The sequence below is a fragment of the Cupressus sempervirens genome, chromosome 8, assembly GCF_028749045.1.
Source record: "Cupressus sempervirens isolate cs-2001-9-10 chromosome 8, ASM2874904v1, whole genome shotgun sequence".
Classification (NCBI taxonomy): domain Eukaryota; kingdom Viridiplantae; phylum Streptophyta; class Pinopsida; order Cupressales; family Cupressaceae; genus Cupressus; species Cupressus sempervirens.
This window is the reverse complement of record NC_143125.1, coordinates 259,469,666-259,541,754: the sequence shown is the minus strand read 5'-3', so window position 1 is coordinate 259,541,754 and position 72,089 is coordinate 259,469,666. Positions and strand designations below refer to the sequence as shown.

At 33.8% G+C, this 72,089-nt stretch overlaps 1 protein-coding gene across 1 annotated transcript; it reads left to right on the top strand.

The window, feature by feature from the left end:
• Positions 1-17,113: 17,113 nt before the first annotated feature.
• On the top strand, positions 17,114-55,700 carry LOC149542452 (pentatricopeptide repeat-containing protein At5g27460-like). Its single transcript, XM_089797396.1, has 3 exons — positions 17,114-17,183; positions 17,288-17,606; positions 54,069-55,700. The coding sequence occupies exons 1-3, from the start codon at positions 17,149-17,151 to the stop codon at positions 55,317-55,319; spliced, it is 1,605 nt and encodes a 534-aa protein (XP_089653522.1). The 5' UTR covers positions 17,114-17,148; the 3' UTR covers positions 55,320-55,700.
• The last annotated feature ends 16,389 nt before the right edge of the window (positions 55,701-72,089 follow it).

Here is a 72,089-nt window from a genome sequence, read left to right as displayed (position 1 = left end):
GACCAATGAGCCTTGAGCATTCAGTAGATTATTGTAGTGATCAATGCTTGATCTTGTTGACTTTGAAATAATACTACTAGACCTCTTCATCTCAGCCTAAATTTTATTTATTTGTGCCTAAATATTATTAGCTAATCTTGGTACATCTGACAAAATTGTGTTCAAATGTTGTACTTTTTGAATTAGCTCAATCATAACTTGCACTCTCTCTTGTAGTTGCACTTTCTACTTGACAATGATTATGGATACTTTTTCCACAACCTTAGTTTCAAATCTTCTCACTGACCAATTCATTAGTTTCTCATTTGACTCCATACTTCTAACATTCACTTGATCAACTATATTTACAAGATGGTTGATGATTCGTACATCTTCTTCAAAATTCTATATGTCAAAAACATTGACAAAAATATGGTTTACATCATGTAGTACTTGTTTCTACTTGTGCTCTCTTCTTAGCTCTTCTTGTCTATTCTTCTTTACTAAAAATTCTTGCACAAAATTGTTTGCTCTAAGGCGATATTTTCTAGGTCCAATTGTGGCATCTCAATTATTTCATCCAAGCTAACCTCAATATCTAGTGAAACATCTTTTATTGCTCTTTTCCTGCTCGGTGAAGGAGTGTTATTGCTCAGCATTGCCTTAGGATTTGATGAAGGAGTGTCATCACTCACTCTTTCTTGTGCATCTATGCTTGAGACAACAATAGTCACACTTTATTCAACTTTATTTGATTCTTTGTTTTCCTCAATTTGAGGTGTTGAAACAATCTTATTATTTTCACTTGTTTCTTTCTCTTCACCATCTACCTCTGAACTTATGAGCCTTGACTATTTGGCCTCTGGAGTGTCAAGGGTGTTGGCATGTACTAGTGACATGTTGCCTTGTGGACTCAATACACCTAAACTTTCCCCATTGTTGTAATCATCATTAATGTTTGCAGTGTTTGCCTTTGCTCTCTTTTTTGTTAACCCAAAAAAGCTTTTCTAAAGAAATTTGCTTTGTTGTTTCACAACCTCCTCTTTATTTAATAAGATAAAAAAATGTTCTATATTTTGGAAAAAATCTACTCCTATACTACTCCAAAAATGTGTCCTATTGCTACTGGGATAAATCAGGCATTACTTTGACTAATGTGTTGGTCCTTATTTTTTTCCAGTCCTTCTCTATTTGTTCCCATCTTCTCTTCAATCTATCATATAGATCTTGAGGTATTTGTTTCTCTATTTCACTAGAAGCTAGTTTGAAATTTGAGATCATTTCTACCATAGCCTCCTCAATTTTATTTATATTATCAATATCTAGTGTATCATATTTTCCAAATCTGAAACTAGATAAACCTAGGGAACTCCTAATGTCTGCACATACCTCATCAATAGACTTAGATTTCCTCTTAGGTGGTCCCCTAACCAATCTCCTTCTTTTAGTTTTTGGGGCATTGGGCTCGGTAGACTCTACTACTCTCTGCTTTGTAGACTGCTTAGCACTAGTAACTGCCCTAGTCTTTTGCTTGTTTGGTGGTGGAGGTGTCACTATTAGCTTCTTCTTTGTTCCTTGAACCTTTTTGCTTAGTGGTATGACAATAACTAGGGCCTTTCCCTTGTACCCTTCCTCTTCTTCCTCTTCCTCATCACCATTATCTTTTTCTTCATCTTCACCAAGACCTTGTGTTATCTGCAATGGTCCTTTTCCCTTACCTAAGGTGCCCAGTTTAGCTTCTAAATCTTCTATCATTCTATTCCTTTTCTTCTCCTCGGATGCAATCTTGATATTCATGGTTATTCTTTCTTTGGCTTCTTCATATCTACCAAAAGGTTCAACCTCAACATCTATCTCTTCTTTCAATAGTGCATCAATATTTGCACTCACTACATTACTATTTATCTCATATTCAAAACTTTGTAACAAAGCCTTCCTTGGCTTTACTGCCTATACAAATGTGTTGTCCATATCCATAAGAAAATATGTCACTGTAATATTTGTGACCAACTCTTCAGGTATCCTCAATCTCCTTTTCATCCTTTGCTTGAATTCATCAGAATAAATATTCATTTCATTTTCAAAATTTTCTCCTAATTGAGTAATCCACTCATTTATTTGCCTTTTCATTGGTTTCTCTTACTCCCATAAAACATCACCAATACCAAAAAAATATTTATGGATATAAAAGAATATACAAACAATGAGGGATCCAAACTTACACATTGAATTCTTCGCTTTTCCTATGGATGACAGATTTTTTGCAAGTTGTAGTCTTTGTAGCTTGGCAAGATCATACTCATGATCTTTCATTACTATCTTCCACACTTGATCCACAACCATACAAGGCACATTATTCAATCTGCTTGATTGATAGAATTTGTGAGTAATGACTCTCACTGAAAATTTAATTAGTGGATCAAAATTGTCTATAACGGATAGACCACGTCTATTCCACTCAGCTCCTGTATTTGTCTCAATTTCTTCATGACTCAAACATCACATTATTTTCTTCTTGTCTAGTGTTGGATAGCCTGTAACCCTATGAATCATTTTCCTTGTGATATCCACTAGTCCATTCTATAGCCAATACTCCATGTCATGAATTCTACTCAAAATAACTTAAATCCACTCAATTTTGAAATTTCTCAGGAATTCTAGGGCACAATTTAACCCTTTCCTCTCAACAATTTGAAATTTTTCCTTCAAGATTCATCGATTACAAAACTTCTCATAAGATTCTTTGATATTAAAATATTTTATTTCTCCAATTTTACACATATAATAGCTTCTGACATCATGGATCATAATGACTTTAGGTGGTATCGAGGATAACGCACCCATTGAGTCTCCTTTCATAGCAATCTTTGGAATAGCATGAAATTTTCATGGAGGTCAAGCATTACTCTTCACCAGTTGGATTCTACTAGCCTCTTGACTCATTCTAGAAGTTGATTAAGCTTCCATGTTCATAGTCAGGGTTTGAAGTTCTTCCTTCTTTGGATATTTGACACAGTTTAGATCTTCACTCATTCAAGCTTCTCGATCAAATCGCTTTTAAAATCCTTGCTAATTGCTAAAATCATCAAATTGCTATGTGCTCTCAAAAATATGGATGCAAGGTATGTGATAATATCTTAAAAATGTGTTATATACCTTCTTTTGATTGATTTAGGGTCTCCATTAATGTTGTGTACTTAAGTGAGTCGAAGCTAGTTGTCTCTGTCAATATTGATGCCTTTCAACTAGGTCTTTGTATTATAGCTCGGTCTCTTCCATGTCATTCAGTCTCTATCATTTCATTTGATCTCTTCCATATCATTTCTGAAATGCTCAGTCTATGTTGCAATGCTCAGTCAACATAGATAATTTTACTGACACTCAAAAATCTTTCACAAATTTGTTCTTATGCATCTTCACATATGCAGATATGAACTTTTGGCACATTTTCATGTAAGAACTGATGTATGATATATCAATTAAGTATATAGATCCATACATAACTCTCTTTCTCAGTTTGAGATGACATGATCTCCACTACTTCCATCTTTTGTTTTCATTTTCTATTTATGGTTCATTTCATTCCTAATTTTTCAATGTTTACTTTGCTTTTACCTTTGTCTTTTGTCTGATTTTCTAAATGTACTTGAGTCTGTAATTCTTGCTTTGATGTCCAAACTTGTGACATTTGGAACATGCATTGTTAGGTCCATAATCCTTCCTCTAATTTTTCCAGTAAGGTTTTTTCTGTGATCTGCATTCATATGCTCTATGCCCATACTTTTGACAGTTATAGCAATATCCTTCAAATTTAGGTGTAGCAATTGTATTCCTTAATCTTGACTAACACTCATGTATTTGATGTCCTTGTTTCTTGTAGTAAAAATAGTAACTAGTCAAGTTAGGTTTAGGATTTTGCATACCATGTTTTCTTTGATAGATATTTGTAGTATGACCAAGTTTTCCATAGTGATAACATGTTGGTTTATCCTTTGACTTTGCATTCCTCAGTTCTTCATTCCTAGATGATTCTCCATTCTCAATGCATGAATGACCTAAACCATTAGAATAACTAGATAACTTCATAAGTTCTTCAAAGTACTCCATTGCCTCTTTTGGTTTGTTGAATCTCTCCATGGATTCTTTCTCAATTTTCAATTCATTCTTCAATATGTCCTTCTGTGATTTGAGATTTTCAATTTCCACATCCTTGTGATTCAATTCCTTCTTTGCAAGCATTAGTTGATTCATCATGTCTAGTTGAGTGTCTGTAAGCTTCTACACATTTGATATCCTTTCTTCAAGTCTAGTAGCCATTACTCTTTTGTCTTCTTTAGCCATATTTTTGTCTTCTTCAACTTTCTTCTTTTGTTGGGTTACTTCACATAGTCTTGATGATTGGATTTCATGTTCTCTTTTTAGTCCTCTTATTTTTTAATTCAGGAGTTTTTTCTTGTCAAGTATATCTATAGATGCTTTGTCATTTGGATTGATTGATTCAAACAGTCCTTCAGTCTCAACTTCTTCATAGGAAAATTGTTTTATCTCGATGGCTATTTCCTTTCTCCTTTTTAGGGAATCCTTCAAATATTGTCTTGTCTTCTCAAGTTTCTACAGTATGAGTTGGATGTCAATATCCTTATATAGTTCGAATGCCTCCATCATAAAGCTATTAAGCTTCTCTTAGAGAACACAACTCTGATACCAATTTTTCATTGATGAAGTAATATTGGCCCGGGGGGGGGGGTGAATCAAAATCTTAAACACTTTAAACTTTTCACCAATTCATTCACATCTGACTCTCATTTTCTCTATAATATGATTTTGAGTCTTCTCCTTACTTACTGATCCTCTCCTTTGATCTGATATTACTTTTATTTCCCTTTCACTTCACTACTTATGAATAGGTCACTTGCTCTATAAAATTATTACATAACCCTTCATTGACTTCTGATTTGTTCTCAATCATTCACTATATAATGCTCCATGTTTGCACATATATTATTCTCATCTCCCTTTATTTCCTTATCATATTGATCTAGATTAATATCATTGCTATTTAAAGAGTTTTGTAATGAGTTTTCTAGATGATTCCATGTTTTGCCTTTTCATCTTGATCATTGAACACATAGCATAGGGATATGTGATTCACATTGTATAAATGTTCTGACAACCTTTGTAAGTATTAAATGTTCTATAAAAACCTCTACAAAATTTAAATGTTCCTTCCAAATTAACCTGATTATCATTTTTCCTCAAAGCTTATTCCATTTTTTGACTTTTATGTAAATTCTACATTGCTCAGTCTTTACAGTTTCCTGATGCTTGACATTGTTGTTGCCTGATTTGTATAATTCTTATGATGCTCAACATGTATTATGCTCAACACACACTATGTAACTCGACACATGTATCCTTGATACTTGCTCAAACACTAATGAGCTTAGCTAGTATAGAAATTACTCAATGATCATACACTTACTCAACTCCTATAAAGCTTGGTACATACTTGCTTATGTACATGACTCAACCTATATAGAGTAGCTTGGTCGTAGTGATGACTGACTGAGTCTACCTTGTAAATGACTAAGTGGCTGACACTAATAGACAACAATGGTGAGAGATACCAACATCCTATTACCTCATTAAATTAGGTTAGATGACATATCTACTAAAATGTCTCCTAACCAAAATTTCCCAACATGAATTTGGCTAAATACTATCTTTACCCAATCTTCATTCTCAAACTCATGTGAAAATAGAAACTTCTCATTTCATTATGTTTTAGGTATTCATAACAAATATTAAAGCTCGTGTCTTGATTGTAGATATGTTCAAACTCATTTGTTATTCTTGTTTCTCCTACTATATCAAACTTTCTCATAAGACAATTTCCAATGTCTTCTAATATAGGACTCTATTTGGAATAATGGAAAATGTTGTCATAGGGTTTTCTTCCAAAGGTGGAATGGGATTTATCTTCATTTTTGGTTTTGCCTCATCCTCAACATTATGAATCAAACTTCTATCCATGTTTATCACAAATTTTGATTTCAAATTCACATCTAAACTTATAAAATTAGATAAATACCTTAATTACACGAAATGTAGGGTTTTCAAATGAATTATCTTCAATGCTACTTAGATTTGCCTTGGATTTGCACTCAATTACTCCTTAACTCGCATATGTTTGATTGATACTAAAAACATCAATTATAACCCTTTAATCCTTTTCATTCACCAACTTCATTAATTGCATAAGTACACAATTCACAAAAGTTATTTATTCTTTACTAGTAACTTATCTTGATTCAGATAACCTCATATGATCTCCAAATCATCTACACACTTAATCATAGCTTCAACATATCTTATTCTACCTCATACTAACATCGCAACCATTAACTCACTCTCTATCATTACTTACATCTTTTTGATACTCGATCTCTAATAGAAAAGTACTTAATTCAAATAGGATGAATCAAAGATAATTGTTGGCTTCAATCCTTCATTAGGTGCATCAAATAGTTGTTCTTATAATACTACATGTGAACTAGATGGATCTTTGGCTTTGACAAATACCTCTTTGAATTCTTTTGTATGCTCCTTCAATTCATCTTTCTGGTTGTTATTTCTACTAGCATTCCTTCTGAAATTTCTATTTGAGTTCCTTCTGAAATTTAGATTCCTCATATTTTTCCTCATGTTCATTGTGCAAAATCTTGCTATATGACTAAAGTTGTTGCATAACTGACATATTGGTGAATTGTTTCCAAATTTGGCTTTAGGTTGGTTTACAATTGCTTTGTAATTTCTGGCTATGTGTTCAAAGTTGTTTCACTTGTAACATATAATGTTTTTTCTTGCTCCATTAGTTCCTTTGTTAGATATCCTTCTTTCAGTTACAGGGTTAGTACCTCTAAACATTCTAATATTGCTACTACTATTATTATCAAATTTACGTTTCCTACAATTAATTGCTCCATTACCAAAGCCATGATAATTGTAATAATAAAAAATAGTAACATGTTTAAATGGCTTACCTGTGCATTCCCTTTTCATATGACCAATTTCATTATATGCATAACACTTACCTTTGAATTCACTCCTCGCTTCCTTGGGTGATTTAGTTTGCTCGAATTGTTTAGGTTCATCAATTTGTTTAGGTTGATCAACTTGTTGAATCCCTTTAGGTGAATTATCAGATTGATTTGGTTCATCTTTGTCAAATTCTTCTTTTTCTTGCATAGGATGATTGTTAAGTAACATGGATCATTTTTTGCAAATGTACTAACATTGCCAGTGTAATTGATGTCTTCCAAATGCAGATTTGAAGACTCATAAATATGAGAGGAGGAGACATGTCCCATGAAGAGATGTGTCTTTGTAGTTAATCATCATTAGTTAATATATATTAATAATATAAATAACCATATGTATAACTCATCTTTAAGCATTTATGTAATATATTATTATGTTATTATATAATAATATATTATTATGTTATTATATAATAATATATAATGTATAATATATATTATATTACATATATAAGATATATAAGATATTTATCTTAAAGATGATTTACCATCAACAAGATATCTCATGTTAAAATCAATCCGACAAAAGCTACAACCTTAACACTCCCTCTTAGCTAGGGAGGATTTATAGAACACATTATGCTCTCAGGTTTAAGAAGAGATATCATCTAAGTATGATATTCAATTCACCATGAGGCTAATTTCTCACCTTTTCATAACACACAATTGAAGCAATTTCCATAACTTTAAAAACACCACCTTAAGTGTGGTCTATATGGTGTCTGACAAGATCCGACCCAAAAAACCATAACAAGTTGGTTATCATGGTGTCTAAAAAAATTTAGCCCAAAGAATCATGATAATAGGTCTACCATTTATATGATCACCACCTTACAATGATTACCTTTTGTCTGTTCGTTATCATGATTTCCAGTACTCTAGGACAACACTTTAATGAAGTATGTCATAATAATAGGTCTACCATTTATAATCTATCATCATCTTATAATGGTTACCTTATGATTATATATGTCAATGAAATATCACATCTTTCATTACACATCATAACAACATCATGTAATAACTTACATGATATTCACAATGAACCACCATGAACCACCATAGCTGCTACTAGAGGGTGGAACAACGATTTTTACCTTAGACTTCTCTCTTATAGGGGAGAGCACATTACAAGAATTTCTCTAAGAATTTCTCCTCATAACGAAGATATCATCCACAAGGGATTACATCTCAAATTTTCTCCTTCTGAACATCGATCCTAGGAAGTCAAGTCCTCTAGTTACTTCCTTAGAAACTCTCTTCACCCAAAGATCCCTATCGAACTCACTCTCTCTCTATCTGATATCAATCTTTTCATTTTCTACTGATAAATCAATACTTCCTAATGATGCACTCAAGAGTAGGCCCATCAAAATCATGCAGTCACACACGTATTTCTAGACTCCCTCTAAGTATCAATCTTCTAAGCTCCTGCGTTGCCTTTGAAGAACTATCATACTCCCTCTTAATGTAGAAGGATATTCATAATCTCAATCATTAAAGATATTTACTTCAATATCCTCACTTTATCTTAATCATCAAATGACTAATGAATTCTCGTCTACACAATATTTGATAGCATGTGTAAGGTACCAACCTTCTTTTCCCTCAAGAAAATCCTTAGACGAGTACTTATTTGCCCATGAGGGTCATGGAACATATCCTTACTGAGATGGTTCAAGTGGGAGTGAAACATTGGTTATTATTCCCCCATAATGTAAAATTCCCACTCTTATATCTTTAAACACTTTTGCATCACATCAAATTTAATGACTTCTTTCTAAGTTCCAACTTGCTTTTTTCATCCACAGAAGTTGCAAACATTCATTAAGATTAATAGTAGAAGCAAACATGTCCTTACATTTTCTTAAACTGATCCATGATTCTTATTCTCCCTCTTTTTCCTACCAGAACATTCTCGAAAGAAAGATCAAGGCAAAATAGCTCTTATAGGACATAAAAACTACATATAATAATTATTCTGAATATTACTATTACAAGAACATTAGAAATTTGATTCTACTCAATGTTCTTAAATAATATTAATATATAATACAAATAAATTTTAATCTTATTTAATATGTCTTTTCATCTCTTATAGTATATATAAAAATATTTATTAAATGAACACTGATTTATTAAATTGAAAAGAAAAAAATTCTAAACATTGGATAATATATATCATGGTTGTAGTTCGGGTCCTCTTTACCTTTTTGGCGACCTTACTCATTGGTAATCTTTACTTTATTTATAACACATGTTTCTTCACTTTATAACATTAGAATATAGAAGAACATTAAACATGAATTTAATTTCTTAATCATACCTTAATTCAACGGGTGCCTTCACTCCTAATTCGCTCACTTGTCCCTTCTTTGTCTATAGAAACATCTAATTTATGTGTGTTATTTATGAAAGGATTGAGTGGGCTAAATGTCTTATAGTATGGAAGACTGGCTAACTGTGCATGTAAGCCCAGTTACACTATTGTAATTCATCCTCACTTGTGAGCCTTTCAACATCAATTATGTACATATATAATCTTTAACTCCACTCTACCTTGATTTTGACACTTTAACCATTACACTTAAACATAATTTGAGAGTCAATTGAATTCAAAGAGTTGACTATATAGGATTAGTTAAAGCGTGAGAAAATGGTAGGATTAGTAGAACACATACTTTTAACAAAGAACTTAACCTTTCCCATCCCATTGATGATGGTCGAAATATAATTTACAATCTATGTTGCCTTCACATAATCATATATTTCCTCCGTACAATGTTGGCATTTAATGCCTTTGCATGTCATTAGGTTTCCTTGAATTTTGATTTGTTTATATGCATTTTTTCATGTTGGTTTTCTCAAATTGGTTGCAAATGTATGAACATTGTCCTAATGTCTAATATGTTATTCAGATCATGAGAAATCCTTTGCATCTCCTATTAGATCTATGTTGCTCCCCCCGTGTGTATTCCTGTAGCAATGTTTGAATGAAATTTCATTTAGCAATGCTTTAATCATATGCTAAAGAATGTTATAGGTGGATGTAGGGTCACATAGGCGCCTAACTATGTTGCTGGAAAAGCAAAAAATACTATACTCTAATATCATTTATTCCATGTCAACTGTTGAGGATCTCTAATCTGCTCACGGCATAAGTTTTTATGTCTGTAATCTCCTTCTAGATTTGGTTCCATGCTCTTCTAATTTTTGACTCCTCTGTTTACTCCCTTCAACCAACATATTACATCTGAAGACATTTCACTAAAGCAATCTTTCAAAATAATTTTTATATTTCTTAGATCTCTCAACCTCCTTTACATCCGCAGTTTGGCTCTGATACCATGTTAAGTAACATGGATCATTTTCTGCAAATGTACTAACATTGCCAATGTGATTGATGTATTACAAATGCAGATTTGAAGACTCATAAATATGAGAGGAGGAGATATGTCTCTATAGTTAATCATCACTAGTTAATATATATTAATAATATAAATGACCATATGTATAACTCATCTTTAAGCATATATGTAATATATTATTATATTATTATATAATAATATATAATGTATAATATATATTATATATATTATATTACATATAATATAATGATATATAAAGTATAATGTATATATACATATACATGTATAAATATGTATGTGTATATATATATATATGTATACATATGTATGTGTATATATATATGTATCTATATGTATGTGTATATATATAGGTATGTGTATAAATATGTATGTGTATATATATGTATCTATATGTATGTATACATATGTATGTGTATATATATATGTATGTATATATATATGTATATATGTATCTATATATGTATATACATATGTGTATATATATATATACATATGTATATACATATGTGTATATATATATATACATATGTATGTATGTATATATATATATATATGTAGATATATGTAAATATATATACATATATACATATACATATATGTATATATACATACATATGTATATATAGATATACATATGTATACATATATATACATATATATACATATGTATACATATATATACATATGTATACATATATATACATATGTATATATATATGTATATATACATATGTATATATATATATATGTATATATATGTATATATACATATGTATAGATATGTATATATACATATGTATAGATATGTATGTATATATACATATAGATACATATGTATATATACATATACATACATATACATATACATATATGTATATATACATACATACATATATACATACATACACATACATATACATACATACATGTATATGTATGTATATGTATATATACATATGTATCTATATGTATATATACATATGTATAGATATGTATGTATATATACATATGTATCTATATGTATATATACATACATATCTATACATATGTATATATACATATAGATACATATGTATATATACATATACATACATATATATGTATGTATATGTGTGTGTATATATATATATATCTTAGAGATGATTTACCATCAACAAGATATCTCGTGATAAAATCAATCCGCCAGGAGCTAGAACCTTGACACTAATGAATTCCAAGACTAGGTTCCTTTATAGCTTTAGATTTCTTGGTTGATTTTTCTCTAATAAAATATCGAAGACAAGTCTTATCATAAGGTCTCTGAAAATACAATTGCTCATTAATTTTCTCACTATTGGAATATAACTTTTATAATTGTTGCTCGGTCTAGGTTAGCTCTCATTTCACAATAGTGTTGTACTTCTCATGTTCTACATATTCCAATTTGATGGATTCAAGTTTAGATGTAACCTTTCTAAGGTTGGATCTAAGATCTACATTCTCACATTTCATATTTGACTCAACTTTGTTATCATCTTTTTTTAGGCTCAATTTCAAATCAGTAATCTTTAGTTCATGCTTTAGAATCTTATTCTCTTTCTCTAGTTTTAAAACTTCATCATTATCCTTGATTATATTTGTAGAATCTTTATTGGATTTGAGATAATTAATCTCATCTTTCAACTTTCCAATGTATTCCATTACATATTCATATCTTTCCTTCAAGGCTATTCTTTCTTCAGGTAAGAATGTCAATTTTCTCAAGAGCTTCTTCTAGGTTCTTTTGTAACTGTTCCTTATCCATAGGAATCTTACTCAAGCTATTAAGAGTCCTTAGAGTGACTGTGTTATAATACCAATTGTTAGAAATAGGAAATACTACGGGGGGGGGGGGGGGGGGGGGGTTGCAACAAGGGTGGTGAATATACATTTTACAAACTTTAGCCCAAAACTAGATATTATAAATAATCTTGTAAGTTACATATGAAACCAAGCTAACTATGTTGAACTATAAACATAACCATACAATAGAGAGACCCATAGCACCATATTTTGTTAACTGGGGAAACCTTGGCCAAGGGAAAACCCTGGTGGGCATGGTACCCATAAAAAAATCCACTAATCAAATGTATTTGGTTAAAGATATTGACCCTGTTAGGAGTCGAGTACATGCGTATAATGCCCTGGTCCTTGTTGGAGGACTAGGCCTTGTTAGAAGCCTCAACCTCGTTAGGAGTTGATATATACAAATACAAAATGCATGCAAGAAGCGTCCACTACCCAAACATGCAATATACAATGTAGTTCCTTGATACAAAGAGATAGATACAAAAACCTCTTTAGTTGTTGTTGATATCTTTAATATCTGATATAGCTTTAGTTGCTCATCAAAAAACTCACATACCTTTGATCATTCATCAGAATCTGCACCTCAGAACATTACTTTACATCATAGTCTTACATGATCTCTCTCAACTTCACATATTGTAATATTCATGTATACTTTTACAATAAGTTATTCCTATCTAGTCGACTCAAAACCTCTTACAAACTTCACAAAATAAATACTTAACTCTTGCCCTCTTAGGGTTAACATCTACGATGTCATCCCTAGTTAGTTACGTAATTATTTTGGTAAACAAAATAATTCCTTAACCCCAAAATATCGAATTCCCTGTTATGCTCTGTTATGCATATACACTATCGTAAATGGTAATTTACCCTTAACTTGTTTTGTACTGACTTGTAAACTTGTATACATCATTACCATGATGTCAGGTAGTCACATTTAACTCCACACATGTCCAATGTACCTCAACAAACTGCACTAACCAAAAATCTATCTATTATGCCGGATAAATTGCATGATACTTATACAATTTTCTAAGTACAACTATCATAACTGAATATTCATGATTTGTTGTCTTCACATAACTGATATGTTATCATCAAAGACAACATCAAATGTATACCTTATCCAAATTGTCAACAGTCTCATGAAGCAAGGACTTGCAAATCAAGGCTACAACAACTGTTCAATCAAGCTTTCCAGCCATTTTTCAAGTTATTTTCAACATCATGGAGCCACAAAATGATTATGATGATAACTAGGAGATCATCGATTAAAGATTAACTACTGTTCTTCCTTTTAGGATAGGGTATGGTTTCTTATTATCTTCAAATCTATACATTTGTGCTTTAAATCATGTTTATTTGCATGCTCTTAATCACACATTGATTGCATTTTTCATATCAAGGTTTACTCTATCACACCTAGGGTTGATCTTTAAATTTCATTTATGCATTATATCTCATAGTAATTTGAAAATACTCTAGATTTACGAGCACTACAAACTTTATCATATTTGGTTATCTCGTGAAGGTGGGGATCACCCAAACAAAGGTTGAACAAGGCAAACCCTTATATATCCACCTACATACACTAACATCAGATTTCTAGGTACAAAACACCCCAAACTTAGCTTTCAGAGAAACAATGCCTTCACGAGGCTTAAATAGGATGCCTGCCACTATTATGACAAAAATCCCAAGGTATATGATGACAATTATGACATGTCCCTCCTAGTATTGTGTGATTTTTCAAGCATAAAAACATACAGGTCTCGGTAATCTTAGTTCTGTACTTACAAGTCATTTTGAGATTTTGATAATAATAAATTCAAATATGAAGTATTAATCATCCTATTTTATTTCTTGGTGCATTCAAATCTTTCTTCATATCCTTTTACATTAGTTTTTAGTTGGATTAGATCAAATCTATTTAAATAAGTCCTTTAAATATTGATATCATGCTTCTTCCTCTTAAATTTAAGCAACAAAGCAATATTAGCCTCATAAGTAAAAATCTGGCATTAACATCTCTCACATCAAGTTGTGCTTAATTGATTTGTTTTGAGGTGGTTTTGCATTTTAATGTGTGTTATGACTTTGAGCAATTACCCCCTTTCATTGCGTACCATTTCATATCACATACTTACATATATAATCTGTATACGTGAAATAAAAAAGAAGAGAAAATAAATGCAATACAATACAATGTAAAATAATGAAATACATTGTGATATGAAACAATACAATACAATCCATACCACTGAACGTGAAATGATGTGAACAAAAACCCATGTATGAACTACAAATATGATGATCTTGCTAAAGAAGAAAAGAGCACCTGCGCGTTAGGTGTGGAAGCTGCAGTCATTGACCAACCATGTTCTGATTACAAAACAAAGGAAGACTCCATATTGAGTGGGATAGAAAAGAATGAAACATAGTTCAATTTGCGAAGTAGTTAGGTGAATTGTATGAAGTTTTGTTTTAATAACACACCCAAGGTGATTGTAAGGAGAAGTGACATGTAGTTTAAGGCGTCAGTGGGAAGTGATGACAATGAGAGTGGATTGGATGACCATATAGTGGAAGGCCGTATAACCATCTTGTCTAGTTCAAACAATATAGGGGCAGGTTAGGTGTGTGGACCTTCCACACATCCTCCTTGACACACCAAAATATTAGTAAATAGACACATTGGATATACACTACTAAAACACATCATAAATCATGAAGCCACATAATTTCTTTATTAGTTCCTGCCAAGGCAAGAATACTTATGCATTCATGTCAATCCAAATATGACATTAACACTAACCAATCAAATCCAAGAATTTAAAAGATTATATGAGATTTCAAATGTTTATATCTTTTTCTGATTTTTCATTATTTTATAAATCACATTTTTCATCCATTCTATTGGTCCATACTATTTTTGGTGGGGGAGAAAATTAATTTTCTTCAACAAAAAACACAACTATTTTCTAACAACCTCATCTTGCATTAATGAATGTATTAATTATAACTTTATCTTTTCCACATTTGTGACAAGTTGATAAGATTTTATTTTTTCAATCATTTTATCTTCCACCTCACACCACATGTCTAATCAATATTAATTATAAATATATTTATTTCTTATTTTAAATATATTTATTATTAGTTTTACATTGATGTTTATTTTTGACTATTTGATATAACTTGTTCCTAAAACTTCATGTAATGCATAAGTTCAAATTATACTTATATGTATATAACTAATAAATATGTCTTTTTAATATAATTTCAATATGTTATATCTTTGTATTTGAATTTCTAATTTTTTTAAAACTTTGATTTTTTAATAAAAGTAGTTAAATTATTACTATTATTTTACTTTAATAAAAATAAATTAAACAATATTATTTTTTAATTATATTTTATAATAGTGTTTGTAATATGTATAATTGATAACTGTTACAATTTTTAAATTATATATTATTTTTTATTATTAATCTTTTTTATTTAAACAATTTATCATTTTGTTTAAATACATTTAAAACTTAAATATATATTTTAATATTAAATTAATAATTATATTTTATATCAAAAAACATACTAAAGAAATAACTACAAAATAGAAATAATTCAATTTTAAAAGATATAAATTATTATTAGATTTTTATAGACTATGTATTAAAATCAAATATTTATATTTTATTTCTTATTTATTACATCATATTTATTTATCAACATCAAATTTATATGTATTACATCTATTTATTATTTACAAATGTACATATTAAATTATATAGATATTATTTCATAATTAAAAATTACTTAATTTTATGAAAAATTTGAAAATACAAAAAAATAAATAGTAAACCTTCTCTAATTATGTAAAATTAAACAATTAGTTTTACTTATAAAATATTTTTATATTTCAATACATTTCATTTTTTCTTTTAAAAATGTGAGTTTTAATATAATAATTAAATTTTTAGTTTCATTAATTAAAATATAATATATTTTAATTTTTTATTATAATCATGATTTTATTTTGACTATTTGTTTTATTAAGAAAAATAATTATATTTATCTCTCTCTCTCTCACACACATACATAACTTATGTTGGTATCACTCTATCTTACTATTTTATCTCTCTTCCACTTCCTCCTCTATATTATCTATTCTTTTTTCCTCTGCATATATGTTTAGGTTGTTATTGTTGTATACTACTATTTATCTCTATCTTAGTTTTTGTTCAATGCTAATGATTAAAAATAGTGAGTTCCATTTGATAATCAAGATGAGAATAATACATAGTTGGGGGAGTTATTCCAAGCATGCATGGTATGCTTAAACATTTAGATTGCTCACTTAACAATCTAGATGACATTAAAAAATTGACACATTGAATGAACACAACAAAAACACATGACAAATCATGAAGCCACATAATTTCTTTATTTTGATTGCCAACTCAACAATCTAAATATCATTAAAAATTTGATTCGCTAAGTCCACGTGTCAACCCACCCCTAAATTAAATAAAATTACTAAGATTAACCCAACAAAGCCTACCTGGCGAGACACCTGAAAAAGACGAGTATTTCCATTGTGGTCTCTCGCACGATTATGCTGACCCTCACACTCGATTCAACGACAAGTCCAACGTAAACACCTAAATATTGAATAAAAAGAAAACAAAAATTGAATAAATGGAAAAAGCAGTATCCCTCGCTCAACGGTTTAAGGTAACAAGGGCCAACGATGCAAAACCCTAGTATGAAGCTTAAACCCCGCCGATATACTTCTTACCCAAATCAGAAATCTCCACTTCTGATCATTTTAAAGGTCCTCCATAGACAAGATGAGGTTTTCTCCTCTAGCAAATGCCTTCAAGCGGTAGGATTCGATAAAACCAAAACTGAGAAAACAAAGAACTTTGTAAAACGATCAGCTTATTTCCAATTGCAATTGGTCGTAATTTTTATTTAAAATCTTTGCAGGCTTGGAGTGCAGGGGTTGGGCAGGTCAGATTGCCAGCAAAGAAGCCGCTATGATGAGATCAGGGTAGTTTGTCCTTTGTTTTCCAAATACTTTTCGTCGGCAGGATACGCTTCCGTTGATACCGAGGAGCCATTGAAGGAATCGGGTGGTAAAAGTTTGTCGAAAGGTTTATACTGGACGATCTGTAGACAGTTGACAAGGCCGGCCACATTGGTACTTGAGAAGTGGGTAAATGGTGGGAAGAAGTTGGAGAAAAATGACTGGCATGGCCTTGTGCGCGGTCTTCACCATGCTCGCAAATACAAAAAGGCTTTGGAGGTGCGCGAAGTTTAAACGAAACAAATTATTACTGTTATCGATTTTATGCTTCTGGTGTATTTTTTTTAAGACTCCATAAAACGAAATAAATTATGATGCTATCAATTTTTATGCTTCTTGGGGTATTTTTCCTATGTGTTTCTATATCCCATGCTAGAGATCAAAGCAGGTTACAATACAAAGCTAAACGGCCTTAACAAGCTGCTAAATCCCGTACTGACTACGTAGATTAAGAGCACATACCCCACCAGTATCAAACAGAATCTATCGCAGTATCAAACTCTAGGTTAAGAAAGGCACAGACAGAGAGCATTTCTTGGATGTCTGGGAGATCATATAAGGCGCCTCAAGCCTATCCATAAAGCCCAGTAGCCCGGAATGACACCTGCCATTTGGCCCCTGCCTCACTTGGGGCTACTCTACTCAAATGGGCTTTTATGATACTTTCGTTCCTTATATTTACTTTTGCCCCTCCATAATCGGACAGCAAATTGGCTGTAAGCTTTAAAGGAATATTCACCATCATTAATTGTGCACGGGCTTGCACACCCACATATTAGAAGCTAGATTATCTGTACAACAGTCCTACTACCTATTTAATGGAAGATGAGATTATAAATCAGCCAGATCAGAATGCACCATGCATTATATCAATGACTTTGACAGTTACAAGTCTGCATTCCAGTTTTATTAATTCTAAAACTCAAAGTTTCTTCCTTGATTGAATGCTCTTTAAGTCTTCATTTCACTTGTCTTTATTTATAACATCCCCTTCATTTATTGGACTGAATTCTCCTTTATGTCGTACTGGTGGAAAGGTCACCACCTTTCATTAGAGTCGAGTCACCACTTTTCATTGTTCCCTCTAAGAATAATATATTATTCCCCAAATTGATCTTCCCTTTTTATTTCCTCCTCAAATGAAACCTTTTCCCTTTATATCCTTTGATGTGGGTGATAGTTGTGCCCCTTTGTAACAGTCACAGCCCATAACATTTGACAATGACCCCACTTTAAAAGAGTCACAACCCTTCATCATTGTTGCCTTTTCGAAAGAGTCACTTCCTTTCCTTCCCATTCCTTTTTTCTTCCATTAACACTTGCTTAATTCCTTGGCTCCCTTCTTTCATCCTTTCCCCACATTCCCTTCCAAATGAACTCTTCTACCCTTTATATCTCGTGTTTGAGGGAGTTAGGACTCTTCATTTCATTCCTTTTGTCCATTCTTTAAATTTTGTTAAATTTTTAATTATATCATATTCTAATTTTTCTCTATTACTTTTTTATTTTATTATTATCATTTATTAATAAGTCCTATTCTAATAAGGGGACATTACATAAGTATCGTGGGAATGTTGTAAGAATCACTTTAAAATATGGGCAGACTACTTTTAAGGTGCAAGATGGCCTATTATATTTGCAATGGCTTAGTTGAATTGATATAGTGAGTGACACAATTTTTTTGGTTTAGGCTTTTATTTGAAATAACATTAGAAAGTTTAGTGTTATGAAGTTCAGTTATTTTTCTCCATTTTTTATTTTCATATTGACAAGTGTCATTGTAAAAATATATACATTTTTTAAGTTTTCAGTGGATGTGAAATGAATATTGTGTTTAGTATTATTGTTTTGAATATTGAATGCTTGAAGAATCCTAACATCTTCAAGGACATTAGCAGTCAAGCTTTTGGCAAATTGGGGGTCCTTAGAAGTATCTCCTTTAGTAGATTCCAAATATTTGTGTCACATATCCAAGCCAAAATGATGAGATACCACAATATATAAAACCTTTGGTTTTGGTCCCTTAAATGTATGGTTCCCTTTTTTTTGGTCAATATCTAAAATCCTTATCCCTTTTCCCTGTGATAGATTTCCTTGGCTTGCCAATATTCCTTGTATTTCAAAATTGGGCATCCTCGTTTTAAGGGCAAGGATATGGAAAAAACCCTTAACAATTACCTTTTATAAAGTATTCTGAGGACATCCTTCGTCATCCTCATCTTATGCTTGAGTGCATATCAAGACATCGTGAAAATTATCTTGGATGGTGAGAGTATATTAGATATAGTATGTTGTGACATTATTTGAAATTAGCAAGGACAAAAGAAATTATCAAGGAGGGCTTTCCTTGGATTTTATTCTTGAAATTGTAAGATAAACAATGGTGAGTTGAGCTATACTCTAGTGATATTTTGTTTATGTGCGAAATTTTCTATGATTTTTTTTCTAGAACTTGGGTTTCATACATCTTAGGTCCAACAATTGCATGTTTGATTGATGTTGGTATGTTGTAGACTTTAGAGTATTCAACAAAGTCTTCTAAATATGAATAATAGATGTGAACACTTGTTGTTGTTGACATTTTCACATCATCACCTCATTGCAAATGGGGATCATCTTTTTTTGCTTTAGCAATTTGTAGTTGTTAGTAGGTGTTAATGTTAAGAATCGCTAGGTAACATTTTGACAATCCAAGTCTCGAGTAGGCCTAGGTCTTGACGTAATAGGGAGTGTTCAAGTCCAATGATCAAGTCAAAGCCTTAGATAATTTGTGGTGGGTAAGTCTTGACAAAGAACGAATGAAGTTGAGATTGAGAAACATAGGCATAGGGGACTAAGTGGGCTTATAAATTATAATTCAAACTCAATGTTGATCCACACATTATTAAGAGCAATGAATGTTTGATCAAGTTGACCAAGAAATAATGACGTTGCAATTGGAATGATTATGGAATGTTGATCCACACATTATTAAGAGCAATGAATGTTTGATCAAGTTGACCAAGAAATAATGAGGTTGCAATTGGAATGATTATGGAATGAGCATGAAGATTGTAAAGCTAAGTTAAGGCTAGAATTGAAACTTGACTTAGCCATTTTAGGAATGTTCAAGATAGGGCCACGGGCTTGACAAACTCAGCCAAGTCAATGCGTTAAGCCTCAAATTTAGTCAAGTTCTATGTCAAGTGTTAGAATTTAATCAATGACAAGCTTAATTCCAAGGAAAACATCAAATTTGAGCCTAAGGAACAAGCCAAGTACTATGAAACACAAACTGTTTGCACCATAAAGGGTTATTGCCAAAAATTCTAAAGGGCTTTGTCCTATTTGAGTTGCATCTAAGTGGCACTTGCTACATGACCTTGTCATCGGAAATTTCCAAGTGGCACTTGTACTTGAGCATGTCAAATCGGATGGCCTTAGAGGCAGCATGCCACATCCCCTTGCCAAATTCAATGACCTTAAGGGCAACTTTCCACATGACGTTGTCAAATCCAAGTTATATCATGGCACCTTGTCACATAGGTCTTGGAATTTCAAAATTCACTTGACAAACGAGCACCTAATTTCCAAAATTCATTTGTTTTTGCCCAATACACTGAAGATTTCTGATTTGGGATTATGCACTTACTCAATCCACATCAAAATTGTGAAAGTCCTTGTGCATTTTGCCCAATGAACATGAAAATCCGGGCAACCATCTATGTCTTTTGCCCAATCGTAGGCGGATTTTTGATTTTGACATGATGCTATATTATCTGAAAGCAAATTTTCACCCCTACTAGCCAACGTTCTGGAAACAAAAATAGTTTTGGGGATGGGGGCGACTGGGGATGTTTCCAAGCTGTCTTCATTTCACTCAAAAATTGATAGTCATTATATAAACATTGGAAACCATTTCAGAAATTTCAAAAATGGTCAACTGGTTTCCAAATGATGTTGATTGTCCCCAAGACGGTTGGAGACGACCAAATCGAACTTCCCCAACTGTCTCGGAGGCAGAATGCTGTTTTCAACGACAAATTGCAATAAAAAAGTTATTGCATTAACATTTGCAAATTGTTTTGGAGTCATGCAGGCCTTACATGCAATGTAAATTAAAGCATTAAAATATTCATATGTTATAATCTTATAACATAGTAACCAATGTTAGTCATTATAGAAACATTAGAAACCATTTCGGAAATGTCAGAAATGGTCAACTCGTTTCCAAATGATGTTGATTGTCCCCAAGACAGTTGGAGACGACCAAGCTGTTCCCCAACTGTCTCGAAGGCAGAATGCTGTTTTCAATGACAAATTGCAATAAAAAAGTTATTGCATTAACATTTGCAAATTGTTTTGGAGTCATGTAGGCCTTACATGCAATGTAAATTAAAACATTAAGATATTCATATGTTATAATCTCATAACATAGTTTAACCAATGTTATAAAATATATGAAGAAATCACATTTTTTTGTTTTGACTATTTCCCTAATGTTATGAAATCACAAATATAAATGCCACATTTCCTTCCACCTTTGAACCTGTGAGTAGAAATAGGAGTTTGCAGGAAGAAATACAGGTATGCAGCAGAAGAGAATCAAAATAGTGGCTGCATTTGCAGAGAAGATAACTTAGAAAAGTTTAAATGAGGGTTAGTAGAGAAGAAACTTGAACTTCAGCTTAGGTATTTGCTTGCCTAGTTATTCTGGTTCATTTATTAAATTATTTACAATTTTATTGAAGAGAATGTAGAACGAGAATCTTATTGCTCAAGCAATCAATAAATGAATTAGAGTAAAATTTATTCTGATTTATTTATTGATTGCTTGAGCAATGAGGTTCTAGTTTATTAATTAGTTTCATTGTTTTAAGTAAAAAAATTTAAAACTAAAAACCCTAGGTCTGATTTTAATTTTTCTCCCTTATACTTCAAAATTGAGAACACTAGGTCTGATTTTAATTTTTCTCCCTTATACTTCAGAATTCTCAATTTTGAGTGTGAATTATACAATATACCGTATACTCATTAAACATAAGCAGCAACAATAGTGATGATAGTGATCAAGAATGGCAAGGTGAAGAAGTTGCATTTGAGTGTGGTAGGGGAAATGTTGTGGCCAGATCAAAATAAGAACCAAAGAAATTTAAAATCTCGCCAACTATCTTGAAAACTTTTGCACGAGGCCCTTTTAAACCTAAAAACCCTCTACTTCGCCTTGCTCATCCAACTAATGCCAAAAAGAAAAAATTGGGTGGAAGTAGGCTGATCAATGTCATGTTTGTGAAGGTGAAATTAGAGGAAGCTACACAAGGGATTGGTATCGTTTCTTGGGTGTTACTGGCAACACAATTAAACATTATGAAAAGCTAAAGGAGGATGCAAAACTAGAGTATTATAGATTACGCACGGAGGCTGAATACAAGTCTAAAGGTTTGCCCTTTGTAGGTTTGCCCTTTGTAATGCCTCAACTCTCACAACCATCTGCTTATAGTCTTCACCCTATGAGATCTAGTGGTAGCACCGTTCGTTGTGTGGGAGCCAAAAAAAAAAAGAAAAAGAAAAAGAAAACAAAAGGCCAATGATACAAAAGGCCAATGATAGTGGGCAACGAGGGTTAGTTACAAGTTTGTTCAATGTAGATGCATGAGAGTTGACAACGTGTTTCATTGCTGGTTTTGTTTTTGTCCATACTGTCCCATTTCATGATGCCCGTTCTCCATTCTTCGAGAAAATGATCAAAGGCATAGGTAATACTAGTCCCTCTTTTGTACTCTTGGAGATCATAAGCTACACACTAGCCTCAATAAATCATATTCCAAGGTGACATTGGTGAGGATATGACACGTACTTGGATGAAAACTGGTTCCATTGTGATTGATGGGTGGACCAATATTAGACATTGACCATTCATCAAGCATCATTGTCACATGCACAACTGGCTCTTTAATTTTTTTTAGAGTTGTTGATTTCTTAAGGAAACACAAGGATGTAGATTTTCAGTTTAGCATTCTAGGAGGGACCATTGTGGAGGTTGGGCCCTCGAAGATGGTTCAACTGATTACTGATTCAACATGTGTTTGCAAATTGGATGCTATAGTGGTGGAGGGTGCTTACAAACACATCTTTTGGACGCAATGATGTGTTGATGCATTGAATAATGCATTTTGTTTTGGGTAAAAGAAGTTGTGACACAAGTTAGAGATATTCAGATGTTCATTTGCATCCACCATACCTCACTTGTTCTCTTCAGGATGTTTTCGAAGATGGAATTTCTCAATTCGTTAGAGACAAGATATGCCAACTACTGCATTTTGTGAGCTACTGTGTTTTTAAATTTCTGATTTTAATTGAAAAAGTTCTGATTTTCGGTCATTTAGTTAAAGAAACTTCAGATTTTGACATTTTGTTCTTATTCTTTGTTGGTAAACAGATTGTTCTTTTCAATTTAACTCTTAAATGCTCGAATCCGTGAGAAACAATTTAATACCAACAGTTGGATAATCTATCATTAGGTGGATAGATTTCCTCTGAATTAAAAGGTACATCTCCCTTATCAATGATATTCAATGAATCTTGTTTTATTCCTAAACTAACTGGGTACGTTCTTAACCTGAGAACGAAAGAGGAAAACCAAGCCAGCCCTAGACAGAACTAACTCAGGCAGTGAATTCAGTTCTAAACCTAGCCAACCCCAGGAATTCACACTTCCTATCACTCCCCGACATTGGTAATGCAATGTCAATGATAATTATGCAAATGCAATGACATGAAATGAAAATGAAGATTAAACATCCTAATCTTTACAACATGAATGAATGACAATACTCTGATCCATCACCCATTCACCATTTGACTAAGAATGCAAGAAAGTGCTCAAAACTGATCGTAACAATACTCTGATTGAAAGTAATCAGAAAAAGTGATGCTCAAATACTCTGATTCATAACAAAATCTTTCTTGTTTTAAATGCAACAAACACAACGCTCTGATTACATTTGCTTGCAATCTACAGCCAAATCTTTCACAAAAACTGAATATCAATCTCCAATGCATAAACGAAAATACAGAAAATAAATGCCCTCCCCTCTACTCTAGCAATACCTACTTTTGCAAAAAAGAAGAACCCCCAGCATACCAACAAAGATTTACAATAAATTGACTTCTTCATAGCCATTCGGTTCTCCAATGGTGACCTTTCGGTTCTATAACTGTTTCTTTCTGGAGATTCTCTTCACATTCCGATTGGTTTCTTCTAGTAACTTTTTAGTTCCGTAACTGACTCTTGTCTCTTTGATTTCTCATCTTTTTCCTTTTGAAAACTGATATTCTTATTAACTTTAAAGTTAATAATGATATATCTTAACATATTTAAATTATATTTTACCAATTGACATTTAAATATGTTAAATCAAAATCTTTCCTTTGCTGGGTGGACAGAAAAATAAATACTGCTGCCAGTAGAGATGGGTCATATTTCAGGGGGCATATCTTTTTCTCCCACTGTTGGGTCAAGCTCATTTTTGGATTTGTTTTTCCAAACCTAATTTTCTGCATTCTGACCGAAGCGATCAGAAAAATAATCACCGAGTCAAAAGATACGAGCTACTAAATGCTGGTCTATATGACTTACAAAATCAGAATTGAAAAAATGAAGTTTCCATCCACTCTTCTTTCACATGCTTTGTAACCCAGATGTCGTCAATTTGCCAGTATGTTATATTCCATGCTTACCATGTTGATTCTTTGCTGAATTTTGGGAGTGAGTCTCTAGAATGCTTGTGGTGGAAAATCCCGAATGGAGGTCGGAAAGCGTACCAAGTTCTCAGTTTTCCGCTTCTTTGTTGTAGGTGAAATTTGCACATTCTAGTAACAGCTACACTTTGAAAATAATTAACAAGTAATACTTTTTTGTTATCGTGTCACTGGTTACATAACACTCAAATTCATTCTTGGCTGAAATTTGATTTTTGTCTTCTCCCTTTTGTGGAAAACTCCAACCTGACTGCGAAAGGTGTAGCATAAAATGAATTTTCCACTTCATATTTAATGTCATGTTAATGTCCAAATCTTCAAGAGATAAATCATTATTAGATTATCATTCTTTGTTTAATCAATTAAGAGCTCTTTTCCATCTCTCTATTGTTGATTTGATACTTGGTGGAAATTCCATTTTTGAGTGCGGAAAGTGCACCCAATCTTCAATTTTCCGCATAGTAACACGGGGACGCGTCCCCCCCCTTTTTGCCCGACGTCTCGGAGACTTCAACGCATTGGAGACTTGGGGACTCCGTCTCCCCGTCCCCAGCGGTGCCACTAGATTCCACCACCTCCACCGAGGATGGGGGACATCCTACTATTCACTATTTGCAAATTCAACTATTTATGTTTAATGTTCGATGTTCCAATTCAATGCAATGTTTCAAGTATTCACTCTTTTACATCTTTACATCCTATATTGCAATACATATTTTCATAACTAACATTTTTAAATACCATATGCATAGATATATACACCCCTCTTGTCCCCTGCCGCCGTCCCCCCACCGTCCCCCCGCCGTCCCCAAATTAAGGCCCCTCTGTCCCCCCGTCCCGGAAACTTGTCCCCCCGTTTCGCCGTCCCCCCGTCCCTCAGGGTGGTGTAACTATGATTTTCCGCCTCCATGTAGTGGGCACAATTTTGATGTAGATTGATTCATGAATTACCTTTCTGAAGTGATCTTGATACTACACCCCATATATTTTCATTTTGGATTGAGATTTGCCTTTTCTCTCCTCGTGGAAAACTGAACTTTTCCATTTTAGTAAATATTTCTCTCTTTTCTTGGCATAGATTTGTTCTTCTATTCATCTCTTCACATGCTTTCCTTCCAATTTTAGATCTGCGTTTTGGAATTTCATCTGTTATGTTTCTCAGCCTTTATTCAATCTTCATAGACAATAGACCTTCACAAAAAATTTGTTCTCAGCAAAACTGAATTTTCTAAGAGTCAAAACTTGAATCTATGGAACCTCTGCATCAAATACCTTAGAACATTGAAACTTCATAGAAATATGGTTAGGGAAAAACCATAAACATTTGGGGAAACTCTTTATGAGGTCGACTTTAAAAGTTTGAAAATGGTGTATTGAAAGTATGCCTACAGCTAGCTTGGAATGGGGATTATGTGCTGCAAAGGGCATAAAGGATCCAGTATCTCTAGCGAAAGACAAGTGCCTATCCATTGGGCTATAGAGTCTAAGCACAAATAGGACTATCAAAGAATTGCTTGTTGGGAGGGCGGAGGGGAGCAAGGCAAAACCAAAATTGAGAAAGTGGGAAATGCTAGGCTAAGCACACCAAAACTGCGCAAACAAAATCTTATTTACAAACACAGGTGAGGAGGTCTTACCAAAATGAAAGAGAGCAGGGAGAAACTCATACATGACCATTGACCGGCAAGGAGAAGTATGATCCTTTCCGGAAAAGAAACTTGCGCTCCAACAAGCTGCAACAAAACCATTGCCTTTCCATGACTTCATCATTGCTGAAAGTGAATCCGGAAGCATGCTGAAAATATGTGACCCAAAAATATTTTCCAAGTAACAATGCTTCGTCATAAATTTCCGATTCATCCTTATCCTTTTGAATGTAAGATTTAGAATCATTCCCAATCTCAAACTGAAACTTAGACATCTCCAAGGAAAATATCATATCATCTTTATTATCCAAACACTTGAGTCTACCATAATCAAAAGAATTTCCAGCATCCATGGTGCTCTCAACATACAAATTTGCTTCTTCAGGGTGACGACAAATCTTGACTAAGATAACTTCATCACCCTTTTCTTTCATCATATCTGAAAATCTTTCATTTAAAACAAAGATATAGATTTGATCAATACCTGAAATCTTGATAGGAGCATTACCATTAATTGACAAAGAGAAGTATGAGCCTCTCCGGTAAAGTGGGTTATGTTTTTCAAGGCTGAACCAAAACCAAGACCTCTTGGAAAACTCTTTATGTCTGAATGCCACACTAATAAAGTGCTGGAAATTAGTGAGCCAAAAACATTTCCCAAACAACCATGCCTCATAATAGACCTCTGATTTTTTGGAATTCATCTACACATTACTTCTCATATGTTCATCCATTCTTTGTTGAAGAGAAAAATAATCAGAAACTTTTGGAAAAGATGCTGCAACATATTTGCACTCATAACTTTCAACTTGATCATTTAATATAGAAATTTCAGAATCTACATCAAGACTGAAATAACATGAGTCTTCTTCACACATAGGGTCAATCCAAAATGAAACAACTTTATCATCCTTTGTAGCTATCAAGTCTTAAAAATCTTTATCCAAATTTAAAACTTCAATACTTGAATCGGTTGTAGAAGAAGACTTACATTCAGCCGGTACCAAAGATTGATTAACTTCCATTTCATGACAAAGAAAAATGTAATCCGGCTCTTCATCATCTTCATGATGCCAACACTTCGTAAGCCACTGGAGATCTTGTACAAAATCTGCTCTTGCACCGTTTTCTTCAACTAAAATTTCAGACTTAATTTGATAATCACCAAAACACGATCCAGCTTTTCCGTCGATGCATAGTTCTTCAAGAACGCTTAACTTTGCACTTTCATCAAAAGAAAATGATTCTAATACAGGATCATTATAAACTTGTGAAGATTGAAAATCAATTTTAATATCATCTTCGTCAAACTTAAAAGTTTCATATTCCACTTTTGTACAAACCAAGGGATGACTTTTACAAGAAATATTATGCAAAAGGTGATCTTCATTATTCTCTTCAAATCTGAAACTTTCAACAACAGGAGAAAAGGAAAACATGGGTAAATCCTTATTTTCTTTTTCGCTTACCATTTCCTTGCTGCTGTCAAGAGTGCCTTTGTTCATTGAAATTTGTGGCTCCGAAAGCTGGGGTATTTCTTGTTCTCCAAGAACCAAGCAATTTGCAAATAGATATTCTTTTGTTACTGGTTTTTCTCCGGACAAATTTGCTGAAACACATTTTCCTTTTGTTTGATCTTGGACATTAAAATACCTTTGGATCACACAATTCAACAATAGGGCAGATTGGTGATCTTTGGAGAAACTCAATCCCTTCTTCTCACCTTCTGCAATACTTTCTTTAAAAGCAACTCAAAGGAATTTCAGATTCAGATCACTTTCGGCATCTATTTCTTTTCCGGTAGGTAATTTTCTGGTTTGTTTCTTTGACTGAAACTCATGTTCACTCCAAACTGAAAAATTATGAGAAACATAATCAGGTCGAACTTAAGAAACTTCATCATCACCCACCTTTAGTTCTTCACTAAGCTAGGACACCCTTTCTTCATAGTGCTGTAATAACTTCGTCTTCACCTCTAGCTCTTTCAATTTGTGATACCTGGCACAAACACCTTTCCATAACACAACTGGTGCATGATCTTCTTTGATACTCAGGTTCATTTTTCTTCCATGGGTAATGCTTTCTCTAAAAGCGTCAAAAAGATTATGCAAAACTAGATCGTGAGTATGATAAAGTTCAATAAAGGAAGGGCTTGGCGTCCTCCCTTTCACAACTTTAAAAGGCATGGTCCTTTAATAACAAATTCGCCAATCTCCTGTAGGTAGAGATAATAATAATCCTGAAAATGAAAACACCGGACTCCTCAACCAAAAATTGTGAGAATCAATAACAGAGTTGCCAATCTCTAGATAGCAAAGATAATAATAAAACTGAGGAAACAATCTTCAACACTAATCTTCTTTTCTACTCCCCAACAGAGTCGCCAAAAATCTGTTGATAAGCAAATTGTTCTTTTCAATTTAACTCTTAAATGCCCGAATCCGTGAGAAACAATTTAATACCAACAATTGGATAATCTTTCATTAGGTGGTTAGATTTCCTCTGAATTAAAAGGTACAACTCCCTTATAATGATATTCAATGAATCTTATTTTATTCCTAAACTAACTGGGTATGTTCTTAACCTGAGAACGAAAGAGGAAAACCAAGCCAGCCCTAGACAGAACTAACTCATGCAGTGAATTCAGTTCTAAACCTAGCCAACCCCAGGAATTCACACTTCCTATGGCTCTCCGACATTGGTAATGCAATGTGAATGATAATTATGCAAATGCAATGACATGAAATGAAAATGAAGATTAAACATCCTAATCTTTACAATAGGAATGAATGATAGTATTCCAATCCATCACCCATTCACCATTTGACGAAGAATGCAAGAAAGTGCTCAAAACTGACCGTAACAATACTCCGATTGAAAGTAATCAGAAAAAGTGATGTTCAAATACTCTGATTCATAACAAAATCTTTCTTGTTTTAAATGCAACAAACACAACACTCTGATTACATTTGCTTGCAATCTACAACCAAATCTATTACAAAAACTGAATATCAATCTGCAATGCATAAACGAAAATACATAAATTAAATGCCCTCCCCTCAACTCCAACAATACCTACTTTTGCAGAAAAGAAGAACCCCCAGCATACCAACAAAGATTTACAATAAATAAACTTCTTCATAACCATTTGGTTCTCCAATGGTGACCTTTCGGTTTTATAACTGTTTATTCCTAGATATTCTCTTCACATTCCGATTGGTTTCTTCTGGTGACTTTTTAGTTTTGTAACTGACTCTTGTCTCTTTGATTTCTCATCTTTTTCCTTTTGAAAACTGATATTCTTATTAACTTTAAAGTTAATAATGATATATCTTAACATATTTAAATTATATTTTACCAATTGAAGATACTTGCAATTTGTATCGTTTCACTAGTTGCTAGTTGCTCTATTCTAGAGAGGATTTGGTGTACATATAGCTTTATCCACTCTATAGAGAGGAATAGGCTTACCTCTAAATGTGCGAAAAAGTTAGTCGTTGTGCATAGTGCCCTAAGACTTCCAAATCTTAGGACTCCAAAATATCAACAAACTTCAGCTTTGCTGTGGGATATGATTTCAAAGACGCTACCCAACAAAGATAATTGAATCTTGATATATGATATGATATTTTGTCTTTTACTTTTTATTTTGTTGAAACTTGCAGCCTTTGCACTCTTTGATTTATGATATTATACTTTTCATTGTCTCAATGAATTATACGAATATCTATTAATGTATGAAATTGAAAATTGAACTCTCATTTGATTCATTTGATGCTATCCTATGTTCCTATTATATGATTATTCAATTTGATTAATTTGATGCTATGTTCTATGATGATTTCAGATTCAATGAATGAAATTGATCATTGATTCAATGATTTTATATTAATAAATGTTATCAATAAATGATTTAGATTTTTAAATTGATCATTGATTTAATGATTTTAGATTAATAAATGTTATTATGTTACTATGATGAATTTTACGATGTTATATACTTTTTATGAATATATTGGAAATTGTACACACACACACTCACAACCATCCCTTGCCGTCTCCTACTCGGAGGGAAAAAGTACCGCAAACTCGTTTCCCCGTCCCCCTATTCCAAAAAGTTGGGGTAGCATAGATACACTAATGCAATGATAATTGAATCTTGATATATGATATGATACTTTGCCTTTAACTTTTTATTTTGTTGAAACTTGCAGCCTTTGCACATTTTGATTTATGATATTGTACTTTTCATTGTCTCAATGAATTCTACAAATATCTATGAATGTATGAAATTGAAACTTGAACTCTCATTGCATGCTATCCTATGTTCCTATTATATGATTATTCGATTTAAATAATTTGATGCTATGTTCTATGATGATATCAGATTCAATGAATAAAATTGATCATTGATTCAATGATTTAGATTAATAAATGTTATTATGTTACTATGGCGAATTTTACTATGTTATATACTTTTATGAATATATTGGAAATTTTACACACACACACAACCATCCCTTGCCATCCCCTACTCTTGGAGGAAAAAGGTACCCTGTCTCCTTGTTCCAAAAACTTGGGGTTACATAGATACACTAGTGCAATGATAATTGAATCTTGATAAATGATATGATACTTTGTCTTTAACTTTTTATTTTGTTTAAACTTTCAGCCTTTGCACATTTTGATTCATGATATTATACTTCTTATTGTCTCAGTGAATTTTATGAATATCTATGAATGTATGAACTTGAAACTTGAATTCTCATATGGTTCATTTGATGCTATCCTATGTTCCTATTATATGATTATTCGATTTAATTTTAGATTAACAGATATTAATAAATGATTTTAGATTAATAAATTGATCATCGTTTCATTGATTTTAGATTAATAAATGTTATTATGTCACTATGATGAATTTTACGATGTTATATACGTTTATCAATATATTGGAAATTTCACACACACACACACACACACACACACAACTGTCCCTTGCCATCCCCTACTCTTGGAGGGAAAAAGTACTGCAAACCCGTATCCCCGTCCCTCGTTCAAAAAACTTGGGGTAACATGGATATGAAGTTTTTACCCAATTGATTAAGGATTTCTGATAACCATATCATGCATTTGGCCAAGCTGCCTGTTGATTTCCAAAAAAGTGCATGATACCTTGACCAGTGAGCATGAAATTTCTGCCATTGCTCAGAAGCTCCCAATTGTGATTAAAAACAAGTCCATCTTAAAGTCGCACTTTGACAAAATCAGAGCAACTCCACAAGGCAGTCAATTGGATTGAAGCAAAGCAAGTTTGTGAAGGGCATTGAATAGCAGATTAACTTCAGACTTTCCGAACATTGAGAGTTAAGGTTAGTTATTAGCACAAATTCAGATTTCATCACAATAGATCAAGCCTATGCATTCAAATAGCAGAGGTATATTGAAGTTTCTTAAATATGGAAACAGATCAGACCTTCCAGAATTTGAAACACTTCCAGATTTAGGCATTGAAACTCAGAATTTCTCATACATAGCAAGGTGAATCTGGTCTCTTATGGCAATCCATGGATGGTAGAAGGTCTGTGTTTGAATTTTTGACAATCATTGTTATGACTGAACTTTGTAGGTTTGAAATCTTTGTTTGTCTAGGTGAAATCAGATTTCAAGGGACTAGAATTTTGCATTTTGAATTCATGGAATGATCAAAAGAACTATCTTGGGGGAATATTTTGTCAAGATCATTTGATTTTCTAACATTAATTTGGACTTGACATGAATATATGAAATTTAAGTATTTAATAAGATAATGTTGTTTTACAAAGTTAGAAAGATCAATGAAGGTGGAAAGGCAAGGCTCAAGTTGAAATTCAAGATGGATGTCAAGGAACAAGTGGTGCAAGAGAAAGAGCCAAGACAATTAGTGTATAAAGAAGATTATCAAACTTGGATTTTTGAAGATAATCCAAGTTCAATTGATTGATCCAACTATATGAAGCATTTGCATCACTTCTACAAATACAAGATCAAGGTCAGCACTTCGGACATCGAGATGACATCAAGATTTCAAGGACAAGTGGGAGTTCGAAGTCATGACAATGGGAAAGGTTTCAAGGTGAAGAGTTTAAAAAGAAAAAGGACTGCATGAAGATGGTGCAATTTGGGAATACAAGCCATTAGGGAAATGTTGAGTATGAAGAGATATTGTAAGAAATGTAAGCTTCTTTATGGAGATGGAGAAGTTGAATAAATGAAGCTAAAAGATTAGCATGTTGGGGTGACCCCCTTTCATCTTCAACCAATTAGGTCGTGCCTATTGATCCGTGTAAGAGTTCAACAATATTATGTCCAAATTCATTGATTTTGCAAAACAACAAGTCAAAGGAAAAATATCTTTTAAAGGATGATTTGTTGTAAGCCCATGTGGCATTGAATTTTTTCGATGGTTTATAAATTGGCACATCATTTTGATTAGCATTTCAGTGGATAAATTAAAGCATTGATCTTGGTTTAATCTCATTTGTAAAGGAGATTGTTGGAAATATACTACTGAAATTGCTCTATATTCATTGTGTTTGCATGGTGAATACTTGTGGACTTTTTGGAGTATTGCGTGGTTCCTTACATTCATCACTTAGGTTGGATTTTTCTTTCAAGTACGCAGGTTTAGAATTTTTATGTTGTTTAGTTGGATGAAAGTAATCACGGATCCACCTTTGTAAGACTCAATCGATTTAAACCAATAGTGAGTTGTTGATTGTAAGTTTGTCTTGTATGGTCAACTAGAAGTTTAATGAGTTTTACTTCGATTATTGATTGTACATTGATATGCATTGATGAAAGGTATTTGATGTACCTATAACAGTTTCAACATTTTACATTCACCTTAGAAGATTGCACTAGTTTGGTGGAGTTGACGAGAAGACCAAATCACAAGTCACAAAGGATTCATAGTTTCCTACATCTTAGTAGTATAATTTTAAAACCCTTTTCCCATTTGTATTTCATTTTCATGGTTAGTTAGAAGTAGTTCATTGCACTCACACAGCCATATTTCTTTAAAAGTCAAGTTGGTAAGCCTATGCGAATTGGCATAAGTTCCTTTGTGAGTGATACTGATATATCACGTCAACTCTCAACTAGAAGGAACCTTGGAGTCACCTTGACAATCTTTCCTTGCAATCTTTAGCATATGTGGTGTCTTTGATCAAGAGAGGATTCAATATTGGGTGTTCAATCCTAGGATACCAAGTTTTCATCTTGCATGTTGTAGCGGCATAAAATTCGCATTAACACAACTTTGATTCCCTTAGCCATATTAGGTTAATTTACTATAGTGCCAAGCATGTTGAGCCAAGATTATCAGAGCAACTTTTATTATGACATTAGCGATATTGTTCTCTTGTGGTTGATGGTTAACATAAATAGCTCTATGTTATCATAAAGGTTGCAAATATTTGCTGCCAAGGAGTACAACTAGTAACTATCTAGTTTCGTTTTAATAGTTTTCTAAGGAATTGCAAGAATTATAGAATTCTTTTTCCACTATCAGACAATCAATGTCTCATTCATAGGCCTTCCTGTATTAAACGACATGTAGGATTTGATAACATATTGGCCTTCCATTGTGGTTTCTACTTATAGATCCTATCTCTAAGCCTTGGTTTTAAGCAAGAAGCTCTGTAATTGTTTTATTTTAAAGTCCATTAAGGGTAAAGACCAGCTGGACTATTGTCATCGATGTCAAAGGAGATGAAGCAAATGTAAGGTGTTTTGGGCTTGACCCACCTCCATTGAGGGGTCATCTCTCTTGGGTGAATAGGTGCAGGCGCAGAGTATAAAAGGTGGTATATTGGTCGTATAACATGCAAATTATTCAAAAGAAATTTATATTGAAGAATATAAATTTTTACAGCAGATTTAGGGAAGCACAATTGCAGATTTGTGAGAGATATAATAACAGATTAATGGAAGGCAATTACTGCAGACTGGAGAGCATGTCTTAAGGTGATTAGTGCAAGATTTTGAGCAGACATATTGCAGATTTTGAGATATTTTGAGCAGACTTATTGAGAGTGATAAGGAAAATCATCAAGAGATCATCAAGAGACTTGGAGCAACCATTTAAGACAAATCTATAGAAGTCGTAAGACAGATTTATTTATTGGAGATTTTGAAGATAAAAATGTCTTTTTGAGTGTGTGAAGGTAAATCTTAAAAACATTTGGAGCAGCCATTTAAGGAAAATCTATAGGAGAGTCTTAAGGCAGATTTTCTTCAAAAGGATCATGTTGGAGCAAATTTGATTCTACATATAACCTAATAGAAGAAAATTGGCTAATATAGATTTGGGTTGTCTTCATTGCTTCTATAGTAGGCATTGATTCGTAAAAGGAAGCCGAGCAAATGTGCTCCTTTTTCGCCATGCTTCTGATCTAAAGATACTGAATTATGGTTCCAATTGTTGTTGACCCACCTATTGGGTCTTGTCTTGTACCTTTGGATATACTAGAGTCGATGATTATGGAACATGGAATCGTTAACATACCTTACATGCACAAAAGTATTATTGGACAACGGGGCTCATCTCCTTACTTTTTACTTTGTAAGGTCGTGAGGGTGTGTTAAAGGTTCTCTTTTAAGTCATTGAGAACAATTTTGTACGTTGTAGAGTGAAAAAATTGCATACGTTTTGCAACTTCACCTACTCCCTTTTATGCATTTCAGTGTCTACTTCGTAGCATTCTCGTAGACTCATTTAACACTTGCATTAGTCCTTTACCCCAACAAGATGCTTAAGATCACTTTTCAGGAAGCACCTTTTTTTGTTAGTTTCGTGTTAACTATGCATTTTTCTCACCTCATGTTTTTAATCATGATTTGTCTAGACACTAGTGTGTAGCAAATGATTGCACATCGTGCTAGCATCTTGTGATACTTTGTTGTTCAAAGGTCACTTTTGATCATTTTGATAGTTGTCACTTGCCCAGGTTAGTTGAATCTACCCAAAGTGATTTGTAACGACTCAACAAACCTTTTTATTACCTCCTTTCCTTTTAACCATATCCTTTATTCACTTCAATTCTTTGGGTTCTCTATTAAAATCTATATAATTATACAAGTTCATTCATCTCTCTTGTTTCACTAGGTTGCACAACTTTCTACAAATTGCTGCAACAATTTTTGGCAACTTTGTTGGTTTTACTAGCTTGTTTGGTAATTTTTTTTTTATTTCTCTTATTATTTGTCTAATGTCTTTGAGTGTTGTGGGAGTTATCACATTCCATGTCGAAACATCATTTATCATTGTGTATATTTCTCTTTTTGATCTTTTTTATATTTGGCTGCTGCAGAGGTGGAAACACCAAAATAGGGACTTTACTAAGGCAAGTCTCAAAATAGTCCCCAAACATTTTTTCTATTTATGTGTAGGTTTATTGGAAGCACTCCAACACATTGAGGCCTGCTTGTATCTAATTTATATATTTATTTTGATTTATCTATGTTATCTAGTATTTGTTGGTGCATTTTTGGCTTCTAGGTTTTGTAGGATACTTGTAGTGTAGACTTGGGTTGTTGCTGCTTTCTAAATATATTTTATCACGGTCAAATGCTTATGAGTCGCATTGTTGTCCTTAGTCCATCTTTCGGTGAAAGACTGTTATTTGCATTTTTTGTTCTATATTGATCCAGTGGATAATTTCAGTGAAAATTGAAGTGTCTTCAAATCTCTAGATTTTTGCACCATCAAAAAGATCTCAGCATCCTGATTCCAACGCAACTTGAACGAAGCAAAAAGGAGTCCGTTGGTGCAAGTTACGCTCGGTCAAAGTTTTGCTCAACAGGTAGACCAGAGGGCTAGATAAGGGGCGAAATCAAACCACCTCAAAAGTGGTCAACAATGGGTTTCAAATTAAAGATCTTGTCACAAGCTTTCCGACGGTGTTCGTTTCATCAAAAACGGACTTCATATGTGAAAGTTATGGCCGTTTGGATTTTGGAGGCAAAATGTAATTGTGATGATGTCATCATGATATCAACAGCTCAAGTGATGACACATGTCAAAAATATGAGCAAATAAAATAGTGCCACATGGCAACTCAAGCTCGAATTTAGTGGTTTAAAAATTCGTTGAGGAGGTTTGAACCCTCAACCTCTCATTCCCTACTTTCCCTCCTTGCCACTTGATCACGTGGAGCATTTAGCAACTTTGTAATAGATTTTCTATTTAAACTATGAATGCTGCCAAAGCCGTTTGAAAAGATGCATAGGTGGGAGTTGAACCCTTGACCTGGCCACCCCTAAAATAGTTACATGCCAATACACCACTGATGTGGCTTGTTAAATGCATGACAGATGTGTTATTTAACCTGTATCAAACAACGAAGCCCCCTTAAAATAGATTTATTTGTTATTTTTAACAACATTAACCCCTAAAATTGTATAAATGCCAAAATGTAAAAATGGCAAAGGAGATTTTCGAGGGGGGTTGTTTTGTTTTATTCCCTATTATTAAATTAATTGGTTTTGAGCCAATTTAAACAAATTATTTTGTATAAAAAGGGGGGGTAGGATGTCATTTGGGGGCAACAGGAAATTAAGGGAGACTTGAGAGAAATTGCTCTTGATGAAGTTTTTTAAAGGAATAGGGAGATTTTTCTAGGAGATTTTTTGGAGCCATTTTCGTACTTCAGAGTATTGTTATGCTATCGAAGTGCTAGAAGAAATGGTCTTCTTTGGTGCAGATTTGTAATTGATTTCTGGAGATTAATCAGATCGGTTGTACTCTATTGGAGTCAACCCGGAGACGTAGTCACATTTGTGGCGAACTCCGAAATCAAACTTTGTTTGCACTTTCTATCTTCTTTTCTCTCAATTCTATTCCTCATCTTAAGTTTTGATTTCATTTATGATAAATGTATTAAGACTTCCGCTAATTTGATTTTAGTTAAGCATTCAATACTGCAATTGGTCTAGATCCGTCCATCAGATCATATATTAAGGAACTTCATTTTATTTATCTATAATTTGATATCTTACTAGTTTAACTAGTTAGAAATATCTGAATGTGTGTATTGAAATTGGTCCTCAAAAGGAACATAATTTACTTTTTTTTTGGCATATTTCCTCCATTGCATGGGAAAACAAGACTTCTAATGCAAAGTTGCGTAATTGACTTTCACTAGCAATTTTTTATGCATCAATTTACCCTGTGTAAATCAAATCTTCAACCAAACTAGACATATGAACAATATTTAGCAAAGCCACCATCATAATATAGACACTTAAAGTTTGAAATAAACAAGTCTACTGCGTAGGAAGTCCTTGGCGCAATGCCAAAATTTCTTTAAGACTAATTCATATGGATTCATAAAGGTTAGTATCCATTAACTATAAAGTTCCTATTTTACAAAAAAGATAAATTAATCTTGAGATAATGCGATCAATTTCATACATTGTCTATTGACCAATCAATTAGGACAAGAGAGAGAGAGATCATAAATTTAGACAACACAGAGAAAATTTCAAAGACTAAGAGCTCTCTCCAAGATAAGTTGTTAAGACATGGGAGTTGAAATGAATAATTGAATAATGAACCAACAAACACATATAGATAAGCAACTGGGGTTGCAAGCAGAGTAGGTTTAACCATGGAGGAAACTCCATAGTTAAGCGCGCTTGAGTTGGAGTAGTACTGGGATGGGTGACCTCCTGGGAAGTCCCGATGCTTCACCTAGATCCAATGAGTGCTAAGTGTTCCATTTATTCTCATGAGAGATGGATTCATGTGTGAATCACTACTCATGAAACAGGGGTCAATGAGTTTGACTCAAAAACTACACAGTGAAATCCTAATAGCAATATCACAATTTGACTTGTTGTGGCAATATCTTCTCATTATCACATATAGATAGCTAAAAGAGAGAGCAATCATTAGTCGTTGGTCCAAAGGGGAATACTACAAGGGAGATCCAAATAAAGCATGCTATATTGGTAGCTACTTGCCTATCCTCTCATATTTGGGACGACAAAGTATTTTGTTAATAAAAGGGGGCATTTTACACAATTATAGGCTTAACATGTTTTGTTATGCATGAATTTATGTGTAGTGAGATTATTTCGCTTGTACTTCAATGAGTTTGTTCAAATCTATACAGGCTGTTAAATTTTGAGAAGCAAAATAGAAATGAAACAATTAATAGATAAGCAAAACACATGAACGACATTAATACCTTGGGAAAACCGTCCTACTTGAGGGAGAAACCTTACCACATCAAGAATACTTTTTTATTAATAATAACGAAAAGTCTCAATACAGAGTTTAGAATTCTTGAGTTTTCTCCTCAGAGGAAATTCCAATGCTACCTCTTTACAATATAAAACCATTTACAACTTCAAGAACAACAATCCTCAAAACACAGATCCTGTATACTTAGAACAAATATTGAGGCAATTGAATCATACAATAGTCTTTGATAATGACCTCAGAAGAGACAATCAACTTCACAAAATTATTACACGGCCCTAGAAAAATCTCCAAGCTAATGATTTAGAATGAATCAACTTAACATTCTCCACTGCTAAGACCACACATCAATCATGATACACCACAAAATATTCACAATACTCTCTAACTATGTTAGAGTGAATATCCACTACTATTAGAACAATAATCATGGTACTCTGTAAAGCAATATTGCATCTGCCTGATTTTTTTGAACCGAGTAAACAACCATTGGAAAATCAAAAAACCAAACAAATTTCACTATAGAAATTAGTTCGATGATGCCATATGTAAATCATGACTTCAACAATCACACAAGGACCTTGCAATTGCAACACGGTGAGTGTTGATTTCCCAATAACCATACAAAACAAAAGTCTTCCTGCCTGACATTGAGATATCTATACCATCTGAAAGAATCTTGACTCTTCATAAAGAATAATGTTGACTCTTGTGCAACTTAACATGCTCAGACCAATATCTCTCTAATGATTGACCATTACATAAGTGAGGTGCTTAGAATTCCAAACACAATACTTAATTGGCGATGCAAGGAATTCCAAACATGATACGTAATTAGTGATGCAAGGAATTCCAAACACGATACGTAATTGGTGATGCAAGGAATTCCAAACACAGTGCCACAATAGATCTCTTTAATATTGTAGCAAATAAGAATGAAGGACAGACATTGATGGTAGTTATATTTACTGAAGCCCTTCATATGATGGACGTTGTGGCAAGCAAGAATGAAGGTGGCTGTACAAATGATGTCGAAATTCCTTGTGACTGGTGACTTACCAATTTTTTTGTTTTTCTAAGTTTGGAGTCTATTTTCTTAATGATGCTATTAGGCATAGGTAAATTTGACAGTTGGTAATTAGGTATGGCTGAGAGAACTGATTTGATCATTGTGGTTCTTCTCGCATTGGACAACCATCTCCATTTTGCCCATAACTTATTACTCTTACTACCTTCGTCTAGTGGAATTCCTAAATACTTGCAAGGGAAATTACCTGTTTTGAATCCTAGGGTTTTGCATAATTCTAGCTCTGTATTAGTGTTAATGTTTAAGAAGAAGACTTCTGATTTGTCTATATTCACTATCTCACTGAAGATTCCATATATAGGTTGAGAATTTGTTTGAATTGTTGCTCTTCTTCCTTTGAACTTACTGCTGACAGGATTGTGTTGTCTGCAAATTATTGGTGTGTTACATAGGATGTATTTCTTGAGACTTTTACACCTTTTATCTTCCCTTCCTGGTGTGACTTTTGAAGACTTCATAAACTTCGATGATTGTCCCCAAGGGTGTGACACTTCATAACTGATCACTAAGGGAGACTCCTTATAGTATCAAGTCATTGCTAAGAGTAGGCAAAACTTTTATGCAACTTGTAAGAGTTGGAGTTGTTGGAGCCCTACATTTTTGGCAAAAATCAGGGCCTCCATTTATAATGTTGGAGATGGAAATATAATCACCGATGTCAAAATGTCAAAGTCAAAGATATAACCAAAAATACATACACATCAATGGTGGTTGATTTATGGAAAGGACTGGGGAACATACATTGGATTGCGATAGGGCTATTGGCTATATTTAATGTGTTAGGAAGATTTGACATCTCTGCATGTGACAGATAATGCATCGATCTCTTAAAAGATGTGCTTAAGCTAGGTAAATATTTGAAGAAAAATCATTGTTACAGAGTTGCATATAACAGTGAATGAGCAATTTCAAGACTTTAAGGACAGTTGCAATATTTTCAAATAAAAATAGCGAATGATGCATAGGGGACTGATAGACATCAAAAATATACCAACATTATCATAGATTGTGGAATTCAGAGTAAAACAGTACTATTGTGATTCAGAAATTATACAGGAAATCAAAAAGAACGGAGATATCACAGAAACAAGGCTTTGAAGTCAACAGTATCAACAAGGACCTTTATTGCCAACATTGATATCACCAATCAGAATCTAATCTGTTTAAGTCTGACTATTCTGATATTGTAGTTCCTAAATATAAGAGTGCAGAAGTTCATTACCAGTCGTAAGAGTCTTTATTGTTGTTTGCAAGTCAAGCTATTCAATCCAAAGATCTCCAGTCACTTCAAATGTTTGTCTACAGCTCTCTTTCAGAATTCTTCACTAAAATCTCCTTCATGAATTTCCAATGTTCACTCACAACTTTCGAAAGAAACACGAGGATATATATATATATATATATATAACCCATGTCAACGAAGGTTTGTGCTTGAGTTAAAAGTGGCGACTATCTATGATTCAAACATTCGGACTCATGGTATTGAAACGATAAAGACTACCACCAATTTAGAGATATCAACGGTACCAGTTTGGGTAACTCTGTGTGTATGCAGGTAAAAATTCGCTGAGTCATCATGCAAAAGAATTAAAAAGATGATAGTATATATACATGAAGAAGGCAATTATACATTCTTCAGCGTGAATGGTTAAGTCTGTTCAAGAGAAACCGTCCACAATTGAGGTGTATGCATGAGCGCTGCACAAAAAATAAATAAATAAAAATGCGATTCTGAAGACGGAGGTACAGGACTACACTTGTCTTCATCATTGGATAATGCCTACCTGCAACCTTGGAACCAGAAGTACATATATCACAGATTTTTTTGGCAAGGGTCAATCAGCATTTAATACATATCAAAGTTTCAAACTATTTAAAGTTCAAGCAATTCATACGTTGATAATGCGGGTAAAGGTTATCATCCATAAATATAACATTGAGGAAATAATATTGAAGTTATGTTGATAAAAGTATAATAATTGACGGTACTTGTAAAACATTGAAAAGAAGAAATTATATTATAAGACAAGGAATTCGATGAATTACAAGGTTGATGCCGTAAAGACAGTAAAAGATAATAACAAACAAAGTAGTGAGATTAATTAAAAGGGAATTATCTTTTTAAATAAATAGATTGTATCTTTTCATTTCAAAAGATACATTGTTTGAAAATAGGAGATATAAAAGGAAGAAGCAATACAATTACAAGACATATTCGAAAAAGACATTCCAAAGAACAGATGTAATATATTTATTTGCAAGGAGGAATGAGGAGCTTTAATATGACTTTGTAATATAAATTCATTTATTTAATTTTAATTATAATAAAATAAAAGATCCTTTGTTTATTTTTAAAGACATGGAGATTTATACTGCAGATGATTCGTCCTTTATAATTTTTTAAAAATTCCGTATATGATTTAAATATAAGATAAGTGGACATGGTCATTTAGCATCTTAAATGTGATTATCATAAATATAGTGAAATATCAAATTGTTTCTGTATTTATGTTCAGTTTGTCTCCCTACCAGAGGAGTTAAAGTTCAATTTGAACTAATTTAAGATTGCATATATATTTGATCTGTCCCATCTTGACTATTTAATTGTTGAGAGTATAAGTGCATAGAATTTTATAAAGTTGTATGTGAAAATTTTCATTGTAGTTGACTCTATTGCCCGGATGAGCAAAGGCACTGGTCTTTTTATTATTTTAAGTCAAAAAATCTATAACTTTTTTCTTACAAGCATCAAATCCACTGTTAAAACTTTATACAATTAATACAATTCAAACACTTAGCATTTTGTTTCAATTTTATCGAGTTCGAAGACCTTGCTAGCCAGAGAATTCGCAAAGCTTAAATTCGCTATAGAAAAGCTTTGAACCAAGTGATTTGGTTAGAGGAGAAGGTTTATCCACCTAGGTGTAGCAGAGCCTGAAGTGCAAGGGAATCAAGGTGATTCTCTTTCATTGGCCATAATTGATTGTAGAATCCTATTGGAGAAGTGGTAGGCTCTTCGATTTCCAATCTCCGGTTTTGGGAACCAACAAGAGTCATTTTAGGTAACAAAAGTTTTCTCTTGCTGCTACGAGTATTTATTACGATAATAGATAGTTTCTATTATCTTTGTTTAGTATCTAATGGTTATCTATTGTAATCTAAAAATATTAGAATGTTTCTAATATTTAGTTTTTTGTTTCTAGAATAGAATGTTTTTATTCTTTACAATTGTTAAGTAAACATCGTTTAGTCTCTTGTATAAATTGATCTCTTGATCACTATTAATAACAAGCTAATATTTTCCAATTACTTCATAATATGGTATCAGAGCCAACACTCTAAGATTTTTCAAAGATAATTATAATTTCTTGGTTGAAATCATCTCCTTTTATTTTTGAAATTATTTACATGCATATGTGCTTCCAACTCTCTCTATAATCCGACTAGGGTTTCCGTTCTGAGAGATCTGAATCCACCGACCTCTGGTTCAGTTCTGTAACCCATTTCTGTCCAAATCCATTTGTTTTTTTCTGCACATTTCCACCATTTCTTGAAGCTTTTTTTGCAGCTAGGGCTGATTCTTTTTAAAGATTCTTGGTGGGTTTTTTGAGAGCTCAACTAGGTTCTCTGTTTTTTCTAGGTGCCTCAATTTTTGAGCTAGAGAATCTAAAAATCGACAATGTATTCTTTTTCGGTTTTTTGAGCTCTCTTTTGGGTCATCTTTCAAATTTTCTGGGTCTTCCATTTTTTGATTTGAAGTAGGTGCCTTCATAGATTTTCACGTTTTTAAACTAAAAAACGTGCTATGGCATCTTTGATTAATATTTTGCTTGAGGGAAATCAGAAGTTCAACGGTCGCCATGATGGCACGTGGAAACAACATATGCTAACTATCTTCGAATATTGCAACAACAATAAGGTGGTTCTGGTTCACAATAGTCTTCTCAACAAAGGTCCTCTGCTCCTGCTTTAGAAGGCTCCAATAAAAAAATAAATTCAATGCAACTATTGCCACAAGTTTGGGCACATGAAGGTTGAAAGTCGGAAGCACTTAGCTGCACTATGTAAGCAATTTGGTTCGCAACCCATAGCGAACAATGTGGAGCACCTTGAGTAGACAGAATCTGCCTTTTACACTTTTTGACAACTTCGTGCTTTGGATAAATTAACCATTAAGGGAGGGTATTATGGTAATAGATAGTTTCTATTATCTTTGCTTAGTACCTAATGGTTATCTATTGTAATCTTCTATAAATATTACACTGTTTCTAATATTTAGTTTTTTGTTTCTAGAATAGAATGTTTCTATTCTTTATGATTGGTTCTTAAGGAAACATCATTTAGTATCTTGTATAAATTGATCTCTTGATCATTGTTAACTACAAGCAAATATTTTCCAATTACTTCATAATAGTATTAACATAGGCAATGTTAAGACTTATCACAATATGACTTTTTATTCGTGGAAAATTTCAAACAAGATGAGTAATGGTCTAATAATAGATATAATCAAAATAGTACTCTCAACATGGCATTAATTGCACAATGATCAAACTTCAAAATATTGAAGCATGCATAAATAATTATATCTTCAACTTAGTCTTTAAGCCCTTAGAAAAACTTACAAATCAACCTCCACAATTGATTGATGTTTTTCCTTAGTCGCTGGAAAATCGACTTTACTTAATATGTTAGTCTTTCTAAGTTGTCGTTTTGGATTCCGGTTCTTGCATATGGGTATGGCAGTTTTTTCCCATGTGTACATGTTCGTATTTATTTGTGTATACACACATTATTAAACATTGAAGTTATAACTATAAAGAGAAGAGTGATTCTTGTGAATCCATAATTGCCAATAAAATTAAAATAAAACTCTTAAGTTATGGTTTTTAGGCCATCCATTATTTCCATTATGGTTTTTATGCCATCTATTTGAAACTCTTAAGTCCTATCATTTAGTTTTGAGAACCCTTCTTAAAGCACAAAGCTTATGTGTTTATGTGCTACATTGAATGTGTCAAACAATAATTTGAACTTTTACTGACATGATTTTACTTAATGGAGAATTGGTAGAGGAGTTGCTAGATTAGAGCACAATCTAAGCACATTGAAGAATCCAATATACATATCAGACAAAAATTTGCCATTGTAAGACAACCCACAAGATTCAATCTTGAGGCTATGGGTCTCCTCAACAACACCAACAATTAAATGGAAAATACTTTTTAAATACTTGATACAGTTGAATCAAAATTTTTAATTAGGAAAACAACTATGAACATCAAGCATACAAGTGCAAAAAAATGATTAAAAAAACTGCTAAAATAGATACCCAAACTTCTTTAATTCTATAAAAAAAAAATTGAAAAAAATCTTGAAAAAATTCATCATCAACTAAAAAATTTTCATCGAAATACTCAAGAATGGGATCAAACACTTTCCTTAAATGCTTAAAACTCCTTTGAGGAAGCTATCACTCGCCCTCTGGTTGATCCTATTAAAAAATGCTCAACTTGCCTTAACAATGCAAAATGGAGACCAAATGAGAAGTGCTGCAAACAAAGTTACAAAATGTTTTGTGAATGCTTCAACGTTCACCTTTAGGGTCGTTTTAGGATTTCTTTGCAAAAAAAAAAGACCTAAAAAATGAGTTAGAGTACATGCAAATAAAAATAACTTAAGTTTTGCGTAATTTTTAATAGTTTTTGGGAGCTAGTCCAGTGGATTCCTTTGGATGTGTCTGGATGCCCTGTGGAGGCTGCTTGGAAGCTAGTCACTGTTAAATCTAAAGCCTAGAAAACCATAAAGATAACTAACAATAAGAAGACAACAAAATTGAAACAAGAAACACCCGAAATATTCTAGGAAAACCCTTCTAGAATGAAGGGAAAAACCTAACCACACAACAAAAATATATCTTTATTGATAATGAAAGTTCAAGTGTACAATGCCTATCGCTTAATGTGATATATATAACAAAAGGAGAGACTCTTCACATTATAACCAAAGGTCTCTTGAGATTATCATAACTCCTATAATTAAATATGAGTCTTCAAATAGTCATGCCTCAATGGATGAGAATAACACGTCATTTATATTTAATGTTAGAAATTAAACTTAAGTGTCCTTTTCAGCTGAAGATGACAATAATGGTAATAACGTCTAGATTTCGAGAGATAAAGATCTCTATCGCAGCTACAAACTTTAACACTCCCTCTTTGCAAGAGAGAAATCTTTAGCTTAACAGTCACACAAAGCTACAACCAAAAATGTCAATGATAAATTCTAATCATATGAATTCAAAACATAATTCATGGAGTTACTCAATATGAACAACTGTAACAATTAATCATATTCATGGAATCACTCAACATGAAAACCTGTAACAATCAATCATATTTATGGAATCACTCAACATGAAACCCTGTAACAATCAATCATATTCATGGAATCACTCAACATGAAACCCTACTAATTACTCGTTGTTAATAATCATGGAATTACTCAACATGAAAAATTTATAAGACTCATAGCTAAGCCTTTGAACACGGGCTCTCTCAACGTGAACTGCCATGGAATCTCTTAACATGACATCTAATTCCCATCATTGAATCTCTCAACATGATGACATCATGGACTCTCTCAACATGGTGTTCATGGACTCTTTCAACATGATGTTCACTATTGCATAGTGAAAGAGTTATTGTAGCTGATCTTACAATCTCATTTATTCACAGAAGAATAGAAATAGGCATAATAAAAACAAGACTTGGTTCCATTGAAGTCTCAAATATTACAAATACCACAAGCATCACAACCATATATGAGAATGAAGGGGATTCTATAAGCACTCCCTCTTAATTATGAAGCCTCCCTTCGAAGCTAAGATCTCCCTCTAAAGCTCAACATCTCCTTCTGGAGCTATAATCCTTATCTTGTTGCATCCTGCAATTAAGAGAGATTATTAAAATCAACTATCAATGCTAAAAAAATCTCTTTAAATCAATATAACCATAAATGCTCATCTCTTTATGATCTAATGGTGAAATCTCAATGAATGCACATACATAGAGATTCATAATAATGCCTTTACAGCTAATGTAAATCTCATAGCATCAATATAATTATAAGAAAATAATATAAACATCATAATAATACTTATCTCTTTAATTCCATGCAATACTTATCTCTGCAACCTCATGCAATAGTATTTCACAATGAAGTCTCACTTTGTAGCTGAAGAATGCAATCAAAGTGTTAGCTTGACACAGTCTTGCCTAAGACAATCACAAATGTGCACCCACAGTGGCCATGAATAAGGTCAAGCCTGCCTAAATCATCCAACATACTGCAGATCCTCCTCCAAAAACTAGAGTATGAAACACTGAATTCCACCCAAATCCCACTGTTGGTGAAAAAATCTCAGTGCTAAACACTAAGCTGTCAATAGCTATTCTTATTTCTATTATAGAAAAGAACAATCTCTCAAGCTTTCCATCTAGCTGCAAATGATTTCATGCACATATATTCCTTGTCGTTTTTCAAGAAATACAAATAAACATTTCAGTGTTATGCTTCAGGAAGTTGAAAGGTTGTCTTATTGTGTATCTGAAGGTAAGCCCAACGGTAGTCTTTGATAGCACAAGAGCAAATGACAGATCTTCCTAGAAAGGCACACGGTAATTAAAACTTGTGATAACGCCAATACTAAGTAGAGACGATGCCATGGGAGTCCACGTCGGCAACAGTTGAGATGAAAGTCCCGATGCTAGAACATGACACACTCAACACTGAAGAGACCAAATTTGATATGCGACAACCACATCATAACTCTTGAAGCCGATGAATGAATCAACAATACCAAACTCTTACATAATATGATGCTTCGAAATTTGAGAGACGAGAATGAATTATCCTTTGTCTCTGACTGTCGTGTTGCAAACTCTGATGACAACAATAAGGTGAATGGGATGCTATGACAAATACGAATAAAATGGCTACACTTGACTCATATCCTGTGATGGGGTGAAATGTCATGCCATAGAATGACTCAACAATCATGCTCCTTGCCCTTCACATGAGATCAAATTAACCAGAAATAAATCGCCATTCGAAAAGAAGACATAACCCATAGGAATTAGAACAAAAAACAATCATATGCTTGGACAATGAACGAACACATTCAAAAACAAAGAAAACATGAAATGATAAAGAAAGAACGATGAGACACAAGTCATGATCCTTGGTTAAACGCATTATGCATAGGCAACCTCATGCGGAAAAATAAAATAATAAGTAACGCCTGAAGCCAAAAAGAAAAGAAAGAAACCAATAACGACATGAAAAATATAAAGATTGATGTTAATAAAGATGCCATAAAAGAAAACCGACATTCCTTTTAACCTTATCAAAGTCACTTAATCAAGAAACTCTACAAACATGATATCTTAGTTAAGAATAAAACTTTCGATAAGGATTATTTATCTGCAGTGATTTTTAAAATTGAAGATTCTGCGCTTAAGCAGATAAAAACAATTTTAAATTTAACAAACCCTTTGATATCCCTAACATACAGCTGCAAGCATGGTTACCAGGAGACCCGTCTCCCCCCTAAAAGTGGCGTCTCGGAGACCGAGACGCGTCTCAGAGACTTTTCGCGTCTCCGGAGACCTCAAAAAAGGTTGGAGACTTCATGACGAAGTCTCCTGAAGTCTCCCCGTCTCCTTATCCAAAAAGTGAAGTCTCCCCGAAGTCTCCTGATAAAATATAAATGTAAAATATAATATTAAATAATTTTATATATTTTAGCCCTCATTTAAATGTTTTTAATGCAAAAATCTAAGGTACTATATGAATTCCGTAACAACTGCTTGGTGATGTACGTGACCTACAGGAACACGATACAAGTCTAAGACAACATATTGGAAGCTGTACAGGATTGCAGTAAAGATCCCAAATCACATAAATTTATGCGGCTGAGGAATTAGGGTGCAAAAACTGTTGTTAGTGCATTAGAAGATAGTATTACGTATGTTACAGAAATCTGATATGCAAATGCTTGATAATAGTATTATTCCTCATGAAAACCAAGCATCTATTTGCTGATAAAGACTCAGCGATAACAGTGATAGACTAGAGGTTTTATGTATGTTAACATGAATGTATTTGGTCCCATATTTCTGTTTTTTCAAGAGGATATCATGTTTCAGTTTGATGTATAAGTTGTATTTGTTATTCGTACCTGTTTATCTGCTGTTGGCAATATCCTAGTACCAATATAGGAATCTTTGTTAGTTGAATCTGTGTAACTGGAAAAAAAACACTATTACAAAATGATTTACTCCCTTTTAAACTAAGCAATCCTAACTCTTAGTTAGAAAATAGAAGTCCTAAGTGTGTCTCTATGCATGCATTGATGTTGAATAATTCAATAATTTTCACAAATTTTTTGTAGCAATGCCAATTTGTCAGGTTTTAAAATCTATTTCAATAATGTACTTCTGTATCTGACCGCTTATTATTATTATAATCTTTGACAGTTTGACTCTATGAATCTATTTTAATTTTTAATGTGACAACACTAGTATTATTAATTTATTATTTACTTTAGTCTTTTAGTCTTACGGTATTACTATTTTGAAATTTTGAAATTTTGTATTTACTTTTAGTATTAGACTCTTTAAGTTTAAACTATTAAAAATTTATTTTAAAAAAAATAAAAAATTGCCGTCTCCAAGTACCCCCGTCTCCTATTTGAAAAATTGCCGTACCGGTACCAGTACCAGTACCGGAGACCTCAAAGTCTCCCCGTCTCCCGGTGACCTTGGCTGCAAGTGATCAAAGGTGCTCCACAGACAATGCTCAAATAAAAAATATAATTTAACTTCAGACATGAAGGCTAATAGCAGAAAATGGTGAAACAAAGTCGAGAACATGCAAACATCAAATTATCTCATAAATGATATCATTCAATAACTTGACGAGGGAGCTAATGCTGGTGAGAGATCACTACCACAACTGAAAACACCAAACAAAAGTAACAGACAAATGCTTATGCAGAGATCATGAGAAATAGAACTGAGACATTCTAGAGGGAAATTAGAGCAAACATAAAACTTTACACATAACAAATACCCATAATAATAAGACTCAAAATAGGTATGATCATAACCATAGCTCAAACGATTATCATTAGAGGAAGACTCCCTCATGTTGATATCAAACCACGCTCTAATACCATTATAAATCTAAAGCCTAGAAAACCATAAAGATAACCAGCAATAAGAAGAAGACAAAATTGAAACAAGGAACACTAGAAATATCCTTGGAAAACCCTTCTAGAATGAAGGGAAAAACCCAGCCACACAACAAAAATATATCTTTATTGATAATGAAAGTTCAAGTGTACGATGCCTATTGCTTATTGTGATATATATAAGAAAAGGAGAGACTCTTCACATTATAACTGAAGGTCTCTTGAGATTCTCATAACTCCTATAATTAGATTTGACTCTTCGAATATTCATGCCTCAATGCATGAGAATGACACATGTCATTTACATTTAATGTTACAAATTAAACATAAGTGTCCTTTTCAGCTGAAGATGACAATAACAGTAATAACGTCCATATTTCGAGAGATAAATATCTCTATCGCAGCTACAAACTTTAATAGTCACAAGCTTCCAGATGCGGTAGGATGCAAGTATCTAGCTTCTATCTGCATTCGAAAGCCTGTGGCTGGCTTCCGAGCAGCCACCACAGGGCATCTAGATGCATCCGACATTCGCCCGCTTCTATGTCCGCATCCAACTATCCGGGGGACGAATTGGTATCCTAGATCTCAAATCTGAGTTGAGGCCATTCTATATCAAAATTGGAACTTAGAAAGGAAGGAAATTTGGACTTGAGAAACAAAGAAATTAGAAATGTGTTGTGTTGAAAATGAGTCCCACTTCTCTTCAACCTATCAGCAAATTTCAGTTACAACTGTCCCAGCACACTCAATCATATTATGCCAAGTGTACAATTTTCTCATTGACTCTCAAAACATTGTAATTTTATTATTGGTCCATGGGGTGGTGCCTTCATGCTATTGGATGATAGTGTGGCAACCCTAAGTAGGGTTTGTAATGGATTAATTTTGTCCCTTGATTTTGAATAGATCTTGGTCCTTTATTGTAATTGAACAAGTATAAAAGGCAAAAGCCTTCTCATTTGTAGCTTATGAGATTAAGAGATTAGAGAGGAGAGTAGATTAGAGAGTGAGTTAGAAAGAGTTATATTGGAGAGTTGTTGTCAAAGTGCTACCAGAATTGCTCTCTATCCATTGTTGTGCTTGCATGGTATATATGATCATTTTGGATTTATTGCATGGTTCTTTGCATCTCTCTCTCAGATTATTATTAGTTTAGATGAATGGAAGCAACTGTGAATCAATCTTTGGTGATCTCGATTTGACCAAACCACTAGCTGCTTGGTTATTGTAGGTACGCTATGTGTGGTCGAATGGCAAAATTATGAGCTTTACTTCGATTATTGCTTGCACGTTGATATGCATCAATAGACAATGTTAATGGAATGGTGGTAGTTTGAACATCTTACATTTACGTAAGGAGATTGTACTAGCTTGGTTGATGTTGATGGCTAAACTAAGTGTAGACTTGCAAAAACATCCACAGTTTCTTACATTGGAGGAGTAGATTAGCTTTCTAAACCCTTTCCATGGCAGTCCTTTGGTTGGAAGAAGTTAAGTTGGTGGCTATTGAAGGAACAACATAACTCGCTTTGTGATAACAAGCACATTACATCATAAAACTGAGTGGAAGTCCACAATAAAGAAGTAACCTTGAGGTTGTCCCATTTGATTACACAATCTGCCTACATGTTTAGCACACGAGCATCCTTATTGAAGAGAGATGGAAATTCGTTATTTCATCTTTAACTATTAAGTATTTGATTCTGCATGTTGTAATGGAACAAAACTTATATCAACAGTTTGGAGGTCAACCCTTGGAGATATGTATTACTCAAATCCTTCTTGTTATTAGCTTCTGCTGTGTTACTCGGATATATTTGTATGTTTGTTTCTTCACTGTCTTTACTGTAGTGCACAATCCTCCTATATGCATGACTTTTAACTGTAGGCTAGGCTAAGTGGCTAAGATTTTTGTGCTCTCTTTACCTGATGCAAGTTGTCTGGAACTCAGTTATCTGAAACTTGAATTTCTTTACCTTTGATTTGTATGCTTATCTTATAGCTGTAACTTCAGTATGCAGGATAAGATTCATATACTTAAAACAATGTTATGACAGCTTTGCAAGAACTTCATTATTACGACTATTGTGCTAGCAAGAAGGCCTGCCATTGCCAAAGCCTTAACAGTGTAACATTAAATTATTCTTGTCTGTAATAAAGTTAATAAACCCAGAAGGCTTGAGATCATATTCATTAGGGGATGGTAGATAAGGAGGGTTATAGGCCTCACACTTGCTGGAGCTTTTTCCCCCAGAACTGGGTTTCTTCAAGGGTAATCCTTATGCCTTCTGTTCTTTTATTGCTAGCTCACGTTCCTTCGTGTTTAATTGTTTGTCTGAGTTCTTAAATCACGGAGGCAAGTTAGAGAATGAAATATCTGTCCTAAATTACAGATCACCAAAGACCTAATACAGGTTCTATATGTACCAAAAGTCAAAATTTGAACATCAATCCAGTTATTCAAATTCCTACTTTTAAAATTTGTTTACATAACAATCAACTTTTTCCATCAAAAAATGAGGAAATTGTTTCAGATATGAGAAATGTTTGATGACATTAATGGAGGTATGCCCCTTTCTTTAGACAAAAATTCAATAGAAAAGTTACATACATCAAATCCTCAATAAATTAAATGAATGATTTCACTTTGATGTATCTATTCAATATTGTTGCGGAAATCTGTCTTTATATTGGCCATTGTTTTGGCTTACTCTGCTCGAGCATTTCAATCACTGGATCAACATTGTTGTCAGTCGATATCATATGAATTATTATCAGTCATAGACTTTTGATTATGAACCATTTGTTTGTATTAGTGCCAGTCTTAGCAAATTAGGCCAGTGCAGACTGTTTAGTCTGCAAAGTCAAGAACATGAATCAACATCTTATCTGCATTATGGAATTATTTTCTGCTAAAAGGGGTAATGACTGTTTTGTATCACTGTTCTTAGAATCACCAACAATAGAGGAATTCCCAGGACTTCAGTTTTTAAGAAATTTAAAGATACAATGTAATTATAGTATCTGTTGGGGTTGCAACGATTATCAGATAGAAAATGTGCAGTATCATTTTGCTAGCTAGGATTTGGGATGCTTCACAGTCTGTTGAAAATCTTGATTTTTTATCTGTAAACGTTTTTACTGTTTCACAAGTGATGTGATCCATGAGTTTGGTTTTTCTCATGGTCACTGCTTGCATTTAAGAGTGTATTCTTACAGCAATTTCCATTACCATTTGCAGTCTATGCTTTTGGCTGTAGGTTACTTTGGCAGTGTTAGTGATTATGCTTTGTGGACCTTTGGTGGTTGCAAAATCTTATGGGTTCACTGTGTTATTGGGCGGGCTTTTGCACTAAATTAACATAAGCGCTTTATTAGCCAATAGGAAAAAAAATTATGTTCTCAATTTCAATTTTAAGACTTTCAAGTGCCTCCATTAATGCGGGCAGTGGCTTAATTAATTGTTCCTAATTACATTGGAACTCACACATAATGAATTTGAGTATAGCAATGCTATCATTCTTATTCAAATGGTTATAAATTTTATTTACAGCATTCATATTTAGGCTAGTTTTTTTCCAAACGTGCTTATGCATATAGGAGAACAATTCAGTATATTTCTAATCTGGTTGAATGTCAATACTTCAAGCAATTCGAGTTGACTTTCATGTTTTGTAACTTAATTTTTTCATGGCGATTCCAGGTTTTTGAGTGGACGCAAAATCACCCTAAGTTTGTGCTTGCACCTGATGACTATTATCTCAAGTTAGATTTGATTGCTATACTGTATGGCATTGATAGAGCTGAGATGTATTTTCAAGATCTACCGGAGTCTGCAAAGAATGAAATCACTTATTGTGCTCTACTCCATTGTTATGCCAGGGAGGGATTGATTGAAAAAACAGAGAATTGGATGGAAAAGATGAAGGAGTTGGGATTTGTTACAACTGTACATCCTTATAATAAGGTGATGACTTGCTATTTGGCAACGGGACAGATGGAGAAGGTTCTTTTAACAATGAAGCATTTAAAGGAAATGGATGTACAGCTAAATCCATCAACTTATAGACTCTGGATTAATGCTTGTGCTGCTATGTCTAGCATTGATGATGCAGAGAACATAGTGGATGAATTAAAATCGACTAATGATGATAGCATAAAGTGGACTGCATACATTACTCTAGGAAACATGTACATTAAAGGTGGTCTTCTAGACAAAGCAAAATCTGCCTTAAAAGAAGCAGAAAAAAGCATTGCTAAAGGTGAGCGCCAAGCATATGACTACCTTATTACCATGAATGGCTCTATTGGTGATAAGGAAGAAGTTTACAGGATATGGGATTCCTTAAAAACATCATTTGATAAATTAAATACTGATAATTATATATGTATGATTTCTTCACTGGCAAAGTTTGGAGACATTGAAGGAGCCGAGAAGATATTCAAAGAATGGGAGTCATCAAGGTTAAATTATGATTTCAGAGTCTCTAACATACTACTTGCTGCATATGTGAGGGGAGGTATGCTAGAAAAGGCTGAAAGTTTTCACAGTCGTATCATAGAGAAAAGAGGCGAGCCAATTTGTAAAACATGGGAAATTCTTGCACAGGGCTATTTAAATAGCAAGCAGATGGATAAGGCAGTTACAAACATGACGAAAGCTTTATTGAGAGTGAAACATAGTAACTGGAAACCACGTTCTGAAAATGTCGTTGGCATTCTGAAATATTTAGAGGAGCAAGGGAATGTAGAAATGGCAGATTCTGTTTTAAAACTTCTTAGGGATATTCACTTTGTAACTACCGAGATCTACAACTTGCTTCTTTCAACTCGTGTCAAAGCTGGGAAGAATGCTGATGACATATTTGAACAAATGGTGATTGATAAAGTAAGTGCCGATGAGGAAACTGACAGGTTGCGTAAAGTTATCAATGATAATAAACCTTCAGGTTAAATGCCGGCAATAATTTGAAGTTGGCCATACCATACGCTCAAGGTTCTGTTATCATTTTCAACTGGTCGTGAAGTTATCAAAGATAATAAGAGAAGTTTAATGACTAGCAAGCACCATTTGGGCACTAGGCGCAGTAATTTTTTTTCAACTGGGCATAAAGTTGTTTTCACTACATTTCAATATTTTATTTTAGCTGTTCTTCTGCAGGATGATATCTTAGTTAAGTAGCAAGTTATGATATTATCTGCAGAATTATTTAAAATACATTATTTGCTGGGGATTGTATTGCAGATGATATTCCATAGAAGTTCTATGTTTGTCCGTTTTTTTGGAAGATATTCTGGGAAGTGTTATTAAAAATGTTTATGCTTTTACAAGGCAGCTAGGCTGATGTTTCCTATATGTGTATCAATTTTGTTTCTGGCAAATCTGATTACTAATTGTGTCATTTTTTAAGTCGTCTGAATAGGCTGTAGAGATTTGTATATTTTTTTAATAGCACGAAAACTTTTCCTGTTTGTTTGTGCTTGTGATATAGGTCGTTTAACAAATTTGCTTCAGGAAAAGTGAGCTTCAGCATAGTTTTGGATTGCATCGTGCGTTAAAATGTCTAATCATGATGACTGTTAAATGAGGCTTCGAGGACATTGAATTAATCACAAAAACTATTGAATACTAAAATTGTGGAATTGCAAAAACAAAAGCATACAATCAACTCATAGCCTGTTTTTCATTCCATCTGAAAACATCCAACGCAATTGATATGGCTGGCAGTTGTATAGAAACCAACTGAATTTTACCTTCAGTTTTCCTGTCCTTCGGAAAATTTGTCTTTCAATCGTACAAAAGATATCCCTAAGGAAATGCTTATAATCTCTCGTGTGCTATGAGCTTCTGGGATGGGGTTATGGGGAAACAGATTTGGGGGGCATTGTTTGGGCCGAAAGGGATATATACATACATGCGCATATGAATTTTGAATTTCAGAACATTGTTAAGTGTAACATTCATCATTGAAATAGTCAAATTCTGTCCATCAAATCATTATAGAACACAGCATCAATTTGAAGCATCATAGAACATAGAATCAAATCAAATCATCATTTAAGAATACTGAAGTCTAAGAATAGGAACACAAGATGACATCAAATGAGTCAAATGAGAGAATGAAGAGTATAATAGATTTGTATCATAATCATATATCAAAATGGGCTTCAACTATCAATGATTATACAATTGTTCCACCAATTTATCAACTATCAGTGATCCTAACAAGTTGAAAATGACAAAATCAAAATGAAAACAAATGATGGTATGCTAGTTACCCCTGATCTTGATCCACCTCAATGTTACTATCACTATCATATAGATTGCAACTCCACAAACTCCAGACTTTGTCTGTGATGTCCAATCAGGGAAACCTTGCATCTGCATTCTTCTTTTAGGGCCCGTTTGGTTGTAGGTATAGGAATTGAGTATTAGAATTGAAAATCAGAATAGGTATAGGAATGGGGAATGGGAATGGAAAATATGTATTATAGTCATGTTTGGTTCACTTGGAATTTGTTTGGGAATATGTTAATCCCTTGTTTGGTTGTACAAGGTTGGATTTGGAATGAGGTTAAGTTTATATATATTTTTTCAATAATTTCATTTGTTTTAGTTTATTATTTATTTGGTTATTTTTTTCTTTCAAAGAATGTATATATATATTTTTTAATTCGTTGAAGTTAATGAGGAATTTAAATTATTTTAACTTTTTAAAAATAAATAGATAACATCAACTATATCTTGGTCATTTATATACAAAATCATTTAAAAAAATAGTATCCAAGATCATAATTAAGTTGAAATCAACAAAATGGACATTCAGTACTTAAATTTGCCCACCATCGGGTATACAAAGTCGTAATACAATTTACATCTCCAATATCTGCCTTTTAACTATATTTATGCATTTGGTTCCAACCCACCATAACCTATACTGCGTTTATAGCAATTAGAACACAAATAATACATCGTTGAAACAATATTTCAACTTTTGCCATGGAAGCAATCTTTGTGGCAGCAGAATATTGAATGTTGCACAACTTGCACCATTACTTTCATCAAATATTCATATTGATCAATGTAAACATAATTTTAAAAGCATGTTAAAAGCATGCAACAAAAAAAAACAATTATAATTCTTTCTTCATATGCAAAAATAAAATGCTTGAGCAATTGAGAAGATGATAGGCAAATATTATAAGAGACAATCCACAATGCAACACAATAACCCATCATGGTCTTCTAACTTTTCAAGGAAATACAACAATCATAAAAAACAACAGTGATTCAACCAAGCAAGGAATTAAGCAATTCATAACATCATTTAGCAATTATATACAAGAAATTATATACAGATTTTATGGATTTCTTACGGATTTAATGAACATATTAAACAAGGTATAAAATTTGTTTGTGCAGATGTATACAAGTTTAACAAAGAGCAACACGTCAAGTGTTATTTTTGCAGTAAAATTGTACCATTGAAGCTGAAGCAAACAAAGAAAAGATTGAGAATATGGATGTTCACAAGTTTGAACCACTCAACAAAACCATTTTATCCGCAAACATAGAAACATCTACTGCAAGTAATTTATAAAATATAAGCCATCAAGATTACATACATGACTTTAAAGATAGTAAGTTCACAAATAGTCTAAAAAAAATGTAAGTTCATACTCCAAACTTATATCTAACGTACAATTCCCTTTCCTCTTGAGACATCTCTACGAACCCCAAGGGTTTTGTAGGTTTAGAAGTAAAAAAGTCATGCCACAATCAAAGTCTCCCTAGTAATTCTGGGCATGGCCTTAAGGGCAACATATGCACTTGATATATCTTGCTTGATTTCCCTTTTATCAACATGGATATTATGAGCCTTAGTCATGCCTTGATCTATGTTTTGGGTACTTTCACATATGACATCCAAACAAGTAGCCATGCTTGACTTCTTCCTCTTTTGCCTCTTTGTTGTTGGCGTAGAAGGATTTTGCTTACGGATGTAGAAGAATTGTTTGATTGAAGGAACTCTTCATCAAACTCAGGAGTATTGAAGCCCCCATTGATAGGCATATTGAAGCCCCCATCATCGTCAAAATTAACCTCCTCTTCAAATAGCTGCTCGTCTTCGATCTCTATAGTTGTTGCTGTTGCATTTCCTTCGGCTATGTCGTTCCCAAAAATGATTGCTAACTCATTGAAGTAGAAGAACAGTTGCCTCTTATACACTAGCATTTTTGAAGCAAGATATCTACACGATGGAAAAATTAAGGAATTAGATGTCTTTCATTACAATTGATTGAGAGATAACTTATTAACATAAAAATAATGTCTAGAGAACATTACCTTCAACAACTCGTACCATACACTATCCTCAACATCCACACATTGAGTCATCTCATTCCATGCGAAATCGCTCATGTTTCAAAACTCTTTCATAATTCTGAAACCTTGTTTCCTCATCTTTAGCATGTTCTTAAAGTTGTCCTTTCCAAGATTCATATGCATATCTTCATTGAATTTCTTTTGTATTTCTGTCCAAGCTTCTTTTTAAAAGCCACTGTCACCTTTTTTTTTTCTTATTGAATCTGCTCAAAAAGCAAATTGAGGAATTTTTGTTCCATATCTCTTGTCTGCACGACTTTGACATTTTTAGCCGAAGTAGCAACTACAGTCACATGTACCTCCTCATCCATTCTTGTTAAGAGATTGGTGAATGACATTTGCAGCTATCAATGGGTAGTTGCAGAACTTCCAAAAACCAATTAGCATCTAACATAACTCTTTTACCAACAATCACATCGAACATAATGGTTGACTTAACAAAATAATTATACAGTAATACTCTATGATATGTCAATAGTATAAAAGGGTATCTAGTAAAAATACAGCAACCATGCTACACTTGCAATTTAGCTTAAGAGTAGCAAATTTAGTAACAAAGCTAATCAGAGCAACAACTCCAGTAACAAAGAATGATAAGGAGACTTCCAGTATAGTAAGGTCCATTTCCAAATGTTTAGAATCATATAAACCAAACAACATCCACAATGATCCTAGTGATTAGTCAAAGGTAATATTAGTATGACATTAGTCAGAAATAAAGAAGCTAAATAAATAGACACCATAGATCCTCCCTTAACACAATTAGTTTGGTCCAAAAGAAGGAAAATATTTTCTCTACAAGATACAAACAATAACAATTATCTGATTCATAAACGCTCCTAAATCAAGATAGAAATCAAAAACTTAATTTTCCTCCTAACTTCAAGAAAAGAACAGATTGTGCTAGAATCACCTAGGATATACCCAAGTGATAGAAGTCTTCGTATAATGTTTCGATCTCCGTGGAGGAAGAATTTTATATTAAACTAATGGAGTTGTTTCAAAGGATATTCAACATTTTTAGTCAATCTGCCAAAGAGGAGTTTGAAGAGGAATAATAGACTAGAGGAGAAAGGGGCACATTAACAAAACAAGAATACAAAAAGCTAGTTTAATTTCACGTTTCAAAAGGATCTGCATTGTGATAATAGATTGTACATACTTCAAGGCAGTTTTTTTGTACAACAATTTTTATTTGTAGGAGTATGGTCAAAATCCCAATTTTAGTTGTTTTTGCAAATCAACAAAATTTATTGTTTAAAACTTTCCAAGACTCATCCAAGCATCAATGGGCAAGTTCCTCGGTTGTGAATAAATATAATAAGTTTTTTTATACCAAGATGAGTGCCTCGATGTCAATTTATTCTGCTCTAGGTTTGAAATCTATGGTTGTAGTCTCTTTTATAACACACAAACCAAGTTAATCTAGAACTTAGTTCACATTGTGCTAAAGTTGCAGTAGTGGATGTTACTTGCTATCTTCACCACAAGCTTTAGCATCATCCCAATCACAAATAATTAAAGCATGAAACCCATATTTGGCATATCCAAAACCCCTCGACTCTGACAGTATAAGCCCTGTCTCACAACCTTCTTTAGAAGTAAATGAATAACCCAATAAAGTACAAAACATGAATTAGTCACACACAAATTATGAATATAGTTTGATGGTATACACTGTGAATGAACTTCTACAAATGTCTACAATTTCCTTTGTACCTATTTCTCTTTTGGGGATGAGCAAGGATAGGGATAATCATGAATTACATTATCTACTTTGCAAATTAGCATGTATAATTGCTATACAAATACTAGTCCAAAAGTTGAGCACGACATGAATCAAGCTTTGAAAAGAGTGATCTATCCCATTCTGATGATAATTGGATAATGTTTCGTACTATGATCATTTGGGTCCTATTACAAACTTTGAATATGACATCATTATCTTAAATACGTTATAAATCATCTGAAATATTCAATACCTTACAGTCATTGTAGACTAGTTAACAAAAATACTAAAGGAAATTATAGATTTTGTAAAAACCTCATAATTGCTATATAATGAGCTATATACCACAAAAACTTTGGACTGTTAAAACTAATATTACCACACCAAAAACTTGTTGAAGAGTACAATACCTATATACTAAAAAGTTCAAATAAATGTTCTTCCCACATCCTTCGTGCTATTTCATCTCGAAATTTCCACCAATCATCTCTTTCTTGCTAATTCATTCCACAAGTCTCAAGAATTGGCACATTTATCCTAGCACGATCATCATTCTCTTCAATATCCACTTCAGATGGAAGACCATCCTCCATGGTAATGAAGTTGTGTAATATGTCGCATTTTAAAACAATCTTTGTTTAGGTAAATATACTATAGGATGTCGCATGCTTCAAGATAGGAAAACATTATTTAAATATCTCGAATGTCCCCTCTATCACATTCCTAAAGAGGAGTGTCGATGGTTAAATAACTCTTGGGGAGTGTTGATCGAGTTTTCTCTACAAAACTCTTTTAGGTGGTAATGTGTACATTGATAAGGGGCAGGAAATCTAAATACATTTGGATACCCATCATCAACTGAACAGAATTTGCCTACACAAATGAAAATAAAGATATAGTCAAAATAGAGCATGAAAGTTTTGATTTAATATAATGACAATATAATCATATCAAATATGAATTAATATACCAAGAGGAACCACAAGTGGATCTTCTCTAGACACAACTGAAGCAAGCACCCGACTATCTGTTGCAAACCCTTCCCAACTAGCAAGAATGTATTGAAACTTATAGTCGAACGAATAGACACCCAAGACATTTTGTGACAAATTGTCATTTCTATCATGATATTTTTGCTTGAATGTCCACATCAACAGTAACTGGCATATAGGTTCCATCACTTGCACCAAATACAATCCTATAACAAGCAATATTAATTTCTAATATAAATGAATACTCATAGGTCTCTAGAAATGAAATACACGCCACTGGGATATTTACCTTGAAATACGAATCAAAATGACCCTTCCTAGCTATTTATGGAGGTGTAGTTGCAACAGGTGGTAGAAGGTAATTGCTATGAAGCACTAAGATAGCCTTTAGGAACTTGTGGAAGTGTCAACTCATTGTTGGTCCTGAGTGACCAAATTTATGGCCAATCTTTCGATTCCTTCGATTGTGACCAAGGGTGTTGAGGAACATCACTATTTGTTCTTCCAATGTTATGTTTGTCGTATCTTGAATGTTCCCTTTTTGCCTTAGAATATTGGCCAAGCGAAAGAAGGCTACTCTACTCTTGCGTATTTATGGCAATTTGTGTTATTGGAATGGATAATACACTTATAAAAAGGACATGCAACTTTTCTTCCCTTATGCCTATGTCTTCTAGCCTCTTGTGAAGATGCTACTATGTATATTGGGAGTGTGGCAAGCAAAACAAGTATTTTCATGATATTGATCTTCCTAGCTATGGCTCCTTGAACCTTAATATCATCAATAGGATCCATCGAATGACCTACAACCACATAATGGAGTTACTATTGGAGTATTTTTTTGCAATCTCCATGAATAGCATTTGATACAGAAAAGGTATGTGCTTGGTACTTGAATTAGCAAAATTATTTAATTTATGTACTGCAATCTAATTTTAAATTATTGAAGAGAATTTTCAATCTATACTAAAATTCAACAGCTGAAAACATACATTGGCTGAGATGTAGTGTGCTATAGACTTGTTTAATCAAGATATCTTGGATGAACCTGTTGTTGGTTATCTACCATCTAACTATACCTGATGCATTTTTCATGGCAACTATATGTTCTATGGCATGATTATGTTTGATGTTGCATTTTTTATGGCAACTATTTTCATCTAACTATAGAAACCATAAACATACTGCCCAACACATACCCCAAAATGATACTAAATTCAACACATTTTTCAGTGAGTTCAATGGAATATTTAGTAATACAACTAAACATATGGCCACTTCACAAACACTCTTCTAAATAAGCAAAATGTCAGAACAAGTACAAAACCAAAACTGTTGTGGCAATTTTATTTGAAATTGTCATTGTCAATAAGCATAACAACACACTGCCCCTAAGATAACGTAAAATGATAAACAACGTAGCATTATCCTAGACGTTAACTGCTCCAAAAATTCTTCAAGTGAGAGACTTATAGAGATTGTGTGAAGGAAATTTAGAGGTAGCCATAAGAAAAAATGGGAATTTGCTGAGCAAAAAGGATCCTCTGATTTCCAAGTCTATAACCCTATTGAATATGTTGTTATGAACAGAGGTAAAGATGGTGTCGAATACAACCATTCATTCAATGGAGGTCGTTTAGAAGAAAAATGCTTGCATGGAGCTATCCCCACAGATGAATTATCAACTTTATCAAGTGAGTGTACGAATGCATGTTGTAGTGTACAAGATGCTAAGAGAAACATTCATTGTTTCTTTCTTAGTAACTTGAAGGTGGTGGGTATGACTAGTACCTTTGCAGCAAGAAATTATGAACTTTTATCAGCTTTGAAATCAAAGATCATGGTTGTGGAAGAAGTCACTAAGCTTTTAGAAGGTCAAATCCTTGGATGCTTCCTTGCATAAAACATCTAATACTTATAGGAGATCATAAGCAGCTAAGGCCATATTAGCCATCTGTGGCATCTCCATTGTTAGAAAATAAGCACAAGCTAGAGGTGATCTCAATGTTTGAAAGGCTTGTCACAAGTAGACTAGAATATAAACCACTGGAGGTTCAAAAGAGAATAAGATATGAAATATTTGCCCCTCTAATATCAACATTTTATTGCATGTTGAAAGATGATGCATTAGTTAATGAATTCCTTGATGTTAGAGGTGTCAAGAGAAGTGTAGTGTTCATCAATCATAACAACCCTGAAGATCCTTCTCAGTTTGGAAGTAGATCTAATGCCATGGAAGCTGACATGGTGGTTCAATTTTGCCTCTACTTAACCAACTTTTGTGGCTACAAGCCAAAAGATATTGCCATTTGACCATGTATAGAGCTCAAATAGACCTTATCACAAGAAAAATAGGCATCTCATACCCTTTTCCAGCAAGAAGCTATCACAAAAATGCATCTAACAAGTGGGAGGGTGATAAAAATGTGAATCCTGATGAATATGTGCCAAAAGTAAGGAGTGTGGATGAATTCCAAGGAGAAGAGAGCAATATCATAGTGCTTTCATTGGTAAGAAACACTATTCCCAATTTAAATGTAAAACCTTCAGAAAATATAGGGTTTCTTAACATACCAAACATAATTTTGTGTTGCTCTTTCCAAGGCCAAAATTGGTCTATATATCTTTGGAAATGCAAAGCTAGTAATTGACAATTCTCCAGTGTGGAGTGATATCACAAAGTATTTTAGAGATAATGGGTATGTTGGTAATGGAATACCACTATATTGTACTAAGCATCGAGATGATGATGGAATTGTTACCTTAGCTTTAGGTACCACTATATTGAATTATAGAGTACAATAAAATATCATTAGCTTTAGGTACCAAGTAAAAGTCTATGCCTAGTTTGAATTACCAAATGTTTCGAAATGAATAACTGAAAAAGTTAAAAACAATAGAAACTGAAAGTGTTGTGCCTTTTTGCATGGTAGAGCTTTGGTAAGGTTATGGGTAGCTAGTAATGTCATAATGCATTTTTAAAGAATTTTAACAAGCTCTACTGATATGTTTGCTTTCTTTGGGCATTTTAACTTTGGGTAACTGTTGCCCCACTTTTTAGTCCTGTAGTAATTTGGCAAAGTAGATGTTTCGTCATATTTGGTCTTGTTAAGTCAATAAGTCTTTCCTCTTTAGGTGATGATTGTCTCCATCGGGTTTCCATCCTTCCCCCTTCTCGCACAGTGTATAGCCGGGTGGGTTTTCCTCATGGTCATAGTTCATTTGGGTAGTCTAGATCCTTAGTCGATGGAGATTCTCAAAGGATACTACCTCAGACAAATTTACTTGCAGATTATACAAACTGAATATGAAGAAAGATGAATGGGCGAAAATTTCAGTTTTGCCTTCTCCTTTTGTGGACTTTCGCACCTTGAAGGTAAAATTCTGCAATGAGTTTTAAATACGATTTGCAAATTTCAAAATAGAAAGGTGAGTGAAGTTATAGACAAGTCAGTTGATTATCATCATATTCTAGCACGAGAATCATTCAGAAATTGCCAAAGTGTTCAGAAAAGGCATTGGCGGAAAACACAGAACTGACTTCTCCTCCTGGGGACTTTCGTAGTCGAAGGTGAAACTCCGCCATAAATGTAAATGCAGTCTACAGGATGAATTCAGAAAGAAGAGTTATGTTTTGCTTAAGATCATCTAAAGTTCGGGATGTTTAAATGACGTGAATGATTTAAAACCTATTGAGATGAGTAAAAGGAAGATTTGCGGAAAACTGAAAAATAGCTTCTCCTTTTACAAGCTTTCGCACCAAGAAGTCAATTTTCCGAACAGGCATAACTAAAGAAAGTAAAGGAAGTCAGTGGGCCCCACTTCCATTGGTGAAGTACTTTTTCTATTCTCCGAAGGCTTAAAGCAAAATAGTTAAGACAGAAAAGACTAAATGGAGGCTTCACGGAAAATTGGAAATTGCCTTCTCCTTTGTGGAGTTTCTACCTTCAGAGGCGATTTTCTGCATTGTCCAAAAAATTAATCTTGCAGGCCTGGTTATGTAACAAATTGATCACAAGAGCCTAAACGATACAAGGGAAGTGAATAGTCACATTTGAAAAGGAGTCTAAATGCAGAATCGAGCTGAGCGGATTTCCACCAACAGAGTACTCCGTCTTGGTTTTTCGAAAACTTAAAGTGAAGGTAAAGCGGAGAAATGGAAACTGATTTCTCCTCAGCGGGTTTTCTACCCTTGAAATCTATTTTCCGCATCTTACCGAAAATCATAACTGTGAGCATGATCACAAAGTACAGAATTATAAGATTGTTTCAAGTGAAATTTAGCTAAGCAGATTTCACCCTAGGGAGTATTCTGTTTTGGTTTTTCCAAAACAGGGTTAAAACAGGAAAGTAAGTCAGTAATAAAGGAAGTTACCGTTAAGCCAACGAAAAAGTGAAAAGACATGGAGGAACCCATTATAACCATCAGTCTAATGGATTGATCATTTATTTCGCTTGTGTGGCATAGATCCTGAAAACCTAACGGGTAAATTGAGGTTTCTATATAAAGAACAGTATAACCGATTTTCAAATTACTATTTTCTTTGAATCGTTATGCTGTTGAATTGAACATTGCTAATAAAATACTTGCAAAGCTATTTCTCGCAATCATTTACATTCTCAAGTTTCATAGTCTAAATCTGTTTGATTAAATGGCTCGTTTCTCTGGATTTGATGGTTTGGGTGGAGTCCGATTAACATGGCAGAACATCACAAATACTTCACTCTTCTTTTATGATATTCTAGATTTTCAGAGAAGGATAAGGACTGAACCAATTCATCCTATTACTGAGAAGCTCCGTGGGAGTGGACTGGTGGAGGCAGCTGGATTTCCTGTGGCAGTTCAAGCTCAGGAGTTGATTGTAGAATGTATCAATCATTACAATCCAGACACTAAGCAGATTTTGTTGCCTGATCAGAGTGTATTGATTTCAGTTGATAGGCAAGCAGTGGTGAACTGTTTGCGAATCCCAGAACGTGAGGAGTTCTCCACACTGACAGTTGGAGGAGCCATATCAGAATTCTCTTTGAAAAAGATGGTATGGAGGAAAGAAATCATGAAGTCTTGGTTCCAGAAACCGAGGGGAGTCAAGAGTAAGGTCCCTAAAATCCTTTTTGGCACTGATCTCAAGCCAGAGATTGTGGATATTATGGTTCTTTTGCATCGACTCAAAGGTGAGGCAGATGCCTTTAATTTTGTAGAGCAATATTTTTTCTTGGTGCAAATTATTTGCTCGGATTCACAGTATATTGACTGGGCATTTGAGGTTAGTGAGCAATTATCTAGGGCTCTCAGTGCAGCCAAGTTTTATAATTCATTTTATATGTCTTCCTTCCTGATATATATGCTGGCTTCCTTACAGTTATGGCCAGGCCTCCCTAGAATTGAGGATGTGCCAGAAAATGTTAAAAGTTATGAATTTTATCAGTGCTTGCAACTACAAAATAGCTATGCAGATTTTATCAGAGTTAATGATGCATTCACTATGAGAATTTGCAGGGAACTCCAAGGGTGTCTGGAGCGGAGATTCAATGCAGAAGCAATGGCGATAATCAGTTAGTTTGGTTGCTTTTTTATACAATTCTCATCCTTCTCCTATTTGCATCTTGCAACATTTGATGGGTTTCCCTTGAAGATGCCCAGATACCCGGATGACATGATCGTGTTGATGGAGATCATGAGACAGGCTCTCCAGGTGAACGCGTTAAGTGCTGGACTGCGAAAGAAGGGATATGAATTCCCTATGAAGGTTGGAGCTTACAGTTACGAATCCAGGTCAAATGCTAAGAACATGGTGAAAGCGTTTGAAGGAAGGTTCAAATTACAAGAGTATGAAGTTTTGAGACCCATGTTTGACTCGAATGGGTATGCTCGAGATGTGCTTCAGATTGGTAGCACGATCAAACATATCACCACCATAGAAGACTACTAGGCAAATTGTAAAGATGAGCTGGAGAGTAGAGATCGTGCCTTTGCTAGATTCACAGTGGATCAAGTAAAAACTTATGGTATCAATTTGGATGTAGAAGGGCTAGAAGATGATGGCCAGAATATGTATAGCAATACATATTTAACAAGGTTGAGAAATACCCCAGTCAGTTCAGAGCCCTACACTAATATAGATGAAGATCTCGATGTTATGGTGGCTAGGATCATCAAAAGAATAGGAAAATGGGTAGAGTGGACAGCCAAGAAGGGCCGAAGTAAGGGAAAAGCTTCTCAACAATCTCCAGCTGATGCCACTCCCACTTCTTCTCATAGTGCTACACCCAATGTATCAATATCAGCTACTCAAGGACCAACTATGCCTGCAAGAGGAGGAGATCAACCACCTGAAAAGAACATTCCCATATCTCTGACATGTCAAGGTGGCTCTCTGCCAGTTATCGGGACCCAGTCTACTGCTGAAGAAAAAGAGACTGATAAGGAAAAAGATAGTGGTGCTCCTCCAATCTTCATTCCTCACGTTTCCCCATCTCCATCTCCATAGAATACACCTGTCCCTTCTCCTCATACTACACCACTTCCATCTCCTCATCATAGTCCTATTCTATCTGAGAAGACTCCCATTTTGCAGCCACCCGGTTCTCCAATTCAGGTAGTAGAGGTTGGAGATGGAGACTCTAGTAGAAGTGAATCCACTAAATTGGACAAGGCTGAAGGAGAAACACAAGGGGAGGAAAAAGCTCCAAGCTCATCTAGACTTCTTTCTAGAGATTCAAAGAATCCTTTCTTCGTAGAAACAATGGTGAAGACTCCAGTGAAGAAGAAGATGTTTAGCATCAAATCATTAGGAGTAGCTTCTAAGGTAATTGGAACAGAGTCCTGGCTTGAAGACTCACTGGAAAGAAAAAGGAAAAGGAAAGATGAACATGTTCCTACAAAGGACATTGTATCTCAGGCAGTTTGTTCTGTTTCTACCATGGTGAAGGTCAAGAAGCAGAAAACTTTGTCAATTCTGGGACAAGATCCAGAAACAGGGCATCTGACCATGGAGATTGCCAAATCCAGTAAGGTAGGGCGAATTGAAGACCTGACTCCTGGAGATTTTACTCTGCATTCTATTGATCTTGGAGAAGCCAGGCACGATACAAAGGTGGGCCTATGGAGATCGGGTAATGAGATCATAGAAAATCAATTGGAGGATCTCAAGTTGTCAAAGATCAGAATGAAATCTGAGATAGAAGAGCTTAAGAGGTTCATTAGGTAGTTAGTTGTCCCATTGGCAACTATTACTGGTGTACCTGCTGCTGAAAATCCCACGGTAGAGGAAGTACAAGCCTTCATCTCCCAGCTGCAAAAAGATCGACATTTCGGTCAGATCAGGAAGGAATGGATTGACAAGCTCAATTCGGATGGAGTTATGTTGATTGATCAAATTGGAAATGTTATCATTCAACTAGAGACTAAGAAAGATAACCTCATATCTAATCAACATACTCTGGCCACAGAGAGAGGAAGATGTGAAGAGTGTGTTTCCCTTCTGAAGATGATTATTCAGATGAAGGCAAAAGAAGCAGTTGAAGCGAAGATTCTAAAGAAAGGTAATGAACCCCTGTTTGAATGGCTTCAAGGTATGCAATTCAAACAGGAGATGATTTAAGAAGCAGAAAAGGGGCTTAAGGAAACAGAAGATAAAATAAAGAAGACTCAGGACAGAGCTTTCGAGTTGATGAAAGGACTGCATTCTGAACCGCAGACTAGTGGTCAAGGAAAGGCTTTGATTGGAATAGAAGTGATGAAAAATAACTTCTCTGTATATTTGAGTAACCTGTCAAGCATCACTCCTAATAGTCAAAATAGAATAACAGATTTACAGACATTGAGCGGATGCATACATGTGGCAGCTGAAGAATTAAAAAGTCAGATGAATTCTGTAAAGGAATTAGCTCGAGAGCATTCAAAATGGCTCTTAAGATTCACCAATGTACACGTGTCTATCAATGATGAGCTAATTCCTATTATAGTTGCTGCCAGGGCATATAGAGCGAAAATGGAAAAGGGGAAGAGGTCAAAATAATGTCTCTTTTTCATTTTCTTTTGATTTTGTAAATGACAAATTAACTTCTTGTTATTTGTCTTCTGAGGAGATGAACCGATTGGTATTCCTATTGTAACGGTCATCTCTCATCTCTATATGTATAGGGCTAAATGATTAATGAAGGGTTGGCAAATTTTTGGTGTGAATCTTGTTGTAGAGACAACTGAGTTTTGTGCCATTTCTTTACTGTTTGCTTTCTTCTTCTGTATGTTATATTTCCATAAATGTTAAATTGAAGTAATTAAGTGAACAGAGTTTCATTTTGTTATTTCATTTTAATGGAACTGATAAATCAATCAGAGAGTTGAAACTAGTTGTGGGAAATATTTCCGTTAAGTGTTTCGTTTGTATGCATTCCATCTTGTTTCTTCTTAATCGTTGTGATATTCTGTTGTGCGTCAAAAGTCATAAGATTGTGATGGTTCAAACACAACAAGTATTTGTTAGTTGTTTCATCTGCATAGTTAAGCTTGCATTGCATTTCATATTTGCATCCATCATGATTGCTTTGTTGAGAAATTCATAAGAGTGTGAAGATCACAACACAACATTTTTGCATCTAATTTCTGCCTGAGATTTCACTTGCTTGGGTGGAACTCGATTTTCCTCTACTGTTCTCCGGTTAAGAACATACCCTGCAGTAGGAATTAGAGATAAAACAAATTCATTGCATATCATTTCATAAGGGAACTATACCTTCCAATTCAGAGAAAATCTATCAATCTCATGATAGATTATCCAACTGTTGGCATCTAATTGTTCTTTCAGAATTGGGTATTTGGAGAGTTTATTTAAAAGGACAATCTGTTTACCAACAGTAAGTTTATTGGAAGTCTTTATAAAATGAAATTTGTAAACATAGACTTGCAGTATTTTTCTTCTTTAGGTTTGCAGCTGGATAAATATTAGTAAGGTATTCTTAAGGCTTTCATTTTTGAAGAAGTTTAACATGCTTTGCTGAAATGTTTGGTTTCTTTGGGCATTTTAACTTATACACCACCCCAAGATAATGGAATTGGTCATAATTAGACATTCCTACCACTTGTGAGCCAAGGGAAAATTTGGTTAGTCCAAAGGGAGAATTGGTCATCGTTGGATATTTAGAGGAACTGGACATCGTTGGGCATTCCTACCACTTGTGGAATGTGGGCAAGTTTTCCATAAAATGAATGTGACATGTTCTCAGGCTTAGTCTAGGCAATTTATTTCTGCACCTCTTGAAGTTCTTACCATAAAAAGTTATGATTGGTTAAGAGATAATAAACTCCAATTTAGGACATTATAAAGGAACTCCATCAATGAGATTAGTTATATCCTATGAAAATTAATGTTCCTAACCTTGGTGGGAAGATATGTTCTATAGATTGTATGGAACTGTAATTTTAGGGCAAAAACTAGGGCAATGGAGAAGGGGGCACTACATCAATCTTATTAAACATGAGGTCACTGAAGAAGCTGCATAAATGGAATGCTCATCTTCCTCCTGTGTTCTAAAAAATCCTAGAATCATCCTTGGTGCTGATGTGAACTTTTTTAGCCCACCAATGTTAATCACATAAGTAGTCTCTAGTTTCTACACCATTACTACACAAATCCCATGTTGGGAAACATCTATTTCCATATGAAACACATCGATTACATTAATGCAATCAAAGCAACCAAAAAGACGAGCACATTTTATCACAATTTCTTTGCAAAAATTGGCCATACTGATAGCAATGCTTCATTAAGTAGACAATCTTAGGGCTTCCACTTGTAGTGCATTGCAAAATGATATACATGTTGCTTGTTCCATTAGAAATATTTAATGACCCACCAGTTGAACATGGAATAGAAAAATTCACTATGTGATTTCTAAATGAAAATGAAAAAGAAATGAGTTTGTAACCAATGTAGAGAGGGGTGTCACCGTTAAAGTTGTAATTAGCCACAACAATGGTAATGTGCTTGGTTGCATTGAGATAAGTCAAATATGCATCCATAATGAAAACAGTTGTAGGTGCTCTACCTAGATAAAGTTTAGCATCATGAGCCAAAAAATGCCCCATTGATCCTCATCATTCTCCACAGTGAATAACTTTATGAAAAATTATCGTCTGTTAAAACCATCAACAAAATTTAGAATGTTCATGTGAAGATAGCCAAAAGTTGACAATTTTCTTCAAAGTTGTTAACAGACTAATGTCTTGTGGCAGAATAACAAGACAAGGAAGAAAAGATAGATCCAATCACTAGTACAACAATAGTACACCCCTGATGTTTTATTTGATCGTCTCAAATAAAAAATGCTAGACCTTAGTAGGGGAGTTTGCTCCTCAAGAAACAATACTTCAAACTTTTAGTTAGGTTTAAACCAAAAAAGAACTAAATCTCGAAGACCTAAATACAAAAAGAAAAAAACTAAGAAAAGTTCCTCAAAATTAATCCCTTGAAACTCAAAACTCAAAAAATAGGCATTGAGAACCCAAGTGGGTAGCCAAAAGTTCCAGAAAGCTAAACACCTTGACTAATAAATTCTCCTGTAGATTCACCAAAATCCACACTTCTGATCAAAATCTTAAAAAATTACATCTTA

Bases quoted from the DNA above. Each gene is read 5' to 3' on its own strand.
- LOC149542452 (XM_089797396.1), top strand. From the start codon at position 17,149: ATGAGGTTTTCTCCTCTAGCAAATGCCTTCAAGCG. The intron at 17,184-17,287 runs GTAGGATTCGAT...AAATCTTTGCAG, and splicing joins CTAGCAAATGCCTTCAAGCG to GCTTGGAGTGCAGGGGTTGG. The intron at 17,607-54,068 runs GTGCGCGAAGTT...TGGCGATTCCAG, and splicing joins AATACAAAAAGGCTTTGGAG to GTTTTTGAGTGGACGCAAAA.